Source organism: Panicum virgatum, chromosome 3N (genome assembly GCF_016808335.1).
Source record: "Panicum virgatum strain AP13 chromosome 3N, P.virgatum_v5, whole genome shotgun sequence".
Taxonomy (NCBI): domain Eukaryota; kingdom Viridiplantae; phylum Streptophyta; class Magnoliopsida; order Poales; family Poaceae; genus Panicum; species Panicum virgatum.
In genome coordinates, this window is record NC_053147.1 from 24,855,207 (window position 1) to 24,927,295 (window position 72,089).

The 72,089-nt window shown below is 45.7% G+C and overlaps 2 protein-coding genes across 7 annotated transcripts; both read left to right on the forward strand.

Annotated features, from left to right (window-relative positions):
- Positions 1 to 9,804: 9,804 nt before the first annotated feature.
- LOC120665317 lies at positions 9,805 to 12,358 on the forward strand. Its single transcript, XM_039944849.1, has 5 exons — positions 9,805 to 10,264; positions 10,359 to 10,425; positions 10,521 to 10,681; positions 10,769 to 11,179; positions 11,777 to 12,358. The coding sequence occupies exons 1-5, from the start codon at positions 10,043 to 10,045 to the stop codon at positions 12,020 to 12,022; spliced, it is 1,107 nt and encodes a 368-aa protein (XP_039800783.1). The 5' UTR covers positions 9,805 to 10,042; the 3' UTR covers positions 12,023 to 12,358.
- Positions 12,359 to 18,829: 6,471 nt separating this feature from the next.
- On the forward strand, positions 18,830 to 24,743 carry LOC120665318 (arginyl-tRNA--protein transferase 2-like). Of its 6 annotated transcripts, none has more exons than XM_039944850.1 (6): positions 18,830 to 19,151; positions 19,975 to 20,013; positions 21,766 to 21,916; positions 22,043 to 23,194; positions 23,662 to 24,108; positions 24,334 to 24,743. In XM_039944850.1, the coding sequence occupies exons 1-6, from the start codon at positions 19,025 to 19,027 to the stop codon at positions 24,383 to 24,385; spliced, it is 1,968 nt and encodes a 655-aa protein (XP_039800784.1). In that variant the 5' UTR covers positions 18,830 to 19,024; the 3' UTR covers positions 24,386 to 24,743. The 6 variants fall into 6 exon arrangements, with proteins under 6 accessions (XP_039800784.1, XP_039800785.1, XP_039800786.1 ...); XM_039944851.1 differs by having other exon boundaries at positions 24,343 to 24,743; XM_039944852.1 differs by having other exon boundaries at positions 23,662 to 23,977.
- The last annotated feature ends 47,346 nt before the right edge of the window (positions 24,744 to 72,089 follow it).

Genomic DNA, 72,089 nt, shown 5'->3' on the forward strand with positions numbered 1-72,089 from the left:
CAAAGAGCAAGTAGATGTGAGGAGGGAATAAATAGGGAAGAGAATGTGAGACATGCATGGTACTTAGCCGATAGTCCCCTATAATAATAATAATAATAATAATAATAATAATAATAATAATAATAATAATAATAATAATAATAATAATAATAATAATAATTACTATTTGTAGATAAATATAAGACAACTAATTAAGTTTGACTCTTACAACTTCATTTATATTCAAGCACTTGACTCTGTTGATGGTGTGTTCTAACTTCATTTATATTTTGTGTGTTCTAATTAAGTTTGACCTTGGATGTTCTAACGCTTGATGGTGTGTGACCCTAAATGCCGTCAACAGGAACCAAATAATTAAAAAAATTGATCAGATATAAACAATAATATACTAATATTTGCTATAGCAAATAAGTACCATTTGGTTGATTATAAAATACATTTTTATAACAAACCTAGCTAACTGTAGGCATAAATGCCGATATCTTTTTAACTTTAGTTAAACTTAACAAAGTTTGACTCGCTCTGCGCCTAGAATTAGATGTAGAGAACTACACTTCTCTCGAATCAGGTGAAGTACTTATAAGCAGGGGGGGATCAAGATAAGCTCCTCAGGGAGGGCTAAATAATAAAGATTAGGGACCGGCTATAGACTTTACTCTTATGAGAATAATGATGATTTAAAAGCTAATGAACAGTAAATTACATGTAATTTAAGGCTGCCTGAGGGGGCTGCAGTACTGTAGCATGTTGGAACAGGTGAAGTATAAAAAGCGTGAGCGTGATAGCATGTACTGTAGCTCAGTAGCTGTAAACATCAGATCGTGGCCGGTGGCCTTACCGTGCTGAGAGCTTAAGCTGAAAAGTCAGCACGTACGTAGGCTGCAATCAAGAATAGTTGAGCGTATATACCATCATCCCATTGTCGCGCCAAACTCTCCTGTCGTCCTGTGCAACGACTGCACAGTCCAATTAACCGGCCCCACACAGCAGCAGCAAATTCTCCCATCGATACCCATCGCGCTGTGCTGTAGGCACAGTACCACCGGGTTATTAGATTCTGGAGTTTTAAGCTAGGGCCGTGAAGGACCCTGCATGCCCACAAGCTCAGGCTTGCTCCAACGGAGCCCCCTATACGTCCCCCCACCCCACGTAGGGGGAGGTTTGGGGGGAAATCCGATCCAACGGTTCCCCCAAAGCTCCCCCTATATACTGGGGAGTTGAAACTCCCCTCATATGTAGGGTGAGTTCCAACTCCATCTATTTTTCTAATTACATCGTTTCTTCGCGATATTAATCCTGTTTGAGCCCCGTAACATGATGATAATGTGTATTATGACAGTATAAATACTGTATGATTTTTTTTAAAATTCAAAAATGTTAAATAAATAGTTAGTTAATGAGTGATAGTATATAGGGGGAATAGATATGGGGGGAATGGTTGGAGAGAAGGAGTTATAGGGGGAGGAATCTTTTGAAGTGAGGTAGTAAAATATAGTAGAAAGTACATATAGGGGGAGTTGGATGGGGGGAATGGTTGGAGCAAGCCTCAGCTCGCCGACGGACGCCGAGAGTGCACAGTGGCCCCGCGGAAAAATCAAATCCGGCGTGCGTATCACCCCATTGGTCACCCTGGCGTTCGGTTCTAACCGAACCGATCGGTTCGGTTCTTCGGTTCTTGAAGAACTTCGGTTCCTGGAAAACAGGAACCGTTCGGTTCTTTTCAAAGCTAAGAACCAAGAAACTTCGGGTTTGGTTCTTTCGGTTCGGTTCCGGTTATAACCGAAAGAACCGAACTTCCAGGATGTACAAAAAAATAGCCCATTCAATAGCAAATTTTGACAGCATTTCACCTAATTTTTCATGCAATTAACAGGGATAATTCAATATAAAACAACAGCACAAGACATAAATATTATGGTTCTCTCAAATTCAAAGAACAAGCAACAATCACTAACAATCCAGTGATTCACGCTCAGAACTCACAAGCAGTACTACAATTCACAGTTTTAAAATAAAAGCAACAGCCAGCAAGCAGTTTCAAACTTGGAATAATTAAAAACAGCAAGGCACGAAGCCACCACTCATTTCCTCAACATGCAAGCAGCCAAGCAGTAGGCCACAACAACACCCTTCGACCTTCGTCAACGACTTAACATCAACAAGTCTGAAAATGGTTTACAAACTGAAACAAGTAAGAAAGAATAGAATGTATGTTGACTAAACATTTTTAAATTCAAGTGTTTAACTCAGCAAGCAAGGCAGAGCAGGCAGCAGTATTGCAGCAAGCAGGGCAGCAGTATATGACTAGAAGAAATGAATATTAGCTCACATGGTCATTTATCTTTAGATGAGTTCTTGTTTTTGCTTTCCTTGGAGGACTTGCTTGGCTGGGAGCTAATGTTGGTGGATGTAACCATCTTCTTTTTGCTGCCTTAGATTTGTGACTTGGCAGCATGTGCATCAACAATTGCTTTGTCCTTAAATTCCTGAATAATATCTGAAAACAGAAACAGCAAACAATGGATATGTTAAATAATTTTTCATTGTTGAAAACAACGAATAAATAGTACAATAAATAGTACAATAAATAGTTACCTTCTTCTAGTTTGGTCAATTCTTCTGTATTCTCTACAACATTGATAGGAGTTCCTCTTCTAAGCCAATCTTGAGTGCAAACAAGAGCTTCAAGCTAGTCCTAGTCAATTATTTCTGATTTTTAGAGCACAAGCTAGAATTCACAAGCTACTGCAATGTTCTTCCTGACCACGAAGGAAAAGATGAACAAACAGCATAACAGAGCACATTCATAATAAGTATATAAAAGAGAGCTTTACCTTCAAACAAGAAGGCTAATTCAAACCTCCTCCTTCTATAGAGTTCAGAAGTAAAATTCAGGCATCTTCCTCCTGATAGTCTTGAATGGTTAATTAGCTGGTTCACTGCAACAAAAACCTGTACAGAAGGCAATGGCAAACCAATTTAAGTGTGGTTCACATAGCATCCCCAAAATTATTTACTTTAGATTTCATCAATAACAAGGGAAAATCCACATATACTGTTAGATTAGAAAATTACTATCATCACCTAAAGGATTATATAGATCCAAGATCTTTGGTCTGATTGTTCACACAAGCAAGCATATTACATATTTACATTACAGATCAAAGGAAAGAAATAGGCACAAACCCTAGCAGGTACTTCTGGATCTCGTGCTTCAAACCAAGAGGATCTAGGGAAGGGGTTGAGGGAGGAGGGCTTAGAGCTTACCTCAAGGACTGGGCACAATCGCTTGGGGGTGTCTGTTAGGGGGAAGCGGAACCGAAGATGGCGCCATGTTGGAGATGAAGCAACGCCCGACCCAGGGAGCCGCGAACCAACGGCGGCAGCGGCGGCGCCCCCCAGGGGAGGGACGAGTCAGTGGCGGCGGCGCCCGTCCCTGGGGAGCAGTGAATCGGCTGCGGCGGCGCTCGCCCCAGGGGAGCCGCGAGACAACGACGGCAACGCCGCGCCCTGGGGAGCCACGAACTGGCTGCAGCGGCGCCCGGCCTAGGGCCTAGGGGAGCCGACCGGGGTGCCTAGCCATAGGAAGGTAGGGGGCGGCGCCAAGGAGACGCGGATGCGGGGGTGCAGGGAGATGCGCTTCGGAAGAGGGGGATGGAGGCGTCGGGATGCACTCTCGAAAGGAAGAGGATGGAGGCGTCGGTGACGGTGAGGTCAGGGGGTGGGTCGGGGTCGCGGGTGGGTGAGTGACGCCTGGGTGGGTGGGGGATTTAGGGTTTTGTTTGAGTGGGCCTTGGGCCAGATTCTTCCATGTGGGCTGAATATCGGTTCCTCGGGTAATCGGAATAAAAACCGAAACCGAACCGACGACTTCGGTTCCTAAGAACCAGGAACCGAAATGGAACTGAACTTCTCGGTTTCGGTTCGGTTCGGCTCCGGTTCTCGGTTTTTTCGGTTCGGTTTTCCGTTTTTCGTGCCCAGGGTGACCCATTGGCCCTGGTGCGTCCACCCCGCCCCGCGCTGCCGCCAGCCACACAAACACGACCAAAAACCGCTACGGCGCGCAAGCGATATACTGCGCGCGCGAGAGGCGAGAGGGATGTGTCAAAAAGATCAGAGGACGAGGACGAGGCGGACACGTTAGGAATTAGGAGGCGATTGCCAGTCGCCAGAAGCGGGGGAGGGAGGGGCGCCTCTATGGTGGCGGCGAGGGGAGCGTGGCTTGCTGCCTCCGCCCTCGTCGCGGACATGTGGTTGCCCGTGCCGCGCGACCACATGTAACGGAGGCCTGGTTACTCACTCGTAACAGGTAATAAAGTTCGGGGGAGTGGCTTGGCCACACAGAGATCCCCCCACCCAGGGTTAACCATTTCGTTTTCCGGTCAAATCCCGGTGTTTAGCGGAAACGGAATTCCGTTCCGAAATTTCGGTAAATTTCGGCGAATTTCGTTGAATTTCGGTCGAAATTTGTTGAATTTTGAATTTGAAAATGAAATATACCGAAAAATACCGAAATTTCGGATCCCGGTAACTAGCGGAAACGAAAAATTTTCCGAAATTTCGGCGAAATTTCGCCGAAATTGTTAACCCTGCCCCCACCCCCCCCCCACACACACCAGCTCTAAAGATCTGCCTCCACCTAGACGATCTGTCTCAGGGATGGAAGGCATATCAATGCTTAGTTCGCACAGGTACAATTAAAAATACACTAACACTCATGTGCAGAACACAAACCAGTGGCAGCAAGACTGGACAGTCCGCAATCAGCAGCGGGCCTTCTGGCGGTCCCAGGGGTTCGAGTTCGATCCTGATCAGGAGGTAAGTACCTTTCTTTCTTTATTTGTCCCTAAAAAAATTAGATATGATAAAAAGACCAAAATATTTATTCCACTTTTATATGTGTTGTAAATATGTTTAGTTTTTTTTTTGAAATGATGAATAGTTGCTATGTCTTATATTTATATTTTGCTAGTGCCTAGTGCCGGCCCGAACGCACGGCGTGCCTCCGTGCCGCCGTGCCCCGAAAGCACGGCACTGCCGCCGGCGCGCGCGACTCCGGCGCCGAACTGGCCGCGCAGCGCACTGAGGTGGTGATGAGACGACGGGCAACAAGATGACGAGGCGACGAGTCCGCGCCGCACGCCGTCGGAGAGCTCGGGGCCGCCGCCTTGGCAGGGCACCACCGCACCAGATCTGCCGTCATAGGGAGCCGCGCCGCCACTGCTTGAGGCCGGGCCGCTGGGGCTTTGACGGCATGGGTCTCTGCGCTCGCGAGGAGAGGAGCCGACACACCCCACCGGCGGGCGGAGGCGCGGAGCTCGGGGCCGAGGCGTGGTTCCCCAGGAGCTCAAGCTTGCGCGCCTTGATCACGGCGGCGAGCTACTGGTCGGAGGCGGCCATGGCAAGAGAGGAGCTCGAGCAGGGCGCCGCTGGGGGCAGCAGGGCGGAGGAGGAGCAGCTGGTCGGAGGAGAAGGCCGCGAGGAGGAGGAGCGGCGCCGCTGGGGTCGCTGGTTTTTTTTTTACATTTTTACCACTGTAACAAAGGTCACTCACTCGTTTAGCACTCTTAAAAGAGCTCCTATATATTTAGTACTACTGTAGCTGCAGCTCTTACACTTTTACCACTTTAGCTGATGTGGCACTCCACGACGATCTGACACGGTGGCGCTGAGTCAGCAAGCTCATGGGAAATGTCCTCGCTGCCCCCTGATCTCCTCCTCTCTTCTCTCTCCGACAGCTAGGTCCCGCAGCTCCTTTCACTGCCAGGTAGGCCCCATTCGTCAGCTTCATCTTCCACCTCTGGAAGGGACACACAAGCCGCGGCCTGGTGCGCACGGACGCCAACATCCCTGGCCGGAGCGCGTGAGCTCGTCACCCCCGCCGTGCCAAGCATCCCGTGCGTTGCGCCAGACGTCTTCTCCGACACGCCAGCCCCGGGGCCCCTGCTCCTCGCCGCAGCCGCCGTCTCGGCCACCATGATGGGGCGCGGGGGCGCGATGCGGACGCCGGCCAGCGCCGCGACGGCGAGCAGCTGCGTGGCGGACAGCACGAGCGCGGCAGAGGCAAAAACGAGGGGCATCAGACTCGAGATCCGCCTCCTCGGCCATCTCCTTGGGAAGCAGCCGCCGTTGGATCTCGTCGCGGCTGTGGGCATGGTGGTGGTGGTGCTCATGGTTTGCACCGCCGCCGCAGCTGCGCCCGGTCCCGTGGCCGTGGTCGTGCGGAGGCTCGCCGTGGTTGTGGAAGGGGCAGTAGGAGTTTGAGGGGCCGGCGGCGGGGGCGGGCCGCTAGGAGCAGCAGGAGGGCGCGCGAGGCTGCGGTGGCGCATTGCAGGGGCTCGCAGAGGTGCTCGAGGAGGCCCGCGGTCGGGATCCGTAGCCGCCGGGACGGCCTCGCCGGCGAGCTCGCGGGGGTGCCGCACAGGAGGGGCGGCGCCAGCGAGGAGCTCAAGGCCGGCGGCGGGGAGAGAGCAGGCCGTGGCTAGGCGCCGCGGGGAGCAGAGCCATCGTCATGTTCGTGGGAAGGGCGTCGGGGTGGAAGACGAAGCTGACGAGTGGGGGCCACCTGTCAGTGAGAGAAGCTGCGGGACCCAGCTGTCGGAGAGGGACAAGAGAGGAGGAGATCAGGGGCAGCGAGGACATTTCGCATGAGCTTGCTGACTCAGCGCCACCGTGTCAGGTCGTCGTGGCGTGCCACATCAGCCAAAGTGGTAAAAATATAAGAGCTGCAGCTACAGGTGTGCTAAATATGTAGGAGCTCTTTTAAGAGTGCTAAATGAGCGAGTGCCCTTCCTTATAATGGTAAAAATGTAAAAACCCGGACGCTGGCGGCGCGGAGGAGACACTCGCGGGCGGCTGCGTTGTAAAATTTGTAGATCTTGTTTCATAGAATCTAGAACAGTTGAGTTTGTATTTTTTTTATTTTTCTATGTAATTTTTTTTACATTTAGGTCCTGTCGCCCACTGTCACCCATTAGGGGGACGACAGGCACCCATTTTTGAAAAATTCCCTATTCGACATATATTTTTGAAATTTTGTTTTTTAAATAAAAATGAAAAAAGCGCGACTAGAGATGTTATTTAAAAAAAGCTGTTATTTTAAAAAAATAGCAGGCCAGGCCACATCGGGCCATGTCACTTTACCAGGCCGTGCTCGTGCCGTGCCACGGGTAAGGGTGGCGGCCCAAGCACGGCCTGGTCACTCGGGCCGGGCCGGCACGGGCCTGGTGCCCACCGTGCCGTGCCGTGCTCGGGCCGGACCAAAACAGCGGGCCACAGGCCGGGCCACCGGTCTTCGGGCTGCATGGCCATCTATAGCCCCGAGAGAAGGTATGAAGCTTCAGGTGCGGACTCTCCCCGGCATCAGTGGGGGACCCAGCTTTTGAGCACACGGGGTGCGCTCCAAAAAAATCTTATACAAATCGGTAAACTATTTATAATTCGGTAAAACTATAGTATAATTCGGTAAAACAATGTTAAATCTTAATATAAATTGTTCAAATAGAATACAAATACTTCGAAATATAGCAATATGGGAGACTTACAATACTATTTGTTCAAATAGGAGGCTTCTTCTTCTTTTTTTACAATTTTTATCCCTAATATGTGTGTATGACGGGCGGGCGACATGGGGGTCGGTGGACCCCCCTGACCCCTTGTAGGTCCGCCCCTGCCCGGCATGTATGATGCAGGCTCCCAGGAGAGCAACTCCAGTGGTTTGTCATTTAGACTTGGCATTTTTATTTTTTGTCAAAACATGTGAATTGTATTCTTCAATGGTTTGGCATTTGGGTTGGCATTCATGGATGATTTGGCATTTACCGGGCCAATGCGCGTAAAAATGCGCGGCGCAAGGCTTTGCGCATTCCCTCCCGCAGGACGATCTGTTACTTCTCCCGCGCCCGTGAAATGTCTGCACGGCTCCTTAGACTGTCTCCAACAAGCAGAACCCAAATATGAGACCTATTCAATGTTTTGGGTCGCCCACAGCAAAGAGATTGAGCACCCAAAATATCTGAACTCCAACAGCGCGGACGCAAAACTCCAACGGATGCCGCCAGCCAAGCGCCGCTCCTCGCCGGCGGCGGCGGGACGCAGAAGGGCGAAGAGAGGATGCATTTTTGCGTCGCGCTCCTGCTCGAACCCAAAATGCGTTGCTCGTTTGCCTGCTCCGTTGGAGAGCGATTTTGGTACCTAAATACACTGTGCGCGACGTATTTTGGGTTTGGATCGCGGGATGGGTCCGCCGTTGGAGACGGTCTTAGCTCCCCACGCGCGACTTCAGCGCTGTCGGTTGGGGAAGGGGAAGGACGCGACTTGGGAGAAGTACGGTCGGGGCATGACGGCTGAGGCCGGTAAGATGGACCCAGTGATCGGCCGCGACGACGAGATCGACCGCGTCGTCTGCATCCTTAGTCGCCGGACCAAGAACAGCGCCATGCTCGTCGGCGCTCCGGGGGTCGGCAAGATGGCCATCGCCGAGGGCCTGGCGCAGCGCATCGCGGCAGGGGCGGTCCCCGCCCAGCTCGTTGGGGCGAGGTCGACCTCGGCGCGATGGTTGCCGGGACCGAGTACCGCAGCATGTTCGAGCGCATGAAGAAAGTAATCCAGCAGGCGGAGGCTGCTAACGGCAAGGTCGTGCTGTTCATAGACGAGGTGCACATGCTACTTGGCGCTGGGCGGATAAAGGGTGGATCAATGGATGGTGCCAATCTGCTCAAGCCTGCTCTGGCTGGTGGCCGCATCCGCTGCATTTGAGCGACGGTTCCTGAAGGTGCACGTGCAGGAGCCAAGCGTGCTGGCGACAATTGACATTCTTCAGGGCCTCAAAAAGAAATATGAAGAGCACCACGGCGCTGCACCTGGATACCCGGCGACGGCTGCGAAGAACGGCGGCAAATGCCCACGGAGCGGCGCCGGCGCGCAACAGGAACAGCGACTCGCGATGGAAACCACGCGCGACAAAGAGAAATCTAGCGGAAAAAAAATTCCATCTGGTAGTTAGAGATGGGCCCATTTTTTTAGTTTTGCCCGAGTTCCTTCCGCTGGTTGCGGAAGCGGAATGCTGAATCCAGTGGCATCCGAATCCAACTATGTGCCTCTGTTTTCACAGCTCAGCCACGTAGATACATACAGGAGCGAAGCTACGTTGTGACTAGCGGGTGCTAATGCACCCCCTAAAAATGAGAAAACAGTGATCATGTTCAAATTTTCACCATATTTGTATCCCCCATGATTCAACTTTATTTACCCACGAGGCAAGCTCGCCCCTCTCAATTTGCTCTAGCTTCGCCACTGAGTACATACACACTCGCGTGTAGGGATGTAAACGGATCGGATATGAGCGGATATTACTGATATCATATTTGTTCTCATATTTTTGTTCAAATACGGAGTCGAATACGAAAAGTGCTAGGTTTTGCCGAATAAAATTGCAATGGATGTCGACATCATTAAAAAAAAAAAAAACTGTTGAGCGAGTCCACAGTCTCCAGTGCTAGTTTCTGCGTGCGAAAAACGCCAAAACCCACGAGGGCGCAGCTGACCGAGCGAGTCCACAGTCTCCAGTGAGCTCGCGGGATCCGTGGCGCGCGGGGGGGGGGGGGGGGGGGGGGGGGGCGACGCAACGGCAGCGGAGCTCTCTCCCGGTCACGCAAACCGAAACGCCCTCCTGCCCACGCGCGAGATCCTACGGCACGCGACTGACGAAGGACGAGGCATCGGCCGGGAGCCCACTGCACTTGTCCAGCTGTCCCCTCCTCCCTCGTCGGCTCGTCGCCATCTCCTCCTCCCCTCCTCACCCGCAAAGCCAAACCCTCCCCACGGAGTCCCCGTGCCGCCGTGCCCACCGCTGAACGCCACCCGAAACCCCCACGGGACCGAGCGACCGCCGAGCACGGCATCGCGGGGCGGGCGCGGCCTGGCGATATAGTCCTGCCCGGCTGCCCCTGCGGGCGCGCCTGTCACGCACCCAGTGCGCGCACGCGGGGCGGCAGGGTTTTAGCCGGCGGGGGCGGAGCGGGAAACGGCGGGATCGCCGGCCATGGAGTCTGCGACGGCGGCCGTCCGCGGCGCTGGCGCGTCGCTGGCGCGGGCCCGGGCCGCGTTCGTCCGCGGGGGCGGCGCGCGGGGGCCGCGGCGCGTGGTTGGGGCTGGTGGCCTCGCGGCGCGCGGACGCCGGCGGAGGGCGCTCGTCGCCGTGGCCTCGCTCCACGAGCCGCTCCCGTCGCGCGCGCAGGAGGGTCACGTACCGGCGGCGCCGCAGGTGAGTCACCGCGTTCCAGACCGGAATCGAGTGCCCGTGTTCTTCTCGGCGCACTGTGATTTTCTGATGGTTTACGGGGGAGTTTTTGGTGCAGGCTAATGAGGAGGAGGTCCATGGGATGATTGGTTCTGCTGCGGCTGAAACCTCGTCTCCACCAGTTGGTAAGTCCGCGATGGCCTAAAGGGCTTAGTCTTTTTTGATCGCCACGGATCTTTCGTTTTTTCCTATACTGTTTTTAATGTTCCTTTTCCCCCAGTTTCTGGTAAGACGGTGCGTGTCAGATTCGTGCTGGAGGAGCAAGGCGCGCTGGACCAGAGCGTCTACCTCGTCGGCGACGACCCGGCGCTCGGCATCTGGGATCCGGCGAACGCGATTCCTCTGGAGTTGGCGGAAAGCCACGGCTGGATCTTAGAGAAAGTGAGCCTCGGTTTGTGCCCATTATTTGATCGTTTGCTTTCTTCTGAAGTGATAACGTCACCTTTTTGTTTGTCCTGTTTTGACCAGGATTTACCTGCCAACAAGCTGATTGAGTTCAAGTTCTTGCTGCGAGACTCCTCGGGTAAGTTGAACTGGCAGAATGGGCCTAATAGGATCTTTCAGACAGGTGAAACAGTGAACACTTTGGTCGTCTATGAAGATTGGGGTGATGTGAAGAAACAGAAAATAGCAGAAGAGGTGGGAGTAGCATCTGTTGGGATCGAGGAAGTGGTTGTTACAGATGACAGTGAAAGCAGAGATGAATCTGTTCAAGCGGTTGTTTTAGAAGATGAGCTCCAAATGGATGATGATCAGGTCGTGAACGAAGTCAATGAAGACGAATCCTTTGTTGCTGAGGACGACGAGAATTTAGCCGTTCCCACAAATGAATCTGTTCAAGAGGATTCGCTGAAGACAAATGAAGCTAACCCACAAGAGGTACCTGTTTAATCCATCAGCGCCTTCTTTACATGTCATACAGCAAACACAGTTTGTTTACTAATTGAACCATCAGGAGCTTTTATATACCTGTTTGTCTGCTCAGCTGTCTAAGTCATTCAGTCTATGTTCTATACATTCTATTTGAAATGTGTAGTTGTATCTTTTGATTGTTCTGTTTGGGAGATAATAGTGTGATTAGCTTTTGGAGAGAGGTGGTGTATTTTGCATGTGACCGAGCTGATTATAGATGAGGAATTACAACTCTACTAGTCTAAGTTACCGAGCACCAGTAGAGTTTTTAAATTCCTATATCAGCAAAGATAAGTTGTTGCAACCAACCTAAAAACTTAGAATAGGAACTGAAATACTGAATTTATCTATCTATGGATATTGGAATATTCATTCAATTAGGAGGAAGGGTTGTGAAGTGCACAATTCAGGGGTTCCCTGAAATAAAAAATGCCCTCCAGAATTTAGCAAAAGTGTGAGCTGCATAGTGTGGTTATCTGTCATCAATTTGTGAGGCTGTTTGTCATTTGCTAGGTTCCTATCGTTACCATACACATATAACGATTCCTTGTTTTTCTTGGTCAGCCAATGATGCAGAAGGAACCGGAAATTATAGAAGACCTTCATGAGATGGTAGACATGGAGAACGGCAGTGCTTTGTGTGCTGATGAGAACTCTGCTGAAAAGACTGAAGAAGATGATATCTTGTCTGAGGATGGTGTTCCAGTTGAGAATGGATTGACCAGTACTTATGAACATGATTTGCTTTGGGGTTGGAGGGCCCTGCAGGAGCTGCTGATGAACCTAGGCATCAAAATGGATACTACATGAAAGAAGCATAATCCACAGCTACATAGGATGCAACGGTGCTGCTTTCAAGGATCCTCTGTTTTCACCCCCCCCCCCCCCCCCCCCCCGACGCTGGCGACTGCCTTTTCTGGACTGTAACGGAAAAGTGGAGCACTCTAGCGGCTGCCAGTATTGTGTGTATATTCCTTTTCCAGGAACCCTGTTGCTTAGCTGATGTTAAAACCGGCTACCAATAACCGACCATCAGTTTTTCCTGTCATTGGTGGTTGAAACTTATCCTATTTCATCTCTGTTGAAGATGTTGTGGTCCGCAGATTCTATCTGCGCGCTGTATATAACCTGTGGTCTTTGTGAAAAGTGGACAAGACTCGTTCTATGGTAAGTGTGTGCCATATCTCCTTTGATGAATGCAGTACCATCGCTAGTTTTTTTTAGGGGTAGTACCATCGCTAGTGGATATTCGCTGTGTTGGTTTGGCTGTGGCTGGTGCTGATTTAGTCTGAGAGAACAGTACTGCTGACTGGCTGGTAACTGGTGGCTGATGCTGATTTAGTCTGAGAAAACAGTACTGCTGGCTGGTTGGCTAACAAGCCAAACGGACACAGTGATTGGCAGTTTGAGACAGCTCTAAACGTACCTTTGACCTTTCACCAGTGTACTAACTAACCCACGACCATGATAACGCAGTAGCACGTATTACACTGTCAGTGGTAGCAGCTTTGTTTTTTTTTGTGTGACTAGCAGCTTTGTTCTTCAGTGCTTTAGGCCTTGTTTAGATTTCAAAACGCAAAACGCAAAATTTTTGTAAATCGCTTGCATGGTGTACTAAATGTAATCAAAAAAATAAATCGCATTACACAAATGGACTGTAAATCGCGAGACGAATCTAATGAGCCTAATTATGGCGTGATTAGACACTAAATTGCTACAGTAACATGCTCTAATGATGAATTAATTAGGCTCATTAGATTCGTCTCGTAGTTTACAGACGAGATCTATAATTAGTTTTATAATTAGTCTACATTTAATACTTCAAATATTGAAGATTGTCTTCAAAAATATAAAAATACAAAGTGATCTAAACACACCCTTATACATGGTAACGCAGTGAGAGCCCGGGACTGGTTTGGGCCTCGAAAGAACTTTTTTTTTATGGTAGCCTCGAAAGAACTTGGTTGGGGCAAGGGCTAAGTTGGGTGATGTTTTAGGTGAAGCACTGAAGCTTGGACTGGGCCCGATTAGCTTCGGCTTTGGACCGAGCTTCTGAGCTTCTGCACTTCTCTTTTCTTTTTGGGCGAATGCTTCCAAGCTTCCATCCTTACATGTTTGGAAGCTTCTACTCCCTTCTCTTTTCTTTTTGGGTGAATGCTCCCAAGCTTGCACCTGAAGACTCTTGCTTTCCCCGGATGGAAAACTTAACGCGTTGCCGTGTTGGCCACTAAAAAGATTTAACGCGTTACTAGAAAGCCATGCGCAGCGTTGCTGCGCAGCCAAGTTATTAGACCAGTATATAAATAACGTAGAGTAGATTATGTTAAGTTTTTTTAAATGCATGTGATGTTTTAGTATGTAAGCTATGAAATTTTTAGATATGTTTGTATTCAATTTTTTTTACGTAAAGACGTTTCAGTGTCCGAGTTATTGATAGGATGGATCCTACATAAATATTTATGCGGATGAATGTGAAATTGTAGTATATAATAAAGGTGTAGATTTTGAAATTCTGAGCAGCTTTTATTTTAAATACTTTTTATTTGAAGTTGTTTTGGTGTTCAAATCATAGGTACAATGGATCGCATGTAAGTATTTGTACGAATGGGCTCGGCGTTCAGTCCAGTGGAGACAATGGTGGTTGCTCCCGCTGCAATTCAATCTTCTGCTTCTCATCAAGGCCTCACTCATGTGCATCAGCGCTTTCAATTGCTAACTTTCTTTCATTGATTTGTATTATTACTATTTCTTCAGTCAAAATAAATTTAGATTGTGGCCTACCCTCTATTCTGCTGCAGGATCACATAAGACAGTTCTTTTAAGCAGTTGTATTTATGGTGACCACTTCATACATGGACAGATCAAAACTGGAACTCAACATTTTAGGTTCTTGTCTTTGTTTTCTACTAAATTAATGGCATCTAAAGTAATGAAGTGCAGCTCAAACTTGCTTTGTATTTCCTATAAGCTATAGATGCGTTTTTTTGTAGACCATTGAAATTTATCCAACTATGTATAAGTTACACTGAGGTAAATCAGTTGTCATTCTCTTTGTTTGAAAACACATACTTATATGCCTAACATAATCCAAATCATTGTTGCTAAAAAAAAAATCCAAATCAGTCCGCTTGAAAATTTTATCATTGTCTTGCCAAATGCAATTCGGTGTAATGCACATGTCTATGAACAAGATCAGTAGGGTCAATAATATTTTGATACAAAAGTTTTAAATTGTGAATTCCTGTTTATGCATATTAGCAATTGCAATGCTTGTACGTGCACTAATATTTCCTCACTGTCAATGCTGCAAGCTTTCATGTGTTGCACTTCCTCCGAGAGGCAAACACCGAATTCTACTGGCTCGATCGGTAAGGCGCGGCAGCGCCGCGCTGTGTTTCTAGTTTTAGTTATTACCAGGTGTTTGCAGCCAATCAGTTGTGTACCAAGCGAACTGCACCTGCATGGACCGTAGCCATTGTTGATCTTGACCACGCCACTGCCCATGATGACAAGCATCGCTTGTTGCAATTGGTTACCGCGACACGGTGTTTAACAGGTCCACATGGAACCGACCAGCCCAGAAGGCGCTTGCTCTGAGGGACACAAAAGTAAGAACTAATGCCGATAAAGTAGAGCACTATCCACATACAACAGCCAAAGAAATGTTAAGGACAAGCTGTAGTGATCACATACAAAGGTACGGTGTTCAGGTTGGAGAACTGATAAAGTATAAAGCAGTAGGAAGTATAATATTAAAATTGTTTTAGCAGCTGACATCGTTTCATTTTCTTGTTCAGCTTGAACTGGATATGTGCAGCAGTTATTTAGGCAGGGAAACTAACAACTATTGGGATTCAGCAGTGTTCTAAAAAACATTTTTAAACGTCGTTTAATCTTGATTAAACGCTGAACGGTGGCCAAGCGTTGCGTTTAATCACAGTGTCGTTTAATCACAACACACGTTTAATCATGTTCAATCTACGTTTAATCACAAAAAACTCTAAACCATAGGCAAGCGTTCGCCTAGCGTCTAGCGTTTTTTAGAACCTTGGGATTCAGAGCTGAGATAACATGTATGAAGTGACTGACCAAATGGCAACTGAATGCAGATGGCAGAGAAGGTGTAAGAGGCTCAGTGATTAATACTAAAATAACAATGCATGCAAAAAGGGTTTTCTTCTTTTTTGCTCGCTTCACAGTAATTAAATGTAGACCACAAAAGAGGTCTAAGAGATTTATACTAACTAATAATAAGATGAAAACATACAGACAAGGGTTGGACTTTTCTTGCATCATTGAAATGTGTAAGAATATTTGGTTTCTTTTTTTTGTAATTCAATTATCTACTGCATCAGTCAATCAGTTTGAGAGCCTTCTCTGTTTTCAAAGATGTGACTTAACTGAATGAACAATATATTATCACTCTTAAGTCCATTAACTGGAGGCAGGTTTGGAAATGAACAAAGTAGTACACGTGCAGGTAAACTACAAGTGTCGTATTAATGTTACCTATGTGAAGTTTCCGGCGGTCATCTGAGAAGGTTCTAGCTCGTAAAAACCGTTGTGTAGCAGGAAGTTTGATCAGATCTGAAGATCTACCAAAATCAGTGTATGTGCATTTTGCTATGGGCTGCAATACTTTATCCTCTTGAATGGTGATGAGATGAGCATCCTCTGGTGCCTGCAAAATGATACTAAGTACTGGATCTGTGCTAATCAAACAGTTGTGCGTGGCGTAGGTCTAATCTAATCGGACTGGAGGAATTTTGGAATGTAAGAATAGGCGCATTAGGAATAGTGGAGAAGGAAATGCTGACTTACATTTTCTGCTTCGAATCCTAGCAGCGTTTCTTCATCGTTGGCCGATGCAAACTCATTGCTTCTTGCTATGGACAGGAGAGGTGGTGAGCCGTGGACTCGAGTGAGCTTGATTTTTTTCTGGTCGTCTGTTGCGGAAGATGATGAGATGAGCACCGCTTCTCAACAAACTCTGGCTCCTCTCTCCCCTCCAAGAATAGATCAAGATCTGCCTCCTGCTACCACCCCTCCACAGACTCCACCTCGTGGAAGAAACAAAATAATCAAATCTTGGCACACGCTAAAAACAAGGGCGGAGAGAAAGCAGATGCATTTCAGGTGAGATAGAGAGGGTGGGGGAGGAGCTCTGTAGCTGACCTTGCAAAAGCGGAGGAGATCGGAAGCGAGCTCTGTGGGCGGGATGCGAGAGCTCGGCCACAGGCTGCGCCACCTACCATACTTGGCCGCCTGGCTGTCCGGGTCGGCGGCGGACGCGGAGGGGTCTCCCTGCGTGCGGATCCACGTGCGGAGCGCGGGAGTGGCGCAGATGTGGCTGCCGAGGGGCTCCGCGGCGACGGCGGTGATGAGGAAGTCGCATAGGAGGAGGCCCAGGCCGCCGCGCCCCTTGACGGCCGGAGCGGAGGTGGCGTGGAACGGCCCCGGTTAGCTAGTCGCCGCCCGCTAGCCGCGCGGCCGCGTGCGCGCGGGAGAGACAGAGAGAGAGGAGGACGGCCGCTAGCCAGCCGGCGGCCGGAGCGGGTCGGCTGGCCGCGCGGCGGCGGCTGGCGCGGGCGAGGGCTGCGCGCGCCGTCGTTGTGCCTTGCACCCCTCCCCTCCCTCGGTCCCTCCCCATTCTCTCTCCCTCTCTCCCTCTCTCTCTCTCCACAGGCTCGGGCGCGGCGGCGGTGGCCGCGAGGGCGAGGACGAACAGGCGGCGGTGGGCCATCTCACCGTCGGGAGGCCATCCCCTGCGCGGCGGGCGGGCGGGCGGCCGGCCAGAGTGGAGGCAGTAGCAGCGGCGCGCGCGGCGGGGCTCGGGCGGCGGCGGAGGGCGTTGCCATGGCCGTTGGATGGCCCGATCCAACGGCCGTTCTTTTTCCGGCGACGTGGCGCGCTCCCAGTCCAGGGAATCGACCCAGGTTTCGATTCTTAGAGAGAGATTCTCAAGTAGAACGAAAAGACGAGGGAAAGATGGGAGAAACTTTGAGGTTTCTTCTGCTCAACACTAAAAGTGTACAAATCGTGCAAGACTACCACTACCAATTTCTCTTTGCTTATAGCTACGATTGTTAAAGCATAGCAGTCTCACAGTATTCCCCCAATCCTTAAAAACAACAATTTTTTAGGTTTAGACTGCTTTAGCAATCCCCCACCAGGCTTCCTAATCCTACTCACACACAACCTCTCCCTGTTAGAGTCCACTTTTGTCATTGGAGTGGGATTGAAAACTGCTGCAAAGCACTTTAGCCAATAATCTTTGAGACAAACATTTTTTATACAAGCATAACTGCATAAGATTGACTCCTGCGACGAGCCAATATTGGTGGAAGTTCAAATTACACCCTCGAACTATCGCAGAAGTACAATTTTCAATCTTCAACTACAAAACTGAATAACATAGACCATTCAACTGCTGAAACCAGACAAATTTGACCCTTGGGTGGTTTCCAAGATGGTTTTGTATTTTTTTAAAAAATAAAAATTCTAATTAGCTTTTAAAAAAAATCAAAACTAATTATTTTGAATCAGAAAAATATGAAACTAGTACCAAATTTTTTCTAAAAATATAACCTATTTATTATTTCTCTATTTGAATCTTAGTTATTTAAAAATAATAGATATAATTACAAGCAACTAAATATTATGAAAATAAAAAATTAGATCTGAATAACTAAAAAGTATCGCTAAAAAGTATCGTACCAATTGATAGGTTACATTTTTAGAAAAAAATTATACCCATTTTGTATTTTTTTATTTAAAATGAATTAGTTATGAAATTTTTAGTTTAAATTTGAATATTTTTAGTTCTCACAAAATAGAAAAACCAACTAAAGGGTTAAATTTGTCCGTTTCAACAGTTGGATGGTCTTTGTTATCTGGTTTTGTAGTTAAAGGTTGAAAATCGAACTTTTTAAATGAACTTTTCCCATTTAGAAACATCATGCTGAAGGAGTCGATCTTCTGCACACGATTGTATATGAGCACCTACAATGACACACATATTACAACCATATAATTAGCTGAAAATGTGAGTAATCATGCTGAGCCGTAGACAGATGCCACACAAGGAACCTAAAATTAAACTTGTTCGTAGATCCTTTTCTTTAAGATTGTAATATAAGACATTTTGCTTTATTTTAGTTTTAGTTCAGCGATATTTTAGAAGCTGAGCAGTGCAAAGAGTTGCGAAACTAACCAATCTAGTTTATCAGTTTCTCCACCCTAGAATGATACTGTGTGCATGCATCGACGCCTAATTATTTTGCCACGCGGTGCTTTATTACTAGTGTGGATTATACTGATTGTGCTGATCCTAAAAATCTATGATCCAACTTTCTTCATAATTATTAGCTTTTACAATGGTTACAAAATAATGGTCAAAACTCAAGAAACTTAGAATCAAAATCAATGATGTAAATTAAATTAGAGGATATTTGAATCCAAAAGACTAAATTTTTTGCTCACTTATTTATATACCAAATAGTAGAACTAAATATAAGCTAATTGCTAATCTAATACATAAATGATGGCTGAGTCTATTAGTCTTTTGTTAGCTCTCATTAGGTCATATTTAGTTTCATGAGTATATATCTAGTCTAGATCTAAACTTTAGCCCATCCCAACACCACTCGAAACAAAGACGAGCCTGCCTGTATCGGACTGCCAGAGAATACCCATCGAGAGTTCCAGATCCAGGGACCCAGCAGCTAATTCGCCCGAGCACATCGCGGAGCCCTCTAAACCCAAACCCGTCCTCCTTGCTCCGGCGCGACGACGAGTTACCCGGCCCGCGCGATGGCCGACGGCGCCAGCAGCAGCGGCGGTGCGCGGGACGGGGGCGAGACGGTGGTGATTGACTACGGCCGGCGCCGCACGACCTGCGGCTACTGCCGATCCTCCGGGCCCACGAGCATCTCCCACGGTACCCGTTCCCGAAACCCCATCCGATGAAACTGATTTGCTCTGCTTCGACCTGGATCCGATCATGACGCCTGGTTGCTCGTGGAATCGCCCGTCTGTTCTAGTATTTCGTGGAACCGCCCGGTGATTCTAGTTTCTGGAGTTGACGCGTCACGCGTAGGGCGTCTGACTCTGACCCCAGATCACCGTGATAATTTGTGAATTTCTGTGTATAAATGTTTCTGATAGGGGTACTGCATAATCACGACGACTTTGTAGTTGGATCATCGTAGTTTCAGCTTATGCTCGTAAGGAAATGGCTTGTGGTTGTGAATTGAGGGGCATTTTTTTTTGAATAAATATTGAGGGGCATTTTCTATGAATCTGTTGACGCATAGTCAATTGTGCAATTAATCATTAATTTGTTAGCCTATGAGTGCTTCAACACCTTGTCGATGCTCTCAGCCTGTATAATTGTAACAAGCCAGCAACATCTGGTTTTGACTCACCGAAATGAAATGAAAAATAGGCCATTGGTAGCTCTTTACCAGAAAGATAGATATGAACCATGCTACATATTTTATCTGTGGTGTTATACAGTATAGATAATTTTATGTAATTATTCAATTTTGCAATGTAAGAGGAAACTTTATGTAATTAATCGATTTTGCAAAGTAAGGGGATATAGCAGACAGGGTTGTTTTGGCCTTTTCATTCAATGTTTCATCATTTTTCTCCTTTTGTTACTGTTTTCCTTCTTGTTCTCTCTGTCATCTGTATGCTTGCCTACAGAAGGCTTTGTCTAATTATTTATTGTGCTACTTGCTGTCCTATTAATCTTGCAGGTATGTGGGCTAATAGTTTGAAAGCTGATGATTACCAAGGTACAAAAAACATCTCTTTCGTATGATACTTGGAACCATACTATTTTTTTATTCCCACTAAAAAGTGAGAGTATGGGGGTGTTTGATTTGAGGAATGGGATGTCCATCTTCTTCTCACTCTTTTTTTTTTTGGTTTGTGGAATGGAATGAGTTGATCTCTCACTGCATTGCTCACAAGCTAATAATTAGTATAAATATGAGGTGCCATCCCACCAAAATTCATGGGATGGACTCATGATGCAGCACCATCTTGGATGAGGTGATTCCTCAAACCAAACACCCTAGACATGGAGAAGGATATTGGAAATTTGCTGCTTGTTCTTTTTGTACACACGGTTCAAGGCTATAAGGCCTGTTAAGACGATAAAAAATTCCTAAATGCTTCGCATACTCAAAACATGAGTTAGCAAACTATAGTAAATGGCCAAATAATACATGTGCAATTGCTAAAATTGATCGATCTATTAATTAGCTGAAGTATGTTGAAATTAAATGGTGTCAATATTTATACAGTCAGTCCTTGCATTATATGGAGTGAAATAGTGTGCTTGGCCAAAAACTTGTGAAACTAAGTAATAGTGAGATACCTGTCATTGTAATGGTTTCCTGAAAGAAATCGTAATGTGGAGCAGTTTACAGCAATTTGTGGCTGTTGAGTACGCTACATATTTTAGTTAGTCATTATACGAAAACTGTACTAGTCCTGATAGTATTTTGCTGTTATAGTCCAGAAATACTGCAATCAAGTTTCAACTAACTGTTATATCCAAACCTGAAAGAAAGGTACTTCACTGAGTGTTACAGTCTTGTTAGCCACTGGGATGTTCAGTTCCTGGGCTTGGATTTGTTTTTCTTTTTCGACTGTACCTGAGCATGTATTTCATTAAGAGGAAGAGAATTACAGCGACGCAACTTCAGGAGAACCCCTGAAGTGCAAGGTTACAAGGCCGCCACATAGACAGTGGTGCACAACAGACAACATGGCACAACAGCATTAAACAAGAAATAAACCCACAAACACCACCCACATGGACACAATCTATTTACACCCTGGGCTTGGATTTGGAACCTTGAATAAGCTCACCAAAGAAAACTCAACGAATTTCATTGTAACTTGATTATACAAATATTTAATTTCAAGTTGGGGTGTTTAGGCTTTATAAAAAACCAAGGAATAAATTCTCCTTCAATTGAAAAATGCATTTTTTTCTTTTGTTACTTTATCCAAGCTGCCCAGATATCATAGTTGAGTTTTGTATTGCTTCTACTGTGCATGTGCACAGATGAAGTGCTGTTATTCCATTGCTATTTGCTTGTTACATTGTGTCATACAGGATCTGAAAATGCAACAGCATTTATCACAATGTTCACTAAGTGGAAGGAATCTGCATTTCATCAGTCAATTGCAATGGTGCACAACACAATACCGCGTTCACTTTAGATTATCTGTTACCAAATTATAACATGTAAAATATTATCTTGGGGATGTGAAATTTGATTGATTATGCAACAATTTGGAACAGTGAAAAATTCATTCCATGATTTTGTTTAGAACAGGAATGCATCTGCTGAAATATGGATAAAACTAGAGAATTTGTATAACGGAGAGTGAAAATGAGGTGGAATAAGCTGACTTGTTAGTGAAGTAATACATTTTACTACTTCGAGTTCTTCCATAGTATCCGATAAATAAATAATAAAAGCGCTTTAGATGACATATCTGACTTATGATTGTAATTGCAATTTTCGCAGCTCTTCTTGACCGTGGGTGGAGGAGATCTGGTTGTTTTCTCTACAAACCTGAGATGGAACGAACATGCTGTCCCTCATATACGATACGCTTGAAGGCAAATGATTTCATTTGTTCAAAAGAGCATGGTCGTGTGCTTAAAAAGATGCAAAGGTACTATAGTTTGTTTTGTCTATTCCTTGGTTTTTTGCATAGACCCCGCTAAGCTCATAACTTATTTTGTAGTCACTTCGCTCCTAAAATTTTCCTGTGTTATGTCATCTCCCCATCCATGCACAGGTTCCTTGATGGTGAACTTGATCCCCAGGTTGGAAGTCCACAATGTAAGGCAAGCCCTACAAAACGTTCACTCAGTGAACCTTTGAACTCACCTATCTCAAAAGTATCTAAGGTATCAGCAAATGAGTTTCAAGCAGCCACATGCCCAAATTTCTTGAAAGAAGATGAGTTCATCAGTTGTTTGTCAAGCAAAATCAATGAGGCAATTGATACATACTTCCAAGGGGTGGTATTAGGTTCTACTGTTCAACTCCCCAAAGCTGTTGTGAAGACTGTTAAACCTCAGGTCAAGAAGAAAGTAGGAGAAGCAATGCAAGAAAATAAAGCAGGAGTGCAAGATTTGGTGTACACATGTAATATAAGTTTCCAGATAGTGGCAGCAGTCAGACGTGCATTGCCTAAAGAAAAAAGTGCTAATCAAACTGAAGTACTAGCAGATCTTTCTCCAAATTCTGTCGCAGAAAAGCTGGTCACGACAATGGGACATCTTGGAGAACTAGCTGGTTTTGAAGTAAAAGCTTGTAATGGCCATCTTAATTTCTATTCGTCTGCCAATTCGGCAATGCAGAACTATACCGGTGATGCTGTACCTGCTCAAGCTTCAGATAAAGCTAGCAGGTCAAAGCAAGGCTCTGTGAACAAAATTTCTGCAAAGCATCCTCAGAAAAGGAAAAGCCTGGAGATTAGGATGAGCACATCTCATTTTGACCCAGAGGAGTTTGCTTTGTACCGAAAGTATCAGACAAAGGTGCATAAGGAGAATACAGTTACGGAAAGCTCATACAGGAGATTTCTAGTAGATACACCAATTGTGTTTGTACCCCCAAAGAGTGGTGATAATACAGTTCCACCATGTGGGTTTGGGTCTTTTCATCAGCAGTACAGGATTGATGGAAAACTTGTGGCTGTTGGTGTAGTTGATATACTTCCTAAATGTTTGTCAAGCAAGTACTTGTTCTGGGATCCTGACCTTGCTTTCCTATCACTTGGAAAGTATACAGCTCTGAAGGAGATAGATTGGGTCAAGACAGCACAGGAACACTGTCCCAGCCTCCAGTACTACTATCTTGGTTACTATATACATTCTTGCAATAAGATGAGATACAAAGCTGCATATCGACCATCAGAACTTCTGTGTCCAGTCCGTTACGAGTAATTCCTTTTTTCACTGCCACTACAGATTTTGCAATGCATATCAATGATTAATGTGAATGTAACAATAGTCAAACTTTACATATTGAACTTAGAGGAAGTGCACTAAGTTATGTGCTGCTATACTTATGCCATATGGTTGAAAGATGGACAGGATTAGGATGTGTCTTCTTTCAGAAAGGGTATTTGCATCGTTAGTAGTAGTAATTTGCAGGAGAATGCTGCTATCACCGCCTATAGATCATTGGTTAGTGAAACGTTGAAACCGTACTTTAGCATTTCATCTGTTTAAAAGTTTGCCTGAAGCTTAACTACTGAAACTATTGGTTAGCTACTTTTATGTTTCCATTCCCATCTATAAGTCGCAGGCTTTCACACATGACACTTTTTAATTTAATGCTTAAAATTTCGAGGACTTGTCTGCAAATCTGCCATTCTTCTTCAACATCTAACCCTCAACATTGCAGGTGGATTCACTACGATTTAGCCAAGCCTCTACTGGATAGGAGTCAATATTCCATTCTGTCTGATTATGCTACAATGCAAGATGAAACCCCCCAGCTTCAGATTTGTGGCCCTTCAGATGACTCTTCAGCAAAAGTTGACCACCACGAGTCTCCCAGCGACGAGGATGACGAAGATGTAAACGACTATGAATCAGAAATGATGATTGACGAAGAGTTAGTTGATTCAGAAAAAGCCGATACAACTGAGTGTGGTTCCAGCATAAAGGACATTGAAAATATCACCCTAGACCTCAATGGTTCTAAAGTTAAATATAAGGTACATACACATAATCTGACCTCAAATATGAAAGATGAAAATGGTCCTAGGCGCTCTGCGCACAGAAATGGGGACATGTCGGCAGCAGGCACTGATTTTGCGTTTGTAGTCTTCATCAGGAAATTAGCCAGGTTTTTTCACCATTAATCATCCATTCTTCTGCAAGTATATTCTGAACTACATCTATAATAAGTAGCGTCTTTTTCCCTACCAAGATTTCCAATTTTCTGTTACACAATGACTAACATCATACAATCTGTGCCTTGGAGATCACAACTATTTGTTTTTTTTACGAGATGGCTTTGCTCTAGTTTTGAAATTCCTGCCATCAGTTATGTTAATTCTCTGCCTTTCAGGACCTTCAGCAAGTGTTTGGGGCAATCGAGAGGCGACACCTCAATGCGCTAGAAGGGCAACTGAGCAGATACGCCAAAGTTGTTGGGAAGGAGCTATCTGATCGGATGGTATATTGCCTGTCTTGATACGCAGCCGCCTGTGTCCGAGGGCTCAGTTGTGCTATGCCTATGATTGAAAGGTGACCGTCTCGTTTATTCAGAAAGAAAGGGTCCAACTCGGTTACTGTCGCATGTTTATGCCCGTCGATTTTTTGGTTGTAAAAGATACGAAGAGCCCAAGGTCTAATAGGGTGGCACGACACATTGTCTGGTCGATTCTGTGTACGCTTGTGTACTGGCAGTCTAAGCCTCCTGTGCTGAATCAGCACGGTCTACGCTGAAGAGGAAATTGGCGATTCGATTCGATTTAAGACGCCTCATCCTCAATGGGCTAGAAAGGATGGCAAACATAGGTAGCAAAAACGTTGCAGGGATTGTTTTTTTTCTTGTTGGACTTGCAGGGATTGTTGGGCTTCCGTCGAAGCTGCGTGGTGGATCCGCGTAGTGTTTGTTGTGTTGTTGCAGTGAGCCAGTGACCGCTCGTGATTCCTCGTCTTTTGCCGCTGCAAGGACCTTCACCGGCGCGACGCAGGCCGCAAGCCGCGATCCACCGCCGCTTCACACCAATAGATGATCTCTGACGAAGCGGTGTGCGGTGGCAACTGGCACGGCCACTCGCCGCCGCCCGGGGCCGGCAGCTGTCGTATGCTGGAACGTGCCCGGTTGGTGGCCGGTTTGCCGTGTTTGCGCAACCTGCGAGGCGACACGGCACGAGAGCAATGAAGCAGCTGGATGATTTACCCAGGTGGTAAAAGGAAAATAAGGTTATCTTTCAAAAAAAAGGAAAACAAGGGAGTTATCCCAAAACGCAAAATGTATTTTTTATAAATCGTATTATATCAATGGACTGTAAATCGTGAGACGAATCTAATAAGCCTAATTAAGACGTGATTAGGCATTAAATTGCTACAGTAATGTTACGGTAAATATGCTCTGATGATGAATTCATTAGGCTCATTAGATTTGTCTGGTAGTTTACAGACGAGATCTGTAATTAATTTTATAATTAATCTATATTTAATACTTCAAATATTGAATTTTTTTTCAAAAATACAAAATACAAACGGATCTAAACACACCCTTAATAAAAACCTTTACGGCCGGTACGACGTCCGTACAGGTCATGTGCAGCGATACCGCCAGACTACTGTAACGCCGGCCGGTGTCAGTGACTGCCCCCACCTGCGTAGTCATCATCTTTTACGGAAATGAATGCGCTCGGCGAAGATTCTCTCTTTTTGACGCTTTCGGTGATTTCTTTTCCAGCACGAGGGCCTAGAGGCGCGGCGACCGAGGCAGGCCCATGAGCTGTCGACCAGACCTGTGTTCGGCTGGTGGACTGTTGCAGTCCGGCTACAGTGCGAACAGCTGGAAGCAGCAGCCCGGCTGTATACCAGCCGAACACTTATCGCTCTAGGGTACGACTACTCGGGCCCACACGTCAGGAACGTCTCGACACGCCAGGACAGGCCCGGCACTCGGCAGCACGGCACAAGCGCACAGTGGCAGACCGGACCGGCGGGGCGCTGGGTGCGGCGTGCCAGTGCTGTCACGGGCTCACGGCCCCCGGGGTGCGTAGGAACAGACGACGAAAAGACGGTGATGCCTGATGCCGTTCTATAGTTGGGCTGTGTTAGGTCGTGTTTGGTTGCAAGCTGTAAATTTTTTGAAAAGGCATCTTTCTATATTTGAAATACTAAACATAGACTAATTACAAAAATAATTACAGAACTGGTCTGTAAATCGTGAGACGAATCTAATGAGTCTAATTAATCCGTCATTAGAGGATGTTTACTGTAGCATTACTGTAGCAATTTAGCATCTAATTACAGCCTAATTAGGTTCATTAGATTCGTCTTGCCATTTACAGACAGCAGTCGCAATGCGTTTTTTATTTTGTCTAGATTTAAGTCTCCATGCAAGTGCCGGAAAAAAAATTTAGAATTTGGAATTATGCATCCAAACACGGCCTTAGTTCCAAAAAACTCTCCCCAAACTCCAAATTTTCCATCACATCTCCATCACATCAAAATATTAAATATAGCAAATGACTCATGCATGGAGTACTAAATGTAGTTAAATAAAAAAACTAATTATATAGTTTTGATGTACGTTGCGAGACGAATTTTTTGAGCCTAGTTAGGTCATGATAGGACAATATTTGGCACAAACAAACGAAACATACTACAGTACGCTACAGTGACTGATGTGACTTTTCGCATCTATTTTTTACACTCTTTTTACACATCTAAACACACCTTTGTTGGGTCGTGGGGGAGAAAGAGAGAGACGCGGGTTCGAGAGATGCCGCCGACTCCAGGAAAAGGAAGGGGTAATGAATGGGTGGGACTGTGGGAGGCAGCGAGGCACCAACCTCCAAGAAGCGGTGGTTGGCCTGGCTCGGGAATGGCAGATGCGTGGCCTGCTTGGGGAACCGCGGCGGGGACGACGCCCCGCTACCGACGCGGCGGCCCGCGGCCCCGTGTGCCTGGCGGTGGGGACAGGACGATCCGGGGCCCGCCCGTCGGGGAGTGTGGCTTCCCGCCGTGTGGCGCGCAGGGGCAGCGGGGCGCGACGGCGGCTAACGGAGGCTCCGAGGGCCGTTTATTGAGGGGCGCGCGGCGCGGGGGCTGGGGCATCAACTGCCTGCCAACGGACCGGGTCCCGCGGCGCTCGGGGACCCGGGTGCGGCGTCGCCGTCCTGTGGTCTTCCGTGTTGCTTGGTAAACGACCCGATCTAAGCTCCACTGCTGCTCCCTCGTATCGCGGAAGTCGTCTTCTTGCCTCGGCTGCTTCTTCCTTCGCTAGCGAGCTACACGCTGCCGGGTCCGCCACTGACCATACTCTGCTCGCGCCATGAATGCCTTCTATTCCTTACCCATAAAAAAAGTGTAACCCTAAAAAAATCGCACGACGAGTATAATCCTATAAATTTTGGATCTTAACTAGTTAGATAGTTAGATTTAGTTTGCACACCAAAACTAATTGCATGCGGTCGATAAATGAGGGCATATGAGTCCTTCAATATCATCACTAATCTTTGTAAAAAAAAACTAGAATTGCACTCTTCATTATAGAAGGAACTATGCACTACCATCTTCATCGCCTTCGAGTCAGGTTCACTACCGCATTCAGGGGCTAGTCAAGTGTACAATCAATCGTGTCAATAGCAACAAATGAAATTTAGCAAACATCGCTATAATTTTCTTATATCTAATTGTTCATTGTCAATAAAGAAGGTCCCTCATTGCATTGTACTATTGTCCAACGAAAGTAACACTGACGGCATTCAAAGCCGGATCTACTACTTAGTGCAGCCTACGGCGCCGGCCCAACCCATGTTACGGCCATAACCGCAATATATTAGGCCCAGCACCCGCTCGAACACTAGCAAAGTGCTGCTCTTGTTTCTCGCTTCATTCCTAGCTCCGCCACTGCTAGTCCTAGAACATTAGTGAAACACCATGCAAATTAGCTTTTATGCATGCACGTTCATTCCACGTGTAACGGTATAAACACATGATAATTGCTTCGAGCTTCGACTAACAACTTCGTACAACCTACACTATATCTAATTGTTCATCAATAAAGAAGGTAACCTCATTGCATTGGAAGTGACATGGACGCGCCGCTAAGTTGGATCTACGTACTCCTCCGCAGCCTACGGCATTGGTCGAGCCCATGTTACGGCTATAACAGTATGTATTAGGCCCAGCACCACGCTCGAACACTAGCAAAGCACTGCTCTCGTTTATCGCTTCATTCCTAGCTCCGCTATTGCTAGTCCTAGAACATTAGTGAAACGCCATGCCATGCATGCACGTTCATTTTCCGTGTAACGGTATAAACACATGATAATTGCTTCGAGTTTCGACTAACAACTTCGTACAAACTACACTATATCTAATTGTTCATCAATAAAGAAGGTAACCTCATTGTACTGTATCAGTGTCCGATGGAAGTGACACCGACGCCCCGCTAAGTTGGATCTACGTACCCCTCCGCGGCCCACGGCATTGGCCGAGCCCATGTTACAGCCATAATCATATGTATTAGGCCCAGCACCACGCTCCAACACTAGCAAAGCACTGCTCTCGTTTCTTGCTTCATTCCTAGCTCCGCCACTGCTAGTCCTAGAACATTAGCAAAACATCAAGCAAATTAGCCTTTATGTATGCACGTTCATTCTCTGTGTAATGGTATAAACATATAATAATTGCTTCGAGTGTTTACTAACAACTTCGTACAAACCACACTATATCTTATTGTTCATCAATAAAGAAGTGTAACGGTGGATTTAACTTAATTACATTGCTTTAAAAAAATTATACATTTGACTGCTCACAACATGAATGAACAAAATCCACATGAACTATACCATACTACGAGTGGGATACAGGCCCCACGCAGCAAAGCTGCGGGCCTTTCTAGTATGAATGAAAATTGGAGGGAAAACTTTAACATACTTTTTCATTAGGAGTGATTTGTAGTACTAATTGAGAGCTTTTCTTAATGGAATGACCTTCAGTCAATTTATATATGTACAAATTTATTATTTATTATGGAAATCAAGATCTCGATACATGATCATATATATATTTTTTATAGAGACGAAAACATATAAAACATGCGCTCTGACAAGATGTGTGTGTGATGGTGGCCTTTCTTTTTCATGAACGGTAAGAAATGTGAATATTTTATTAGTCCACCCAAATTATTTTGGATTTTTACGTCATGGGGAAATAACAATTAGGTTAGTCATAGGATTATTAGCATATGTGAGATACAAAATCCCTTCCATGAATGATTGTCCTTCATTAATTCACGCCTAAGATATGAATTATTAGATATCTTTGACTAATATATATGATGTTGGTCACACCTTAACTAAGCATTTATTACGTGTCTGGTGGTGGTGGTTCTGATAGCACGCACACTTACATACACGCGCCTCGCAGTCGAGGGGCACACCATCTACGTACTACTGAAAAAATAGCATTGGTTAAATTCTAGAATAAATCCAGAAAAATATGAAGAGTCGAGGACAACCCGGGTGGCCACATGCATGTTCCACCATAAGGAACCTTACTAGCTCAGTTTGCTATAAGGTCAGTCTCAATAAGGGTTTAATGGAGGGTTTCATAGCATTAAATATCATCAATTTTGCTTACATGCCAAGGAGAGGAGAAGAATGAAATTTCATGAGATATGAGGAGAGTTTCATCACTTTGAAATCCATCTGGCACGTTTATCTAGTTTCCAGTCCAAGTAACTGTGCCATAAAACCATGAACTAAGACGCCTAATACACATATTATTTGAATGTCCAATTGGTCCTTTTCTCTCGAAAAATGACCTGTGATTTATTTTAGATGTAACTTCTCTTAGTTATGGTAAATGTTGTTGCAGACAGTTTGTTCATGCAAATTGGTTAATGTATTCTATAATTCTAGCTTAAGAAAAAAATATATATTTGTTTTATTGTCATGTTAGATTCCACGGTCTATTTAAGTCCAAATGGAACATATGGTGTGGAATATATATAGAAATGAGATAAAAATATTTTAAAATGTCGTTCACTCGGCTTGTTTCGCTTAGGCCAATAGCCAACCTAAAAAAAAAAATGACCCAACAAGACTATCGGACTATGGTTAGAGGAGATGACAAATTAGTTGGCATGGAGTGTCTTATCTAGATTTTTGTGTGGAATCATATATGCATATTGTGGTTCTGGTCTTCTAGATCTCGAATCATGCCTTGTGCTTAGTTACGTTGGACAATGTCACGTGCACACCTCAAAATTTCTATTTTGGGTTGTGAATAAATAACATCAATAATATAACTGTTTTTAGTTTTCTAAAATTGATCCAACCTTTAAATTAGTTTGTTATCAGATGGAAAATAGAAATTTATTTTCTAAAATTCTAAATGGATCTGTTGCGGGATAGATGTTGCATTCATACTGACTGCACAATATTTTTGATGAAAAATAAATTTAAAATTGTTTTAGATATGATTAGATTTTCGTTCCATCCAAATCCAGTTGTTAACCTCTTAATCAATTCCTAATGTTAGATTAATTAGGCCCACGGCATAATAAAATCTAATTAATCTGTTAAATACCAAGGGCCATTTCAATGCTAATTGTGGTATGTGTAAATGGGAGAATTATGAATGGAGGATAAATGTTGCATGCATGCATTAGCGTTGGTAGCTATGGAGACATTTGGTGCATGCATTGCAAGTCATTTGGTGCATCCATTGCAAGCATTAGGTGCATGCAACGTTAATGCACATAAGAGCTAATGGCTTCCGTTGCACTAGTGGAAGGTCATGCATGAAACGTTTTGTCTAATGTCTTTTTATCTCCATACATGACTATAAAATGGAGGTGTGTTGTTCGCCAAGGTGTGCTTTTATGTTGAGTAATTGCTGCATTTGACACACACGTACACATCCAAGAGGCAAGAGCTTCTCCACTATTGTGTCGCGTTCCTATTCCAGTTCTTGCGCACACAAGCACTGGAAGAGTAGGCCTCCGAAATGCTGCTGTCAGTGAGTTCACCTGCTCGGGTGAAGGCCGGCAATCACGTTTTTGGGGAGTGTCAGCAAGCGGCACGACTACTCGCTTCGTCCTCTCCTTCCTGGTGGTGTCGGCGACGATCATCTTCTTCCCGGCGTCTCGTTGTTGATCGGCACTGCTTGCTTTCCGCACTGCATCGAGCGGGACGACTACATCAACAGGCACTATGTCGACTAGTGCATCCGGCTCTGCCGCTGGGTATATTTCTCTTATGATAATCAATATCATCTATATGCTAATCACATTTAGATCACACATGCATATATCTGCTGTGACAAACATGTTGATTATATTTTTCTGGATTAAATCGCCACTGAAATTGCCTAAATTTCTAACAATCCAAAAAATGTGATAGGCATTTTTCGGTTACCGGCTTTGCACAAATGTTGAAACCAAATACTTTTGAGGGTGCTCATTACAAGAGGTGGCATCAAAGGTGTATTCTGTGGTTTACTTCTATGCACTGCTTTTTCGTTGTCGAACCTAGACCGCTTGGACCACATACTGCTAAGGATGAGCGGCGGTTCATAGATGCGGATACTACGTTCAAGGGGGCAATGATCAGTGTGTTAGGAGAATCCATAGAGGATACATATGTGACGATTGTCCACTGGTAAAGAGATGTGGGATGCACTAGAGGCCAAATATGGAGCTTCTGACGCTGGTAGCGAGTTTTACATCATGGAGCAGTTTCATGACTACAGAATGGTTGAGGACCGTTCCGTAGTAGAACAAGCTCATGATATACAAACACTGGTGAAAGAACTCGAGAATTTTGGTTGTGTGCTGCTGAAGAAGTTTGTGGCGGGCTGCATATTTGCTAAGCTGCCACAAACTTGGACAAATTTTGCTACTTCTCTGAAACATAAGAGACAAGAGTTTGGTATTGCCGATCTCATTGGATGTTGAAGAGAAGGCGAGAGCCAAAGATGTCCGCGGCAAAAAAATAGTTAAGGCAAATTCTAGTGCCCATGTGGCACAGAAAGGTCCTCAAAATTCCCATAAGAAGAAATTCAAGCAAGAGCTCAAACAAAAGAACACCACTCCTTTTAAGAAGAAGAAGAAGAATCAACATAACAAAGGAAAGGGCAAGTGCTATACTTGTGATGTCGAGGGTGCGAGAAGAGCATGTATAGGCCCAAGAAATCTGCAAACATGATTGAGGGTGATGGAGGAACATCGGGGTATGGTAATTAATTACCTACAGTTCTTTCAATTTGTCATACACCTGATTGGTGGATTGATACCGGTGCCAAAATTCATGTGTGTGCTAATATTTCTTTGTTTTCTTCTTATCAGGTCGGGAGGACTTCCTCCTTGTTGATGGGAAATGGAGCGCGTGCGGCTGTTTGTGGTGTTGGTACGGTCGATCTGAAGCTTACTTCGGGAAAGACTGTGCAACTGAAGAACATGCAGCATGTCCCCTTAATAAGGAAGAATTTAATTAGTGGTTCCTTGCTGTGTCGAGATGGCTATAAACTTGAGTTTGAGTCCGATAAGTGTATTCTGTCTAAATATGGAACTTTTATTGGTAAAGGCTATGAGAGCGGAGACTTGTTCCTCTTGTCTTTATCGGATGCTTGTTTTAATTTTGTGAACCATGTGAGCCATGACAGTGAGACAAATATTTGGAATTCGCGTTTATGTCATATAAATTTTGGTTCTATGACACGCTTAGCTGGTATTAATTTAATCTCAAAATTTAATTTGGTCAAAGGTTTAAATGCCATGTATGTGTGCAATCAAAGCAATCTCGCAAGCCTCACAAGGCTGCTGTGGTGAGAAACTTGGTAGCATTAGAACTAATTCATTCTGATTTGTGCGAAATGATTGGCGAGTTGACTAAAGGTGGCAAAAGATATTTCATAACTTTTATAGATGACTGCACTAGATTTTTTTATGTGTACCTGTTGAAAACAAAAGATGAGGCATTACATTATTTTAAGATCTATAAAGCCGAGATTGAAAATCAACTTGAGAGAAAGATAAAACACCTTAGATCGGATCGAGGTGGAGAGTATTTCTCAAATAAGTTCAATTTGTTTTGTGAGGAACATGGCGTTGTTCATGAGAGAACACCACCCTATTCTCTTGAGTCAAATGGAGTGGCTGAAAGGAAGAACTATACTCTAACTGAGATGGTTAACGCCATGTTAGATACATCGAGAATGTCCTGTGAATGGTGGGGTGAGGCTGTTTTGACAGCTTGTCATACTCTTAGCAGAGTTCCTATGAAAAAACAAAGAGAAGACATCATTCGAGGAATGGGAGAATAAAAGGTTGACACTCTCATATTTGCGTACGTGGGGCTGTTTAGTAAAGGTGAACATACCAATTGCTAAGAAACGCAAACTCAGACCAAAAATAGTTGATTGTATCTTTCTAGGCTCTGCGGTTCATAGCGTTGGGTATAGATTCTTAATAATAAAATCTAGAGTAACTGATATGCATGTTGATACAATTTTGGAGTCTAGAGATGCTATATATTTTTGAGACTGAGTTTCCTATGAAAAATACACCTAACACTTCTATTCATGAATCTATTTTATTCTTTGAGACACATGAACCGGTATTCCGGTAACACACGCTGATATTTAAACCCATGTGAAAAATCCGGAGGAGGATGACAATGAGGCTCCTAGGAGGAGCAAGAAACAAAAGACTGCAAAATCTTTTGGAGATGATTTTATTGTGTACCTTGTGGATGACACACCAAGAACCATTGATGAGGCATACTCCTCTCCTGATGCTTACAATTGGAAGGAAGCGGTGCGAAGTGAGATGGATTAAATTATATCTAATGGAACTTGGGAAGTTGTTGATCGTCCTTTCGGGTGCAAACCTGTTGGATGTAAATGGGTGTTCAAGAAAAAGCTTAGACCTGATGGTACTATTGAGAAGTACAAGGCAAGACTTGTGGCCAAGGGTTACACCCAAAAAGAAGGTGAAGATTATTTTGATACTTATTCACCAGTTGCCCGCATGACGACCATACGAGTGTTACTTTCCTTGGCTGCCTCACATGGTCTTCTCGTTCATCAGATGGACGTTAAGACAGCTTTCCTAAATGGAGAGCTTGAGGAAGAGATCTATATGGATCAACCTGATGGTGTAGCAAATGGTCAAGAAGGAAAGGTGTGTAAGTTATTGAAATCTTTGTATGGTCTGAAGCAAGCAACGAAGCAGTGGCACGAAAAGTTTGATAAGACTTTAACATCAGCTGGCTTTGTTGTGAATGAAGCTGATAAATGTGTTTATTATCGGTATGGTGGGGGAGAGGGTGTGATCTTGTGTTTATATGTAGATGATATACTAATATTTGGAAATAATATTAATGTGATCGAGGAAGTGAAAGACTTTTTGTCTAGTAATTTTGAAATGAAAGATTTGGGAGAGGCTGATGTTATTCATAACATAAAGCTATTAAGAGAAGGAAATAGTGGGGTTACTCTTGTGCAATCCCACTATGTGGAAAAGATGCTGAATCGCTTTGGATATAGTGATTGCACATCTGCTCCAACTCCTTATGATCCGAGCATGCTATTGAGGAAAAATCAGAAAATAGCACTAGATCAATTGAAATATTCACAAATTATTGGCTCTCTCATGTACTTGGCTAGCGCAACGAGGCCTGACATCTCGTTTGCTGTGAGCAAACTCAGTCGATTTGTTTCAAATTCGGGAGATGATCACTGGCGTGCTCTTGAGAGGGTATTGCGCTATCTGAAAGGTACTATGAACTATGGCATTCACTATACCGGGTATCCGAGGGTACCGGAGGGTTATTGTGATGCAAACTGGATATCTCATGCTGATGAGATTTACGCCACAAGTGGATATGTGTTCTCACTTGGAGGTGGCGCTATTTCATGTAAGTCTTGCAAGCAGACCATCTTAACGAGGTTAATAATAGAAGCAGAACTCACAGCATTAGATACTGCCACAGTTGAGGCTGAGTGGCTTCGTGAACTCCTTATGGATTTACTGGTTGTTGAGAAACCAATACCAGCTATTTCTATGAACTGTGATAATCAGACGGTGATAATTAAGGTCAACAGTTCAAAGGACAATATGAAGTCAACAAGGCATGTGAAAAGTCGGTTAAAATCTGTCAGAAAACTAAGAAACTCTGGAGTAATAGGGTTGGACTACGTCCATACATCTAAAAATCTGGCAGATCAGTTTACTAAGGGTCTATCGCGTAATGTGATAGAAGGTGCATCGAGGGAAATGGGCCTAAGATCCAGTTGAGAAGTCATTCCATAGCATTAACCTGTTCTATGTGAGCGGAGATCCCGTGAAGTAGAATGGTGAAACAAGCTAGTGGTTGACTGATGGAGAGACCCCTTGTAATAAGGTCCAGATCGTTTGAGATGCCGTTTCTCCTATGCTGTATGGCAGGATGGTTAATTTCTTAATGTGATCCGAGTGGCTTGCTTAAAGCAGGGATGTTGTCCTACAGAACATCCTAGAAGGAACACACCTATATGAGTTCGACCGCTAGTCACAGTCTATGAGATCGGGTAATCTCTAGAGACTCATGAAAGGCACATGAGTACATTTTATATGCTTCAAACAGAGGGGATGCAGTTTGCAGCTTAGTATTGGTTAAGAGTTTGAGTGAAACTTGTTCGGACAAAACTATCAATTCAAGGCATAGTCCATTGTTCAGTTGTGGGTAAGTATAGCTTATGCTCTAGATGGATGTTCAACCCTAACCAGGTCTCCATCGAAACACCGGTATATCAAAATAACAGTGGGACAAAGAGATTTTACACAACCCTTGGTATTTGATGGGGATTGTTAGATTAATTAGGCCCATGGCATAATAAAATCTAATTAATCTGTTAAATACCAAGGGTTACTTCAATGCTAATTGTGATATGTGTAAATGGGAGCATTATGAATGGAGGATAAATGTTGCATGCATGCATTAGCGTTGGTAGCTATGGAGTCATTTGGTGCATGAGTTGCAAGTCATTTCGTGCATCTGTTGCAAGCCATTAGGTGCATGCAACGTTAATGCACATAAGAGCTAATGGCTTCTGTTGCACTAGTGAAAGGTCATGCATGAAACGTTTTGTCTAATGTCTTTTTATCTCCATATGTGACTATAAAATGGAGGTATGTTGTGCGCCAAGGTGTGCTTTTATGTTGAGTAATTGCTGCATTTGACACACACGTACACATCCAAGAGGCAAGAGCTTCTCCACTGTTGTGTTGCGTTCCCATTCCAGTTCTTGCGTGCACAAGCACTGGAAGAGTAGGCCTCCGAAATGTTGCTGTCCGTGAGTTCACCTGCTCGGGTGAAGGCCGGCAATCACGTTTTTGGGGAGTGTCCGCAAGCGGCACGACTACTCGTTTCGTCCTCTCCTTCCTGGTGGTGTCGGTGACGATCATCTTCTTCCCGGCGTTTCGTTGTTGATCTGCACTGCTTGCTTTCTGCACTGCGTCGAGCGGGACGACTACATCAACAGACAATATGTCGACTAGTGCATCCGGCTCTGCCGCTGGGTATATTTCTCTTATGATAATTAGTATCATCTATATGCTAATCACATTTAGATCACACATGCATATATCTGATGTCACAAACATGTTGATTATATTTTTCTAGATTAAATCGCCACTGAAATTGTCTAAATTTCTAACACCTAAAACTCTTGCGTCGTTGCTCCTTTCAGTTCTAGTTTAATCCGCTTATATTTCTAATTCCTTCATTTCTTTTCCTCATTATTTCTTCCATCCTTTTTTCTGAACGATCCAAGCTAGCATTTTCTTTTCTTTCTGCTACACATAAACCAGCGAGAAGAACTACCTAAGCTAACATGCATGTCTTCATGCTCAGCTAATTATCAACTGTATGTACCTCATCTAATTACAGTCTACACATTTCACTCCTCTCCTTGCCAGCCAACCAAGCTTCCACTATTTCTCTTTTAAATACAAAATTAGTTGCCACTAACCTATCCTACAAATCCCACCATCTTGATACAAAGAGTCCCCCTGGCATTGACATGAAGCTCTAGTGAACCACCAAAGCAACCATTCATTCACAAGACCCTTCCGCTCCCTCCATGCAACTATAAAAGGAGCTCCTCTCTTATCATTCTCACAAAATTTCTTTCACTCCATCGGCCAGCAACACCTATATCGTTCAAGCCACCGCACCTGAAGAAGTCATTTGATCCATCCTAGCTGTCTCGTGCCACTGCTATCTTCGCGTCTCAGTGCTGGATCAAGTCCTTGCCGCCGTTGTCATACGTGGATCCTGAAGTGAGCAGTACCGACGTTCCTTCCTTTTTACTTTCATAAACAATTTTATATGAATGGTGTACTGCTTTTATTTGTTGTATGTTTGGCTTGTCCATTTGTGATGGATGCTTATCGAGATAAGAAGACGAACAATACAAGGAGCAAGAGTTCGGATCAACCCCAAACTAACGGCAAGTGTCCTTGATCATATCCTAGCACCTATTTTATTTTATTTTATTTTATTTAGAATAGTTAGACCATTAGCTGCATTTTGAGTCTAACATAAATCCCATGTTAGAGTTTACACTATAATTTTCTTTATCATGCTTAGTTTCGCGGTCTTGGTTGGGCTAGGTTAAAAAGATAACCTTAATTCTGATGATCATATGTGAGGAATTTGGAAACCTCATGATGATGTTGGGTTGGGGAATCTGAGCAGGACGGAAAAGAGTGGCATGATGATTTGATGGCTTGTATTTGGTGTTTCTAGGTATGTGCTGGATTCCTGCCTTGGATTCCAAGGACCGGTTTGTGGACAAGTAACCAGGCTTAACCACGCAGCCACGGGGTTTATATGGCTCCGTACCTGGCTGATTAATTATAGCTACCTATTCCTGATATACGGTGGTGGTTTGTGTAGCTCAAGAGGGGCCGCTGCAGTACTGGTGATGTTGTCACACTGTTAGAGGTGAAACCTTAGTGTGTGCTGAAGGAATAGAAGTACTAGCTTTGTAAAGGTCTTGTAGTGTAACCCTGCCTAATCACCTTGGAAGTGTGAAGCACAATGGGAAGCATGAATCATGGGTAACGATGTGCAACCTCCGCATAGTGAAAACTGATATATCAACCGTGCTTATAATCAAGAGTGGTATGTACTTTTTCATGATTAGTGGTGCTCAAGGTGGTTGGTCAGTGACTCAGTGTGGGGAACTCCCCCACAGTTTTTGCGTCAAAAAAAGGTGGTTGGTCGGTTTACTGATGGTTTTCCTTGGATGGATTTCCGAGGGTTGGTTCTGGATGAGATGGGGGTTTCACATCTAGTAAATAAGTGCTAAGGACTTGGGATAAATATTCGGATATGTTGCTTAAGTGCGTGTTAAACCAAAAGGCCCTCCTATTTAAGCCTCATGTCATAATTTTTTCCCACACCTGCGGAGTACAATTCGTTGTACTCACACCTCCTTCCTACCCTGCTATCCCCTAGAACCACAGGACGAGGTGAACTTGATTGAAGATGACGACTTCGATCCAGATGCTACGTTAGTTCTAGGCTAGTGTACCCCCGGTCGACTGCCTATGGAGATGGAGTCCCGTTCTGCTGAATTTGATATATACTTCTGTTAGATTGTAGATTATTGATTATTCTTATTGGCTTAGCTTTAGTCTTGTAGCATGTACGTATGGCACAGCCATGTTGGCTTGTTGCCGTGGCCTATGCTACCTCTTCACGCTGCCAGGATCTCCGTGTTTGTTTCCGGGTTCTGTTGCTATAAACCTAGGACATCAAGTCGAGTGCTGGCCATATATATGTAATGGATCCCCCTTCATGGAATACAAGCCACATATTACGCGTGATATCTCTGCTATCATGGTATCAAGAGACCGTCACGATCCGTGACCACTCGCTTCCGCTTCAACCCTAGCCGCCGCCGCCTAGTCCTTGCGCATGGCGCAACCTCCACCAGCCGCCGCACCTTCCTCTCCGCAGCATCCCCCTGCCGTCGCCACCTAGTCCTTGCGCATGGCGCAGCCTCCACCAGCTGCCGCACCTTCGCCCCCCCCACAGCATGCCCCTGCCGCCGCCACCACAGACGCGGCGGTCGCCAAGGAACATGAGAAGGAAGCCGCTTCCATGGCTGAGAAGGAAGCCACACATCGCCTTGCCCTGCAATCCGCGGCTGACGCTGCCTCCAAGGCGGCTGCCGATGCCCGGTCGCGCGTGCAAGCCGCGCTCGACGCCCTCGGACGCGAGCACCGGGCTGTTGCCGAGGCAGATCGCACGGCCGCCGCCACCGCGCGGCAACTCCTCCAACCACCTCTCGACGGCGACCACGACCCCAGCGGCCCACATCCAGACGGCGATCCCGACGCCCTCTTCGAGGCCCCCACCATCGCCAATCTTCACGCCCAGGCTGCGTCTGTCCAGAACATTCTCGCCCTGGTGCCGGTCGTCCTGGAGCCCCTCTCCACCCACTACAACCGGTGGCATGACCTAGTGCTCCTCGCCCTGGAGCGCTATGCCCTCGACGACCACGTCCTTCGTGACGCCACTGTTGACGCTCATTACCGACCAATTCTGAGCGTCAATAATGTTCAAATAAAGAGATGAGCTTGCATTTCTTACACTCATATTGCTAATAAATCACCAAATTCCACTTGTCCTTGTAGCAATTTGTGACTGCAGGATTTTGGCTGAAAATAGAGGGCAATCACACCCTTTGATCCAAGGAGCAAACACGCCGTCCAATCATGCTTCGCCACACAGGCATCACATAGATGGAGGGCCCACCAGAGCATCAAACCGACATTACAGAGGCTCTGGCACATGGAACTACAACAACCAACTTCCTGGAAGGACCCACACCAAAGGCTTTGAGTCAGGTTCACTACCGCATTCAGGATCTAGTCAAGTGTACAATCAGTCGTGTCAATAGCAACAAATGAAACATCACTATAATTTTCTTATATCTAATTGTTCATTATCAATAAAGAAGGTCCCTCATTGCATTGTACTATTGTCCAATGAAAGTAACACTGACGACATTCTAAGCAGGATCTACTACTTAGTGCGGCCTATGGCGCCGGCCCAACCCATGTTACGACCATAACCGCATATATTAGGCCCAGAGCCCGCTCGAACACTAGCAAAGTGCTGCTCTTGTTTCTTGCTTCATTCCTAGCTCCGCCACTGCTAGTCCTAGAACATTAGTGAAACACCATGCAAATTAGCTTTTATGCATGCACGTTCATTCCACGTGTAACGGTATAAACACATGATAATTGCTTCGAGCTTCGACTAACAACTTCGTACAAACTACACTATATCTAATTGTTCATCAATAAAGAAGGTAACCTCATTGCATTGGAAGTGACATCGACGCACTGCTAAGTTGGATCTACGTACTCCTCCGCAGCCTATGGCATTGGCCGAGCCCATGTTACAGCTATAACCGTATGTATTAGGCCCAGCACCACGCTCGAACACTAGCAAAGCACTGCTCTCATTGTATGGTGTGGAGTTGTAATTCAAGGAGTTAGAGTCTTCACGGAGAGTTGGTATGTCTTATATCTTCTCTTTATGTAATGTCATGACTTTGTTCTAGTTATCTATTTCATGCATCTTGGTATGTTTGGTTCATATGTTTGGTATGTGTGTGACCCTTTCATGTTACTATGTTAAGTAATCTATCTTGCATGTCAACTTGAGTTAGTTAGATAACAACACATCTTGGTTTCATCTCCCTTAGTTGGCTGCTCTAGAACTAAGGCTCCTGATAGAGACAGATGTACTTGCACAAGGCTAGAGTAGTAATTGTTAATGCATACGTGGTGTCTGGGTTAAAGTTTACGTTTAAATGTCGTCCTTTCCAACTATTTGTAGAGGTAGCCTGCGGGTGGTGACAGCCCCATTAGTGCCATCGTAATCCTCCACATTAGGTTAGGAGGGTCGGAGGTGCATAAATGATCTTGATGTCCAGGCAGTCATATCAGTCTGACATGCTTGGCTCTCCCCAGTGTGCTTGTAATCTTTAGTCCCGGTTGGCAGTTGCTTTGGATAAATAACTTAATATGTTTCATGCTTGCTGAAGATGATGAAATATCCCTAGTTCCCATGTCTTGCTTCCCATGTTCTGCTCCCATAAATGTTTATCTTTTATACTCACACTCTCTCAAACTACCTTGCTATCATTATCATCATTTACCCCCGATCAGGCTTGGCTTTAACTTTATAGTAGTTCCCTCTAATTTAATAATATCTTTACACCGCGGCCTTCCCCGCGAAAATATAAATGACACCTGGTATACTCACTGGGTAAAATGCTACACCGGTATATTCTATGTGCTTGCGTAATTCATGATTAAAAATACTCTTGTTTCTTAGTAATTGTGCTAAGATATGTTCAGCATTTCTTTGTGCCATTACTAGGACAGATATTTTAATTATGTTTCTATAGTTGACGTTAAGAAATACCAACAGCCACCTCGGCCGCCCCTGCCTGGTGCCTTATGGACGCCGTGGTCTGCTCCTGGCTGTTTGGCACCCTCAATGCCGACCTGATGGAGTCGATCCGCGTGTTCACGGACACGGCTCGGCTCACCTGGCTTTGCATCGAAGATATGTTCCGTGGGAACCGCGAGACTCGCGCGCTCCAACTCGATGCCGAGTTTCGCCTCTTTGAGCAAGGCGATCTCTCCATAACAGACTACTACTCGGCGATCTGGGAGAGGTCGTTCATGATCGCACGCTGGTGCTCAATGTTCTGCTCGGCCTGAACGAGCAGTACAGCCACATGGTTGCTCTGCTCAAGCCTTCCGTCCGTTCCCCTCCTTCGACGAAGTCCGGAATGATCTGCTGCTTGAGGAACTGACCGTGCGCAAGGTCAGACCGTTCTCGACCCCCTCCACGGCGCTTATCACCACAACTCCCAAGGGCACTACTCCATCGATGCCCCCCTCCCAGCCTGCCACCCTCGGTGGTTCCTCCAGCGGCATTGGCAAGTCCAGGAACCGCCGCTAGAACGGGAACTAGGGCGGTATGTCTTTTGGCCTTCCTTCTATAACCTGTGGACCGGCACCATCACAATGTGGCCCGGCCCCCAACAGCAGCAGAAGGCCGGCAAGCAGTCCTCCCAGGTGCAAGCCAGCACCCTCGGATTCTCTTTGCAGTAGCATGCCTTGATGGCTGCTGGTGCCCCCTATGGTGCTCCCCTCACATATCAGCTGCACTACATGTCGTAGGGACAGGCCCAGCAGCAGCCACAGTTGCCCCTGCCGCACCAACAGCACCTGCAACTGTTTCCTGCGCCATTACAGCAGTAGCCTGCATCGCAGACGCCAAGCGCCGCTCCCTGGAGTCCTTGGGGCGCCTCTTGGGATCAGCAGGCGCCAACTCCTTCAACACTATGACCCTCCAGCAGCAACCATTTCCCTCTGAGTGGGTCATGGATTCAGGTGCCTCCAACCACATGACGCCCGGCACCGGTAAAATATCATTGTTCAGTCCTCCTTATTCATCATATCCTTCATCTATCATTGTTGGCAATGGCTATACTCTTCCAGTAACTTCAGATGGTCATACTATCTTGTCTGTTCCTTTGCATCTTAATAATGTTCTTGTTGCCCCTCACATTATTAAGAACCTCATCTCTGTTACATAGTTTACCACTGATAATCACTGCTCAGTTGAGTTTGACCCCTTTGGCCTCTCTGTGAAGGATCTTCGTTCCAGGAACGTGATCGCCGGGTGCAATAGTGCAGGCCCTCTCTACCACCTGCGCCTTCCGGGGTCATCATCTTCCACTTTTGTCGCCACTACAGCACCCGCCCTAGTCGATCTCTGGCATCGTCGTCTCGGCCACCCAGGTCATGAGGCCCTCTCTAAGCTTGATAGCTGTTCCAGCATCCAATGTAACAAAACCAGCAGTCAGACTCTCAGTCATGCATGTCAACTAGGTCGCCATATTCGTTTGCCTTTCTCTAGTTCATCGTCTCGAGCTATCAAGAATTTTGATTTAATACATTGTGATCTTTGGACCTCGCCTGTGGCTAGTATATCTGGTTACAAATATTATCTTGTGATTCTTGATGACTGCTCTCATTTTCTCTGGATGTTTCCACTTCCTCTAAAATCTGAGATGTACCCTATGTTGGCTAACTTTTTCTCATGTCTACCCCCAGTTTGGCTGCCCTGTTAAGAGCGTTCAGTGCGACAACGGGCGTGAGTTCGACAACTCGTCCACTTGCGCCTTCTTCCTCACCCATGGCGTCCTCCTCCGGATGTTATGCCCATACACCTCTTCCCAGAACAGTCAAGCAGAGCGTATGATCTGCACCACAAACAACATCATCAGCTGCCTCCTCCTCTAGGCCAATCTTCCTCCTCCTTACTAGGTCGACGCCCTCCATGCCGCCACCTACCTTCTCAATCGCCTCCCCACCAAAACACCTTGCTTCTGGCACCCCACACCTTGTCCTGTTTGGTACTCCTCCCGACTATAGTCATCTCCGTGTTTTTGGGTGCACTTCTTATCTGAACCTTTCAGCCATAGCGCCCCACGAACTTTCCCCTCGCTCGGCTAGATGTGTCTTTCTTGGGGATTCTGCCAATCACAAGGATTACCGATGTCTCGATCTTGCCACTAACAAGATTTATATCTCGCGTCATGTGGTTTTCGATGAGGAGTCCTTCCACTTCGCGGCACATTCCTCCCTGCCTCGACCTACTGACTTTGAGTTTCTGGATGAGTGCGATGTTCAGGTCAATCCAGTTGGACCTCTTGTTCCTCATATTGCAGGCTCGACATCCCTCCCTGCTAGGTCCTCATGTGGTCCAGGCTGGATCTCGACGGAACCACCAGAGCCAACGCCACCGCCTACTGAGTCCCTGTGTGGCTCTGGTGGTCTGCTCCAGGCGCCTTGTGCGGGCGCGTCATCATCTTCAACTCTGCCTGCGCCACGCATGGCCCCAGCACCGACTTCAGCCATGCCGACCGGGCCTGTGCCACGCGTGGCCATGACGTTGCCTGCGCCCGCGCCACCCACGGCCCTGGTGCCACCCTCGCCTACAGACACGACGCCTCCTGTGCCTTTGTCACCCGCGGCCCCCCGAGTCGCCCGCGCCACACACGGCAGTGACCCCGGTGTCTTCCACGCCTCGCAGGTTTACCGCAGGAAGCCTATTCATGACCCGATCACCGCCTCCGGTCATCGCCCGATGTTCGTCCGAGTGCCGGTGCATGCACCCGGCCCTGTCGGACCACCGCGCACTCTTCCTCCACGTGCAGAGCCCATCCAGACGGTATCAACCAGCACTCGATGGTCACCCGCATCAAGACTGGCTTTCAGCAGCTGTACATTGGCCTTCACAGCGTCCAGCTTTCGCCGAGCCTGAAGACATTCCGCAGTGCCTTAGCTGATCCTCATTGGCGCGCCGCCATGGAAGAAGAGTATTCTGCTTTACTCTCCAACCATACATGGGCTCTTGTACCCCGCCCTCCTGGCGCTAATGTGGTCACTGGCAAGTGGATATTCAAGCACAAGTTCCTTGTAGATGGCAGTCTGGATCGTTAGAAGGCTCATTGGGTTCTCCGCGGATTCACCCAACATCCTGGGGTTGACTATGATGAAACCTTCAATCCAGTTGTCAAACTAGCTACTCTACGGACAATTCTCACTCTTGCGCTCTCTCAAGCTTGACCCATTCATCAGCTTGACGTCAAGAACGCTTTTCTCCATGGAACTCTGTCAGAGATGGTCTACTGCTCTCAGCCTTCCGGGTTTGTTGATCCAGCTCACCCAGACTTTGTTTGCCACCTCAACAAGTCTCTTTATGGTTTGAAGCAGGCGCCGAAACCTGGTACAGCTGGTTTGCTTCGCTTCTCCTCAAGTTGGGTTTCGTCCAAGCCAAATCAGACACATCCTTGTTCATCTATAAGCAAGGTCAAGATACTGTCTACTTGTTACTTTACGTTGATGACATTATGCTAACAGCCTCCAGTAGTTCACTCCTTTGTCGCACTATTGTGGCTCTGCAGCAAGAGTTCTCCATGAAGGATTTGGGTCCCCTTCATCACTTCCTGGGTATCTCTGTTTCTTGGCGGCCGGATGGCTTATTCATGTCTCAATGGCAATATATTCTGGACATTCTAGATCGAGCTGGGATGACAGACTGCAAGCTTTGCAGCACCCCAGTTGACACTCACACCAAGGTCTCTGCTGCGGATGGTCCTCCTGTCAGTGATGCTACTCATTATCGGAGTCTTACTAGCGCCGTGCAGTATCTTACCTTCACCCGGCTTGACATCACCTACCCTGTTCAGCAAGTCTGTTTGCATATGCATGATCCGAGGGAGCCCCATCTTTCTGCAGTCAAGCGCATCCTGCGCTATCTGCGTGGCACGCTTGATTTTGGACTTCTTCTTCGGCCAAGGGCTGCTTTGGAGTTGACTATTTATACTGATTGGGCCGGCTGTCCAGATACTCGTAAGTCCACTTCAGGGTATGCTGTTTTCCTTGGTGACAACCTGGTTTCTTGATCCTCCAAGCACCTGGACATGGTGTCTCGGTCAAGTGCTGAAGCCGAGTACAGGGCGGTTGCTAACGATGTTGCTGAAGTTGGCTGGTTGTGCCAACTGCTTCACGAGCTACATCATCCTCTTCAAAAGAGTACTCTAGTTTATTGTGACAATGTGAGTGCTGTTTATCTATCCTCCAATCCGGTTCAGCATGAGCGCATGAAGCATGTTGAGATTGATCTCCACTTCGTTCGCGAACGGGTGTCCACTGGTGATATTCGAGTTCTTCATGTTCCGACGACGTCACAGTTTGCAGACATCTTCACCAAAGGCCTTCCGACCTCGATGTTTGTTGAATTTCGCTCCAGTTTGAACATCATGTCCAACGACGCTCCAACTGCGGGGGAGGGGAGGGGGGTGGGGGGGGGGGGTGGTTAGATTGTAGATTATTGATTATTGCTATTAGCTTAGCTTTAGTCTTGTACCATGAACGTATGGCACATCCTTGTTGGCTTGTTGCCGTGGCCTATGCTACCTCTTCAGGCCGCCAGGGTCTCCGTGTTTGTTTCCAGGTTCTGTTGCTATAAACCTAGGACATCACGTCGAGTGCTAGCCATATACAGGTTCCCCTAACCGGTGGGAACCGGTCCGGTTCCGGTTTGGGCCGGTACCAAACCGGCCCAAATTCAAATTTTAAATTTAAATTCAAAAAATAAAAAATTCCTAAAAAATTCCTAAAAATACTTCAAGGTGCGACGAATCTAATGATGTCAAATTTTCTCAAAAATTCGTTCATTTAGTATAGTTTGCGGGGATTTGAAGTTAAACAAAAAAACATGCATACAAAAGTATACAAATACAATGTAAAAGTAGTACAAAAGAGGGTTGGAGGGTTCATTTAGACTAAAAATATGTTATACAAACATTTATTTAGTATACTTTGCGGGCATTTGAATTTAAACCAAAAAAAGAAAAAATTTGAATTTGACCGGTTACCAGTCAAACCGGCCGGTAAACCGGTCAAACCGTCCGGTATACCGGTACGAACCGGTTGAACTGCGCCTTTTGAATTCAAATTTGAATTCCACCAGTTCCGACCGGTAACCGGTCAAACCAGTCCGGTAAACCGGAACCGGAGCCCGGCGGTTACCGGATACCGGTCGGAAAATAAAACCCTGGCCATATATATGTAATGTATCCCCCTTCATGAAATACATGCCACATATTACACGTGATATCTTTGCTATCAACTTCAATGTATTTCTTCTTTCAAGCCAACAATTTTTTTAATGAAGTCTATCATTTATGTAATAACATTTGCTATGATTCACTCTTGTAATCATCACATGTATGAATAACTGATCCTAGCACACATTCGATTTTTTATTTATAAAATCGGGCGTTTCAGCCCATGTAGAATGTTTCCTAAAGAGAAGAAATATTTCCAATTCACCAAACTGGTCGATAGTTGCTATCTCTTTCTAGAGGAATAAAAAAAGTATGAAATAATATCAAATTTTCAAAAGAACCTTAGAATTTTAAAAGTTAGAATATGTTCAATTCTTTATAAATTTAAAATGACTCCAAAGATTTCATTATCCAACTATAAGTATCTTAAAATACTATAGTAGCTTGAAAATATTAGTATACATAAAGGAATGACTTAGCAAATGGTAAAAAAAAACATCATTAAGGTTTTGGTTTGTTTGCACGACCTAGTCCAAATTTGGTTAGAGTGAACATTTTGCTCAATGCTTGCATTTTTCTTACTTGGTATTTGGTCACATATTCTTTGTTGCGATCAGTGGTAAATGGATTACCTCTCCTCATCCCACTTCATTTCTTCTTTCTCTTGTTTCCCCCTTAAGTGCAGCAAAATATTGACATGCAACAATCACATGTCCACTACTAGTTTTTATTAACTGTATTACAGCCGTCAGCCCTCGCAAAAAATTCAAGTGATCAAATTCATGTGTGAATGTGATGGCAACAAAAAAACTAAGAGCAAATATTATGGTGGGCTATAAACAGGTTGAATGCTGAGGTGGATGAGAGAGAAGAGGAGAGAGAGAGGAGAAGCCGGTTATAAGCTTACAGCCAATTTCGACACAAGAATCAAAAAATTTTGTGAGATAGATAAGTGGGCCATATATTAAGGGTGGAGAGCTAAACAACTATACAAGTGAGCTGAGAGATGAGGTGCAAAAATTTTTGCAGTCGGCAGCATGCTAAATCATTAGTCTTGCTATAAGCATTTTACAGGCCAAGTGAACAAAAAAGCTCAAATTTTGGGGCCTAAAGCTAGGGTCCAAGTCCGTGTAGTAATGACTCAGCCTCGGGCAACTGATTACTTTTAGCATGAAAATAACCAGAAGTGTTGCTGGTCGGGCTCAGTTTCAGAGCAACTAAGAGCATGGTTAATGGCATGCGCCGACTGCGGGCTGCAAGGAGGCGTTCTGGTGGTGGACTCTACAGTTAATTAATGCAGAGCAGATAGCATCAGCCAATAGTACGCGCAGCAGCGTGTCTCCACCCGCTCAAGCAAGCATTTTACTAGTCGCCTGCTCCATTCTCTCTTCTGCTTTTTCTTTCTTTCACGTATAATCTCAACCAACTCTCAGCCCTTTATAATATTTGCTCTAAACAAATGCCAAGCTAGACATTAAATGAGCACTACGGGGCCAAGCTAGTGCTGAAATTTGTGACCCACCACAAATCCAGGCTGCTTTTTTGACATGAAACCCGCCCCAACTTGTCGATGCCTTGAACCACTTGACGTCGTGTTTCGTGGGCTCAATGGCTAGCACTCAAACGCAAAGGTTTGTAGTTTGGGATTAAGTTCGTGTTCCTCAAATTGAAGTACTCAGGACCTTACAACGGTGTGCTTGCCGCCTTGAGAGAATGGGTGATATTTATGTTTTTCTCGGAGAGAGAGAGAGAGGGGGATCGTGGGAAGTTAATGGACATGTTGCGGATCAGCACCACCGAACGAGCACGACCGAAGGTTACACTCCAAAAGTCACAGAATTACTCTCTGATGCTAACAATAATCTCGAGAAGGGTCTCTTGCTCTGTTTGCAGGGTAACAGGCAACGACTCCCGAGGGACTCTCTGACTCCCAAAGGTGCGCCGAAGGTGTTGGACCTTCGAGAGTGTCGTGGAGCTTGGCGTCTCATGTCGGCTTCATAGAGGCTCAGCCGAAGGTTCCCCAAAGCTGATTGTCGAAGGAATGATGGCGGGGGATCCTGAAGGTCTGCGAAGGTCATCAAGGAAACCACCCGAAGGTAGCGATCATGTGAAGCACAAGCCTTCGGAGGCGAAGGTTAGCTTCGGGTCATATGAAGAATGTGATGTTGTATACATTATTAGAAAAAAAGAGACATTCGTCCAGCTCCGGTTAGTACCGGTTGCTTACTGATACTAATTTAGTACCGGTTCTACAGCACAGTGCCATTTAAAACCATTTAGTACTAATTTTTAACATCACCCGGTACTAAATGTCATCATTCAGTATCGATTGGTGTTATGATCCGGTACTAAATATTTTCTGGGCCTCCTAACCATTTAGTACCGGGTGGTGTTGATGAGGACATGGCCAATACGCATATGACCAAGGCCCAAGTGAAGATAGAGTTCAAAGCCCAATCCACATTGAAGTCCGATTTATTCGCGAGTCTGGTTCGGACTGCAGGAGCAGGCCTCACGAAAACGGACGCCCAGGCCACATACGGGCTCCGTTTTGGGCGTTCTATATATCGTTGGAAAGCTAAGGAGATAAGCTTTCCAACCCAACTGATCCCATATCAAAATACGCTCAGAGTCGATGGGAATCGTCGAAACAACATGACGACCAGAATCTGCCTGGATGCAGCGACACCAGTTTTTGGGCCCGAAGGCCTTGTACTCCCTAGGGTTGCCCGGCCACCCCCTTGGCCGCCCCCTAGCCTCTCTCTTATATATACACAGCAGCCGCCATTAGGTTAGTTGGGTTTTGCTTAGATTATTCTGTCGAGAACAGTTTCGCCGCCGTGTCGGTTTGTGAGACCCCAACTTTGAGATTAATCTTTCATCTGCAGAGTCACTTCAATTGAGCTGCGTTCTTTCGAGTTCTTGCTTGTGTTCTTCGTTGCGCTTGTAGGGATTAGCCTTCTTGGCGAGGTCAACCGAGTTGTGACACGGTTGATAACCAGAGGAGTTGTGGTGCTAAGATTGCTGGATTCGGGTCTTAGGATCTGAAGCCGGATCGGTGTGTCTCGCTCCGCCTACAACGAGAGTTATCCAGAACCTGACGGAAGATCGGGAACCCACGTCCCCATTAGGTGTTATGGTCCGGTACTAAATGATTATGGCCCGGTACTAAATGGTCTGTTTCGGTTACTTCAAAAGGATGTCATCTTCAATGCACTCACATGTGCTGTGTCGGAGGAATGGTGGAAGAGACTACGCACGAGGCCACAAGTCACGAGTTCAAACCTCGGCACACACGCATTTATCCGGATGTATTTTTTTTAAGGGATAGCACATTTAGTACCGAGCGCTGCGACCAGTACTAAATTGACCATTCATTTAGTACCGGTCAGCCGGTACTAACTACGGCAACGACCCGGTACAAATGCACCTTTTTCCCGCAATGATATGTACTCAACTTGTACACTCCAACCTATGGAAATGGCAATATGACAGGAATATCCCCCAAATAAGAAGAGTAGGTAGGGGCATTTTTGGAATCACGTAATTGAGGTTAGGGGGTATAAATACCCCCTCCCACTTTTACTGTACAGGTTGACTCTTTTGGGAATATGCTGCCTTTTCTACTCCCCGTCACCTTCGAGCCATGTGTTCCTTTCATTCGCTGTGTTCGTTTGGTCGTGGCTGGTGGCTGGTGCTGATTTATTATGAGAGAATAGCACTGTTGACTGGCTGTTAGTTGGTGACTGGTGCTGATTTAGTCTGAGAGAATAGTACTGCTGGCTGGTTGGCTGGTAGTTGGTGACTGGTGCTGATTTAGTCTGAGAGAATAATATTGCTGATTGGTTGGCTAACAAGCCAAACAAATAGATCGATTTTTGGTTGGAGATCGTAACTTAGATTCCAACATGATCGAATTGTGCGAGGCCTAAAATCATGTCGTGTTCGGGCCGGCGCTACGGGCCAACGCCTACGTACGGCCTGACACATTATGCAAGGTCAGCATGGGAACTATTGCTCTTGGGGGTGGCCGTGCTTTTTACTAATGGGCCTTGTGCCTCTCATTGGGCAGCCCATTTAGCCATCTATAGTCGGCAACCATCTGACCTGTGGTTATCATGAGGCAATCTGGTCTACGCTCTTGACCCTAGTGATAGGTTGGGAGCTCATCCCTGCATCGGCATGACCAGGCCATGGCCCAGGCGTCGACTGTGCGCCTCGACTTGTCCTTGGCTCGGAGAGTCAATGGCACACAACCTTCCCTATACCGGGGAAGTGACGATGGGCAAATGTGAAAGGATCGAGGCCCAAGAAGAGAGGTTTAAATTGAGACTTTTTCAAATTTCTATTGAGTCCTTAACTTAGAATAGTGTTGCCCAATCTACAAAGGTTGATCCTATCAACTAGAGCACACTAGCATCATCATTCTAGGTAGGATAATACACTAACATGTTCATCTTTCTTAAAGTTGATCACACTAACAAATATGTCAACTAGTCAAGAGAAACAAACTAGAATGATAAATTCCTAGATAAAAGCAATCAAGTAAGGGTCTAAGCAAGAACAAGATATATGAAATGCTAGAAATGTAAGTGAGAGGGACATGAGACAACCAGATTTTTTTTCTGTGGTATCGAGGAGTTGACGCTCCCCCCTAATCCACGTTGGAGCACCCACTAAGGGTATCGCTCCCTTGCATCACCAAGAAGCAAGTCTTCACTAAGAATGCTCTTTCTCCATCTCCAGAATGGCGAGCTTCACACCATGTACAATCTCCTTCTCTTGGGGCTCCCACAATCTCCAAGAGCCCACCAAGAGTCACCCGATCACCAAGATCGTCTAGGTGTCGTCAAACACCATGAATAACAAGCTCTCAAGGCTTCACTTGACCCTCACTGAGATGGCCCTAAGCACTAGCACACTTGCTACTCAAGGAATGGTTAATTTCTTCTAGTAGGATCACTTGCAATCACTAGATCTTCATTTAATGGCACCAAACACTTCTGTCTTCTTTTCTAGGGTGGCCTAAGATATTCAATGCATCAAAGGCATCATAAATGAGCCAGTAGGTCAACTTATATAGAGTGGAGAGGCACCCCTAGCCGTTGGAAAGAAACTGCCCAGAAAGTCGTATGCACCGGATAGACCGACGGAGTATCACCGGTGCATCCGGTCACACTAAACCCAAATAGTAGCCATTGACATCCTGACACTGTGACAGTCTGACAATATTGCACCGGTGCTGTCTCCTGTGAGGCACCGGTGTAACCGGTGCTGAAGGATTTCCTTCAATGCCCTTTGCATAGCCTGTGATCAATGCTAGTGTGAATGCACTGGTGGTCCAAATATAGGTCACCGGAGTAACCGGTGAAGTAGAAAAGTTCTTGACCCAAAAACAAGCTCTCTGAGTAATGACTCTGTGCATAGACGACACTGTCCAATGGGGCACCAGTGTATCCAGTGCAACTGTATTTTCCCTGCTGCACTTCTTCGGTTGCACTGGAGCTAAGGCACCAGTGCAACCGGTTGCCTTCGGATGGACCGGTGTAAGGGCACCGGTGTATCCGATGCAACTATTTCTTTCTGTTTTTCAGCCGAGTTGATTTGGAGTTGATTCTAACTTCGAGCTTTTGCTCTTCCAGGTATTTTCTTGAGTTCTTTTGAGTTGTCTTGGACTGAATTGAGCAAGTGTGCATCGTTTCTAAGGCCATATCAACTTGAGTCAAGCTACTAACCCGAGAACCCCTCTTAATAGTACGATCACTAACTTAAGTCTATAAAACTCAAACTGAATCAAGTGTCCTTCATCTCCTTGTGACACTTGAATCTATAATGGTCCTTATTTTTGAAAAATTGAGTCCGTGAATCATTTGATCATGAATTTTGAGGGGTCTCCTTTCACATTTCATATGAGACTTAACTTGCAAAGACTATTTCCTTCAAAACACACGCTAGTCGCATACGGTTGTCATTAATCACCGAAACTTACCGATTGCATCTACGGGCCTAGATGCGCTTCAATCTCCCCCTTTTTGGTGATTGATGACAACACAAAGTAGAGATAACATAATATGAAATTGAAAGCGCTACAATACACGCAAGATACGAGATAAGCAGGGAACTAAGCAAGCATGCAATAACTGAAACTAAAGCACATGTAGAGACATGTCAATACAAGAGGATACACAATATCCAAACGACATGTCTGATACATCAAAAGCCATGAAAAGTCCAAATCATGCCACAAACCCCCTGCTCCCTCTATCTCTACTCCCCCTATCTATCTCCCCCTTTGGCAACAAAGCACCAAAAGGAAGGCGAAGCTACTCCTGGGGTGGAGAAGATGGAGTCGACTGGCTGGGTGCGGCGATGAAATGGTTGGGGTCGTCGTCCGAGTTGTTGGAGGAGATGGTAGGCGAGATGGGAGTCATCATCGGAGGAGCCGAAGAGGTGGGTGGAGCTGAAGACGCGACTGCCTCCGTGACGACACTGGTGGAATCCGCAAGAGGAGTTGTCGAGACTGGAACGGTGTCCGCCGAGGAAGGACGAATAGCTGTCAGACGGATCGGCTCAAACGTGAGAGTAGTGAATGGAAGAGACTGTGCAGATGGGTGTTGGAACTGACGAAGCATCTCCTGCTGCTGGAGGAAGAGGGCCCGCTGCTCCTCGGTCATCCCAAACTGCTGCTGTCCTAGAGCTGGAGCTGGAGAAGGCACCGCAAACACCCTAGTCTGAAGTAGTGGAGACATCGGGTACGAGGCCAGGGGTGTCTGCACGAACCTGCCGATCGGAGGAGGAGGGCCAGACGGGTCGAACTGGAGCTGTTGTGAAGTAGGGAACTGAGGCTCTCGCAGACCCAAGTGGTGGTAAAGTGTCCCAAAACAGCCAGAGAAGAACATGGATGTCTGCTGCTGCTGCTGGGACTGAAGAAGTAGCTGCTGCCTCATGGCCTCCTGCTGCTGCCTCAACTCTTGGAAGAGGAGCATCTGAGCCTCGCCTGGCGTGCCTGCTCTGCTAGCAACCAGTTCTGTATCTCCCTCTGTGAGCGCTGCTCCTCTGTAACTGCCTGGAGGAGAGCTGCAAGTGTATCTGGCTGAGACACCTGAGCGGCTGTAACTAGTGGAGCAGGAGCTGGACCACGTGAAGTGTCTGCCTCGTCGTCGTGAGTAGCTCAGGGGACAGAAATAGTCGGAGTGTAGTCCTCGTCGTCCTTCAAGTCGTCTGTGTCAACAGCAAGGAACCCGGGCAGCTGTGCCTCTGCCTCATCCAAATCGGCGTCCTCGACAGCCCTCTCCTCATCTCGAACTCTGCCCTCGGCCACAGCACGCTCGTCCAGAGTCCTCTGTGCTAAGCGCTGGCCCCTCGGGCCACATCTGCCATCTCGAGGTGCCAGTGGTGAGTACTCCTTGAAGCTCGTCCTCGAGCGCTGCAGCTCGTCCATATAGGCGTTCTCCCCAAGCTGAGCTAGGATATAGCTGATCCAGTGCGCGAATGGCTGCTGACGGTGGGCTGTCATCCCATCATAGATCACCTCCTCTAACTCACAGATAAATAGATCTACAATATCGAACTCTCTGCCTGTCAAGATGTGGATAAGAAGCCACTGCTGCAGAGCTGTGATCCCCTTGTTGTACCCTATCCTGTAGAGCAGACTTTGCCGTAGATCTAGGTGAATCGTCTTGGCGAGCAGCGTGAGTCTGTCTGGTACTCTCGGTGTCCCGGGCAGAAACGGCTGAACGAACAGTATGCTGGCCTCCTCATCTGGAGGTGGGTACGGCTAGTGAGGGTGACGGGGAGGGTCAACATCACCGTAAGTCAGGTAGTGTAGAGAGTGAGGCTCTGCTATGTGTGTCACTCCAAGAAGGTCAACCAACATCTGTCATGTCAGTGTGCAGTACCTCCCCTGGAACATAAACTCAATAAAATGACGGTCCTTAACAAATAATGTGGCGTAGAAGATCCGGACCCACTCACGGACATATCTATCCCTGTCGCTGACTAGTGCTCATAGTCTGGGGTATACCTCAAAGAACGGGAGTATAGGGACTCCTCCTGCTGACACTCTAAGAGAAACCCAGTGGAGTCTCCTGTGCTCGCTGAACTTGACGCCCAACTGACAGTAGGCGTAGTAGAACGCCATCTGTATCCGTGTGTAGAACCGGTGGTCAACGTTCTCCTCTTGCTGCGCTGGAAACCAGACTTGATAAGTGACAAAACGAAATCGCCGGATCTTGTGCGACGGCATCCCTCTGAGGTCAATAATATCAACGAAGTAGGACTCTGAGGAACTGTCACCTCCGGGTTGATCCCCAGTCTGTGTGTCACCCTCTATCTCTGTGTCACCCTCTGACTGCTACTCGGACTGTTGCTGTGGCTGTGTGCGAGTCCCTCGCCTCTGAGCTGCACCCCCTCGGGTCCATGGACCACCGCGAGGAGGTGGTGTGGGCTGAGCTGTCTCTGTGGGGTGAGTACGTGCTGAGAGGCGTAGCTACGGTGTGCCCTGTGGCTCCCCCTACCTCTCTGCTTCTGCCTCTGACCCTCGGATCCTTAGAAAGCATTGTGGCTGATCTGCTGCTGCAAGTGCTCTGGCCCACTCGCGTTCATCACGAGACCTCTTCTTCTTCAGCTCAACAACTGCCTTCCCTTTTCCTTTCTTATCACCTGCCATCTGTCAGAGAGAGCGGTGGAAGATTCTAGAATTAAGATGGGAAGTAATATAACAGTACGAGAATCTTGCACTAGAGATGAGAGATCCTAAGCAAAGCATGGATATGATTGAGCCTAAGCATGTGTTCTAGTGGATAAAAAGTGTCTCAAATGATTTTACAATGGAGTAGTGACACGATTACGATGAGATGTGAGTGTGTGACTCACTAAGGTCTAGTATGTGCTCTAGAGTGAAACAAGTGCAGACACACTCCTAAATGTGAGATAAAATGTGCACAAGTGATAGCAAAAGGTGACAGTGGGTGCACAAGTGTGATAGCAAAGATGGTCTAGTGGCAAAAGATGAGTAGAACACGAGTTTGAACCATACCACTGAGAACCGGAAGAAATCGACGCGAAATTGCCTTGAGGCAAAACGTCGAACACCTTGTGCTTGAGGTGGGAGGAGAACTCAAGATCAGAGCAGAGGTGCCTGGGTACTGCTCGAGGCGGCGCAGATGGGTGATGGCCGCCGGAGGAGTGCGGTGGCGGCGGCGCAGGGCGGCAGCGCGAGGCGCTAGGGTTAGGCAGCGGCGGCCTGGGCGGCACGAGCGCGGGCACGGTGGAGAGGTGGCACTGCGGAGCGGCAACGAAGGAGGTGCGCGCCGGAGGAAGTGTGGAGGCGCGGCGGCACGGCGTGGATGCGTGGGAGAGCTGCGGTGAATGAACGGGCGGCGCTCGGGCAACGGCGGTTCGCGAGAAGGAAGGCGGCAGGTGGAAGGGTAACTGATGTGCGCGGCCCGTAAGGGAGAATAAGGAAACTGAACGCACGGGCCCGCAAACCCTAGGAGCACCGGATGCACCGGTGGGTCAGAGGTACAGAGCACCGGTGCAATTTTGACTGGATTTGAACTGATTTGAATTGAGTCAACATAGAGTGGCACCGGTTGCACAGAGAGGGTTTTTTCTCGAAGATTGACTAGACAGTTTCACTGGTTAGACCGCCGGTATGGCGTCGGTGTAACCGGACAGCACCGGATAGACCGGTGGTCTAGCAACGGTTTAACCGGTGGCACTGGATTTTTCAGCTGAACTAAAACCTCTACTTGTGATCCAATTACCGAAGAACCAAAGCCATAAACACTTAAATTGGACCATTTTCGAGAGACAACTTCACCCCTCAAACACTCATACTTATAGTTGCTCGCAAGCTTTTACTTAATATAGGCAAATTAAGAACCAAGAGAGGATAAACACAAGATCCAAGAAATGTATGAGCCACATTGCCTATGAGCTTAGAGATTGAAACTTTAAGTTCGCTAGGACATGACTCAATAGGCATGAAAGCGCAACATTGATCTTATCACTCTTATGGAGTTGATATATCATATATGGCATGAATATCATTCTCGAAGTGTAATTTGCTCCCTTGTGATGCTACTAGCGTTGCAATGCTCATGCAAAGCAGGAATTTAAACATGAATGCACGCTATATGACAAGAAGAATGCATTGCATAAAATTAAATCTATCTTGTCAAGGTTGAACCCTCGGCAAGCTTCTTCATGATGAGCCTTTTACATGCCATGAGCGAAACAAGGAACCACCAGCTCATGCAAGACCCATGTTCATCACTATCTTGACAAGATTAGACAAGCCCCTAGTATGTATATATGAAATGCATCTATATGACAAGGCAATTACATGACGTTAGAAGCATCTAGCACGTTAAGCTCACTTCGCAACCTACAAAAGGTGCTCTCATCTAGAGGTTTTGTGAAGATATCCGCCAATTTATCTTCGGAATGAACACCACAAAGAATGATATCATTCCTTGCCACGTGATCTCTTAGAAAGTGAGGGCGAATATCTATGTGCTTTATGTGAGAGTGTTGAACCGGGTTATTAGCAATTTTTACGGCACTCTCAATATCACAAAGGAGCAGGATCCTATCTAATACCAGACCATAGTGCAAGAGGCTTCGCTTCGTGTAGAGGATTTGAGCACAACAAGCCCTGGCGGCAATGTATTCCGCCTCCGCGGTTGACAAGGCCACGAAATTTTGTTTCTTTGAAGACCAAGAGACCAAGAACGCCCTAGCAAGTGGCACCCACCTGATGTGCTGTTGCGATCCACACGGCATCCGGCAAAATCCGAATCCGAGTATCCCAAGAGTGTAAAACTAGCGCCTTTGGAGTACCACAAGCCTATGCTAGGTGTATGTTTGAGATATCTAAGGATGCGCTTTACGGCACTAAGGTGTGATTCCTTAGGATTTGTTTGAAAGCGAGCACACATACATACACTAAACATGATATTGGGGCTAGATGCGGTTAGGTAAAGGAGCGACCCAATCATAGAATGATAAAGAGTTTGGTCAACCGATTTACTTCCCTCATCTAAGTCAAGATGTCCATTGGTTGGCATTGATGTCTTGATCGGCTTGCAATCATCCATCTTGAATTTCTTGAGAATGTCTCTTGTATATTTTTCTTGATGGATGACGGTCCCTTCCTTTAATTGCTTGATTTAAAAACCAAGGAAGAAGTTGAGCTCACCGATCATGGACATCTCGAATTCTCTAGCCATCATATCTCCAAATTCTTTGCAAAGAGTAGGGTTAGTTAAACCAAAAATGATATCATCAACATAAATTTGACATACAAATAGTTCCTCATTGATGATTCTTGTGAACAATGTAGTATCCACCCTCCCGTTCTTGAAGCCCTTGTTGAGGAGGAAGTCACGAAGGTGTTAATACCAAGCCCTAGGCACTTGCTTAAGCCCGTAGAGTGCCTTGTGCAACCTATAAACATGATTAGGATATCTAGGGTCCTCAAACCCAGGAGGTTGTTTAACAAATACTAACTCATTAATAAAGCCATTTAAGAAAGCACTCTTCACATCCATTTGAAAAAGTTTCATATTATGATGTGAAGCATATGCTAGGAGGATACGAATGGCTTCAAGTCTTGCAACAGGGGCAAATGTTTCACCAAAATCCAACCCTTCAACTTGTGCAAAGCCCTTAGCCACAAATCTTGCCTTGTTTCGAACCACCACACCATGTTCATCTTGTTTGTTGAGGAAGACCCACTTGGTGCCAATGATGTTCTTGCCTTGAGGATGCTCTTCAAGAACCCAAACTTCATTGTGGGTGAAGTTGTTGAGCTCTTCTTGCATTGCCATTACCCAATCCGGGTCCTCAAGTGCTTCATCTATATTTGTGGGTTCCAAGCAAGAAACAAACGAGTAATGTTCACAAAAAGAGGCATATTGACGTCTACGAGTTCTTACTCCACCGGAAGGGTCACCCATGACCAAGTCAATGGGATGGTTCCTTGAAGTTCTTGTTGGCCCCTCTTATGAATGAGATGAAGGATCTTCTAGTGGTTCGACGTCTTGGGCTTGAGCTTGGGCTTGTTCACTTGTGATGTGGGTGTCGTCAAATGGAAGTTGTTCTTGAACCACTTGCCCATCTTGAATGTCTTAAGGAGGATGAGAAGTATCATCTTCTTCATCGGATGACTCATCTTGATGATATTTTGGTGTAGTTTCTTCTTCAACCTTGGAGTCATCTTTGGAAGAGACTTCTACTTGAGTAGATGGATTTGCATTTTCTTCTTCCTCTTCTTTTGGTTTGATTTGTCCAATGGCAATGTTCTTCATAACTTCTCGTAGTGGTTCATCACCTACATCATCACAAGAGAAACCTTCCCCTTGGGAGCCATTAGTCTCATCAAACTCCACATCACAAGTTTCTTCAATCATGTGGGTGGCTTTATTGAATACTCGATATGATTTGGAGTTAGATGAATAACCAACAAGAAAACCAACATCACATCTACTTTCAAACTTGCCTAGGTGTTTTCTTTTCTTGAAGATGTAGCATTTGCAACTGAAGACGCGGAAGTAAGAGATGTTGGGCTTTCTCCCAATGAGAAGCTCAGGGTGTCTTCTTTAGGAAGCGGTGGAGATAAACCCGGTTGGATGCATGGCATGTGGTGTTGATGGCTTCCGCCAAAAGTCTTTGTGAGATGCCATATTCATCCAACATTGCTCTTGGAAGGGTGATCAATGTCTTGTTCTTCCTCTCCACGACTCTATTTTGTTGGGGTGTGTATTTGATGAAAACTCAAGCTTGATGCCCAAGTCATTGCAAAGTTCTTCAACAAGTGTATTCCTAAACTCCGTGCCATTGTCACTCTGGACCTTCACAACGCTTGATTCAAATTCATTTTGAGCTTGCTTTACAAAAATCTTGAAGATCCCCACCGTCTTGCTTTTGTCCTCTAAAAAGAAAGTCCAAGTATATCTAGAATAATCATCAACAATTACAAGACAATAGAGATTACCACCAAGACTTTTGTAGGTGGTTGGTCCAAAGAGATCCATGTGTAGTAGCTCCAAGCTTCTTGATGTTGATAAGTAAGCCTTCATGGGATGTGATGATGTAAATTGCTTCCCGGCTTGACAAGCACTACACAATTTGTTTTTGTCAAATATAACATCTTTAACACCAACCACCATGCCTCGTTTGAAGGCCTTCTTGAGTTGGCGCATCCCAATATGAGCAATGCGGCGATGCCAAAGCCAACCCAAAGAGTTCTTGGTGAAGAGACACGTCGTCAAGCTTGCATCATTAGATGAGAAGTCAACAAGGTAAATGTTACCATGTCGAAATCCTTTGAAGATCAAGCTCTTGTCCTCTTTGCTTGTCACTACAACCTCTTGATCACTAAAGGTGCATATTAGTCCTAAATCACAAAGTTGAGCTATAGAGAGCAAGTTAAAGCTAATCGATTCAATAAGCAAAATATTAGAGATAGATAAATCCTTTGTTATGGCCACCTTACCCAAACCTACCACCTTTCCTTTAGAGTTATCGCCAAAGGTGACATGTTCATGATCGCCCACATCTTCATCTAGTGAGGTGAACATCTTTACACAGCTGGTCATATGTTGTGTACATCCGCTATCAAGCACCCAATGCTTTCCACCGGCTTTGTAGTTCACCTACACACAAGTGAATCACTTTTGAGGTTTGGGAACCCAAGTAACTTTGGGTCCTTTGACATGAGTTACTAAAACTTTAGGAACCCATATTTGGCGTGGAAGCTTTTTCTTTTCTTGGGTACCAATGAATTTTGCCTTAACCTTGCCACTTTTATGTTTGCTTAACAAGAAATGATGATCATGGAATTGTGACTTGTAGTTAGGAGGCAAGGTTGGAAGAGGACGATTAGGAATTGGACACACCCTTGTATGATGTCCGGTAATTTGGCAATGTTGACAATAGGAGCCTACTTCCTTGGTGAAGCATGCTTTGAGCTCCGGCGACTTTGGACAATTCTCCGGAGGCTTGGGGAAGGATCCAAGTCTATTTGTCCCAAAGTGCCTTGCATTGTGGAAGAGAATTTTCTTGTGCAAGTTTGCTCCCTTTGTCATATTGTACATGCACTTGGTCATACTTTGAAGTTTCTTCTCAAGTTCTTTCTCCATATCATGGTTAGTCTTTGAACAAGTAGAAGTATGATCACAAGTAGTAGGGTGAGAGACTTCTACAACATCATCACAAGAAGTAGTCATGTTTTTCTTAATGCCATTCTCTTTAATTGCATTTAGTTCTTCATCCATGGCATCAAAGGCAAGGTCAAGTTCTTGATATTTCATGTTCAAATTAGCATAATCAAGCTTAAGTTTCTTGTTGCTTGAGACAAGTGACTTATTAAGCATAACTACTTCATCATGTTTGACAACTAATTCATTGTGCGTAGTAAGTAACTTGTCATGCTCCTCACTAAGTTGCTTGCTAGAAACAATGCATGTGTCATGAGTTTAACCTACCTTTTTGTTTCTAATAAGCAACTCTTCATGTGAGGCCTTAAGCTTAGCATATTGAATTTCAAGAACTTTGCATTTAGATTTATACTTCTTGATCACTTGTTGGTGCCCATCTAGGATGGATTGCATGTCATTAGGTGATAGACCATTTTCACTTTCATCACTAGAGGAGTACTCATCATCGCTCACCTTGTTGTTACCTCTTGCTAAGAAGCACATTGATGGTGGAGGTAGAGGTGGCTCATCATCATCATGCATGGCGATTCCCACAATTGTCTTCTTGGATTCATCATCATTTGAATCATCACTTGAGGTTTCGCCATCAGTGACCCATTCTCCAAGGAAGGCCTTGATATTCTCTTTTCTCTTGAAAAATCTCTTCTTGCTTGAGTCTTTCTTCTCATGGCTCTTCCTTGAGTGCTTGTGTTGATTGCCCTCATCTTCTTGCTTTTTGTTGGGTTTGATTGGTTCGGGGCAATCATAAGAGAGGTGCCCGTACTTCGCACAATTGTAGCACATCTTGTTGGAGTTGTCTTGATTTCTCCGGGTACAAAATTTGTTCTTCTTGGGATCATAGTTCCCTTTCTTGTTTAACCTTGACATCATCTTGGTGGTCTTCCTCATGTGAAGTGCTAGCTCAATGTCTCCATCCACATCACTTGATTCTTCACTAGTCTCATCATCACTTGAGCTTGGTGAAGGAGCTTTGCCCTTGTTCTTCTTCTTTGATTTGTGCTCACTTTTAGCCTTGTGTGCAAGGTCCTTCTTGGCTTGTGGAGGATCAATCTCGCCCAAGAGGAACATCTCATGAGACCGAATTTTGCCAACTACTTCACTCACTTCCAATGTTGAAAGATCCTTCTTATAGAGCAAAGATGTGACAATGTTGTACTTGGGCTTGTGTAATGAGTGGAGGATCTTTCGGATGATGTCACTAGTGGATAAAGGAGAAATTTCAAGAGCGTTAATATCCTCAATAAGTACATTCAATCTAGCAAACATTTATTCAACTAATTCACTAGGAAGCATTTTGAACTCATTGAGTTTCTCTTTAAGCACGTGGTATTTTTCTTCACGAAGCTTCTTAGACCCTACATGAATGGTATCAAGCTCTTCCCAAACTTCATGAGCGGTTTTCTTGCTATGGACACGAGTAAAGATTTTCTCACTAATAGCATCAAACAAAGCATTCTTAGCTCTAGCATTCCATTTGGTGTGATCCTCATCCATAACACCGGCAACGGCTTTGTCGGTGACCTCCCAAGCAAGGGGATTGAGAGCCTCAAGGTAACCTGCTATGCGAGCTTTCCAAAAGCTATAGTTTCTCCCATCGAGCTTGGGTGGTCCACTACTCCCCGGGGCCATTCTCTAGATTTTTAAGCCTATTAAAAGAGAGCCTAAGCTCTGATACCAATTGAAACGATCGAGGCCCAAGAAGGGGGGGTTGAATTGGGACTTTTTCAAATTTCTATCGAGTCCTTAACCTAGACTAGTGTTGCTCAATCTACAAAGGTTGATCCAATCAACTAGAGCACATTAGCATCATCATTCTAGGTAGGATAACACACTAACATGTTCATCTTCCTTAGAGTTGATCACACTAACAAATATGTCAACTAGTCAAGAGAAACAAACTTGCATGATAAATTCCTAGATAAAAACAATCAAGCATGGGTCTAAGTAAGAACAAGATATATGAAATGCTAGAAATGTAAGTGAGAGGGACACGAGACAACCGGATTTTTCCTGTGGTATCGAGGAGTTGACACTCCCCCCTAATCCACGTTGGAGCACCCACTAAGGGTATCGCTCCCTTGCATCACCAAGAAGCAAGTCTTCACTAAGAATGCCCTTTCTCCATCTCCGGAATGGCGCGCTTCACACCATGTAGAATCTCATTCCCTTGGGGCTCCAACAGTCTCCAAGAGCTCACCAAGAGTCACCCGTGCTGACGCGAGATGATCACACACCAAGCCCAGGAGCCCCGTACGCCAAGCCCGGACTGCACTGATTTGAACCAAGGCGTGCCAGTTAATTTGAGATGTAAATTGACAAGGAAATAGCAAACCGTCAAATTCAAGGGTGTATCAGCTGGATTTCCGAAAAACTCTTACGCGGGGTATCGGCAAGGCCCTGCCGATTTAGAAGGCGACAAAAGATAGTGTAAGATGAGCGTGTAATAAAAGCGATCTATTATGAATCGTCAATAAGCTGCCGATGCCGATGAGCAACCGGGATGGCTAGATCTAAAGCCGACGCGTGCCGAGTAACAATGTACAAACCCACAAATGTATGGATTTGGACAAAGCTAAGCTTATGATTCAATCTAATCGGCTTTACAAGGTTTATCGTGATAAACAAGGAGCTTACAGCCAATTAAACAGATCACTAAGCCGGGTAGTTTGTGAATTAATCTAAGCGAGAAAACAGCAATGCGCCCAGAGATAAAAGCTTAGATAAATTCGGTAAATTTTGAATAGATCTGAACGAAGCAACAGCGATGCGCCCGGAAGCTAAAGCTCAGATTTACTCGGTAAACGAAAACTCACCAGCAAACCAAGTCACTCGAATGTGAGACATCCTTGATTAGCTTGAAAGAACTCGCCGAAAAGAAATGAGGATGGCGAAGTCGCCGACGAGAAAGTAAATTGCAAGTAGTAAAGTTTGTTTGTTTGGATGTGTATCAATCTTTACAATAGTCCGGGGTCCATATTTATACCCCTTACTAACACAATCCTAGCCGATTACGGCAAAGTATGATTCTATTCTAGGAAATAAAAACTACTTCTAAAAACAAGATAATTCTTGACAAACCGAAGCCAAAATATCTGGTCAACTTGCTCCCCTTCGGTCAGCAAGATCTTTGACCGTGGCACACGATCATTCTCCCAAATCCACCGATCGCACAACGCAAAACTTTTTTCTCCTCTTCAACACGCCTTCTTGACACGTGCCAAAATTTGGTGTCAACACATCTCCCCCAATTTCGGAGTAAAAACGCCCTTTTTACTTTGAAATTAAGCCTTTCCATGATTATGCTACTGAACGGTCTCTTCACTCACTGCCGTCTCGCTTCCCGTGCAGGTGGCGAGTAAAAATCTCCTTGCCCTCAGCCTTTCACCTTCTCGTCCGCACAACGAGAATCTGCCGATCCACCTTCTATCTTTTTACCCATATGTCCCTCGACTAAACCCAGGAGTAAAGGCCTTGCTGGTGCACGCAACCGATCCATCTTCCCAATCTTGGGTTATAAATCGCCCCATCGGCACTGTAGTCTCTTCATCGGCCAGAGCCTTTCCTTGCCTTCTTCCTCTTCAAGTCTCAAAAAAACCCTAGCCTCCTCTCCTTCTCCAGAACAAATGGCCAGCAACAAGCGCATCGGCAAGGGTTCCTCCGATACTCCTCCGCCGCTCCGTCCCCATTTGGGGTAAGACACCGTTCTCTTTTCCACCAATGTTGCACCTTAGGTTTTCCTTTGACCATCTGTTCTTCTCTGTAGGTATGCCGCCATGGAGCTCCCCCCCAACTTTCGGGTCCTAGATGAGGGCACCCAGGACTACATCTGCGACCTCCTCCGCCAGCTCAACGAAGCCCGCCTCGATCTTGACCGGGCGCAGATGGATCAGGTCGTTGTCCGCGGCCAGCTCACCAACGCCGACACCAAGGCTGCCAGTAAGATTTCCAGCCATGTCTTTCTTCAGCAATTTCTTCTTCACATCATCTGCTCTAATCCTTTCTTTCCCAGACTTGGAGTCATAGGTCCAGAACCTTCTGGACGCCGCCCGAGTCGCCATCGACTCGGTGAATACGAGGGGAAGCACCGTCGCCGCACGCCTCCGGAACATCCCGGCGCGCATCACGGAGCTCGCCGAGCATGGGGTCCATGCGGGTGCTGCCAGGGCCATAGCCTTCGTATCCCACATGTCCGGGGCGGACTACCGGTAATGGGAGCCGGTCTTCCCCGAGTGGGGAGAGGCACGGAACGCCTTCGACGAGTTGGTTGACGATGTCAGCCTTCCTGCTGACGCCATCGTCGCCGATGTGAGTCTGGAGGGGGTCATCAGCAACCTCTTCGGAGGAGAGTCAGATTAGGTTGTAGCATGTAACAGCCTATCTGGCCCTTTTGTAAATATAATCAATGAACTGGCTTCCCCCGTTGGCTCTCGTTTATCTTTATTGTGTTTCATACTGATTTCTGCCTTGCAATTGCGCCGAACAAACCAACACCTTTTCGCTATCCAAAATTGAACAGAAAATCAAATTTGAACCACATGTTCTGGATTTGATTTTTGATCTAAGGGCAATATATGTCATATTGGCCAAGAAAACACTCGAACACATTACGATACGATCAAGTCTTTTCTTGTTTTTTGCACTAAAGGCGATATACTTTCTGTATCGGCTACTCTGAACCCAACCGATCTTCTCACGTAATCGGCTATGCATCCACCCAAACACTTGGGGTAGTATTTCTTTAAATATTTGCCATTAAGTGCGCTGAAAAATTCTTCTCCTTCCAATGTCTCCAGAATGTATGCGTTTCCAGAAACACATCTACTAACCTTATATGGCCCTTCCCATGTCGGAGACCATTTGCCGAATTTGGGATCTTTTGTTCCTATCGGCAAGACCAGTTTCCACACCAAATCTCCCTGGTCAAAAGTTTTGGCTTTGACTTTCTTATCATACCATCGGCCCACTCTAGTTTTATTAGCCTCGATATTGATGAGAGCTTTCAACCGATGCCCAGCCAAATCTTCCAACTCATCCTTCATTAGCGCAGTATATTCATCGGCTGTCAACTGATCCTGGAATGTAACTCGTCTGGAATAGAGTCTAGTTTCCCAAGGAAGTACAGCTTCATGTCCATAAACTAGCTGATATGGAGACACTTTAGTAGCCCCATGGCAAGACATCCTATAGGCCCACAAAGCTTCATTAAGAGTCGTATGCCATCTCTTTGGCTGTTCTTCAATTTTCCTCTTAATCAACTTAATGATCCCTTTATTGGAAGCTTCTGCCTGGCCATTGGCTTGAGCATAATATGGAGAAGAATTTAACAATTTAATTCCCATACCTGCAGCAAACCCTCCAAATTCCTCCGAAATAAACATACTACCCTGATCGGTCGTGATGGTTTGCGGAGTACCAAACCGATAAACAATATGCTCTTTCACAAATTTAATCATCTCCTTGGATGTCACAGTCTTTAGAGGAATTGCTTCCACCCATTTGGTGAAATAATCTGTGGCTACTAGTTTAAACTTGTGATTTTTGCTGGATGGCGGATAAATCTGTCCAATCAAATCAATTCCCCATCCTCTGAGCGGCCACGGCTTAATAATAGGATTCATAGCCGACGCCGGTGCTCTCTGCACATTTCCAAATTTCTAACACCCTTGACAACCTTTATAATAAGCGAAGCAATCTTCTAACATAGTTGGCCAAAAATATCCATTCCTCCTGATTACCCACTTCATTTTATATGCCGATTGATGTGAACCGCAGACACCCTCATGTATCTCTCCCATCAGGATCTTAGCTTCCTCTTTATCAAGACATTTGAGTAAAACTCCATCAATCGTCCGATAATATAGCTCTCATTCGAGCAACACATATTTAGTTGCCTGAAACCTGATTCTTCGGCTTACTTTCTTGGAGGGATTTTCTAAATATTCCACAATCTCTTTCCTCCAATCATTAGTAGGCAACTCCAAAATCATCACACCTTCTATCGGCCAATAACCAGAAGCATGCTGTGCCAACCGATTAGCATCTCCATTGTAAAATTTGGGTACATGTTCGATGGTCACTTTCTTGAATTCTTTCAGCAATCGGCAGCACTCTTCATGATAAACTCGTAAGACATCATCTTTACACTCATATATGCCGATCAACTGATTAACCACCAGCATGGAATCCCCAAATATTTCAACTGCATCAGCTCCGATTTCTTGCAACAGCCTAATTCCTTTAAGCAAAGCCTGGTACTCAGCCTGATTGTTGGTAGCAGTAGCTTCTATCGGAAAAGACAACTCAAATGTTGCCCCCCAAGGCGACACCAAAACAATGACAATACCAGATCCAACTCCACACGATGAACCATCAAAGAATAATGTCCACGGAACTAGATCAACAACCCCAAATTCTGGCCCACAATGCTGAACAACAAAATCGGCCATAACTTGTCCCTTAACTGCTTTAGCCAATTCATATCTCAAATCAAACTCAGACAAGGCCAGAATCCACTTTCCAATTCTCCCATTCAGAATCGGCAATGAGAGCATGTATTTAATAACATCATCTTTGCTCACCACAACACACTCAGCCGATAATAGATAATGTCTAAGCTTGGTACAAGAAAAGTATAAGCAAAGATATAATTTTTCAACAGGAGAATACCTGGTTTCAGCATCCAAGAGTCTTCTACTAACAAAATATATCACGCGCTCTTTTCCCTCAAACTCCTGAATAAGGGCCGATCCGATGGCACGTTCATCAGCCGATAAATATAACTTAAACGGATTGTGCTTTTGCGGTGGAACCAACACAGGAGGCGATGTTAGATACTGTCTGATTTCATCCAATGCCTTTTGCTGTGCCTCTCCCCATACAAACTTCTAATCAGCCTTCAAATTCAATAAAGGACTGAACAACTGTATTTTACCGAATAGATTAGCAATGAATCTCCAAATAAAATTAATCTTTGCCGATCAACGATTGAAGTTCAACTTTTGTCTCCGGAGCCACTACTTTGTTAATGGCTGCAATAGTCTTCTGACTGATCTCGATCCTTCTCTCATGCCCCATGAATCCAAGGAACTGTCCAGCCGACACACCAAATGCACACTTGTTAGGATTCATTTTCAATCCATGTCTCCTGGTACATTCCAAAGCTTTGCGCAAATCGGCTAAATGCTCTTGGTATCCCTTGGATTTCACCACAACATCATCAATATAAATCTCAACAATCTTGCCGATGATTTCATGGAAGATGTAATTCATGGCCCTCTGGTATGTTGCTCCAACATTCTTCAAACCAAAAGTCATGACAATCCATTCGAACAAACCGACATGCCCTGGACATCTGAATGCAGTTTTATGAATATCTTCCTCAGCCATGAATATTTGATTATACCCAGCATTCCCATCTATAAAACTGATCACTTTATTTCCTGCAGTAGCATCTACCAACATATCGGCAACTGGCATTGGGTAACCATCCATCAGCGTAGCTTTATTGAGATTTATGAAGTCAATGCACACACGTAGCTTCCCATTCTTCTTATATACAGGAACCACATTGGATATCCATTCAGCATATCTGCATTGCCTGATGAACTTTGCTTCTATTAACTTTGTGATCTCGGCCTTTATATCTGGTAAGATCTTAGGATTGCATAACCTTGCTGATGTGGTCGATACCCAGGCTTGATAGGTAAATGATGTTCAACAATAGATCGATCCAAACCTGGCATCTCATAATATTCCCAAGCAAAACAATCTTTGTACTCTTTCAACAGCTTCACTAACTCTTGCTTGTACTCGGGATCTAACTTAGCACTAATAAACGACGGCCTTGGTCTATCTCCATCTCCAATATCTACTTCCTCCAATGCATCGGCCGATGTGAACCTGTGCCCCAACTTCCCTTCATCTTCTAGGAACTCATCCATTAGGAACGGTTGGGAGAACCGACTGCTTGGATCGGTGGAAGCATGGAAGTTACATTAATGGATGTAGCCGATGGTTCTGATTGTTGTCCTTCATCGGCTTTTGGCTTGACACACCAGACTTCAGATCTGACTCCCCTCCTAGGAGCCTCTCTTATTTCCACTTCCTCCAGTGCCTCTATCTGATGTAGCCTTTGAACTCACCTTTTATGTAATCTGGTTAGGTTTCCCGGACACCATTGTGGCCAATCAATGTTATCAAGCACAGGCACTCTTTCTGGATCTCTACGGTGTGGGTATTCATCAAGAACTTGAGCAACAGCAGCTTGTTCAACTTGCTCATCAATAGAAATCCTTCCTCCTGTAGGATCACGTAGCATGGTCCTGCCCCCCAGCCGATAATGCACAGAAACCCTGCCCCCCAGCCGATCATGTACAGAGACGCGTCTATCATCACCTCTCTCTCTAATGATCGGCCCCCGAGGCCTCTGGTCGAAACGTGGCTTCTTGTACGATTGGTCTTCACGATAGAAACCGTTGCACTCTGGACAATTATCCACCGTCGGCAGAGTCAACCTTTCTTCCCAACAGTACACAAAGAAAGGATACTTCCAATGCCCTTCACGTCATCGTGCAGATTCTTCCCGGTACTGTCTTCTTTCTTGATCACGCTGGAACTTGTTCAACAGCATCTGAGATGTGACCTTCTTCTTAGGCACCGCTGATTCTTCTCTCTGTTGTGGCCCTTTGCCTTTAGCTTCATTGGCCGCTATCTGTGCTTTGGGATCAACAGCACCAGACTCCTTGGCCGATTGTGATGTAAGCATCTTTGTTTGTAAAGCGTTACCCTTCTTTCCAACATCTACCATATGTGCTAGAAACGGATTCCCATCAATCGGCTTTTTGGGTGTCTCAAACTTGAGCCTACCCTGCTCTATAGCCGATTGTATCTGCTGACGAAACACTTTGCACTCATTGGTATCATGAGACGTTATAGTGTGCCACTTGCAGTACTTGATATTCTTCAACTCTTGATCTGTCGGGATTTTATGGTATGGCTTCAGCTTGATCTGCCCTTCTGACAGCAACAGTTCGAACATCTTGTCAGCCTTGGTAATATCGAACCCATACTTATCAGGTTCTTTGTTACCGAAAGGACATGAGATCGACTTCTTATTATTCTGAATCCATTCAGCCGATCCCACCATCTGATCATCATCTGAGTCAGAAGTATCTGAGCAGTCGACAAAGTTGACTTTCTTCTGGTAGTTGCTCCTCTTCTGCTCATATGGTTTTGCCTCTCCTGTCATCCTTTTAGCCATCTGACTGATGCTGTAGAACTCCTGAGAAGCATACTTCTCCTTGATGTGCGGTAGGAGTCCTTGGAAGGCAACCTCTGCTAGCTGTTGATCAGATAGAACCAGACTAAAGCACCGGTTCTTGACATCTCTGAACCTCTGAATGAAGGCGGCGACCGATTCATCATTTCTTTGCCTCAGGTTGGTAAAATCGGTCAGCTTCATCTCCTCTACACCAGAGTAGAGGAACTGGTGAAACTGCTTCTCCAGATCGGTCCAGTATATAATAGAGTTGGCTGGCAACATAGTGAACCACGTAAAGGCCGATCCAGACAAAGACATTGAAAACAAATGCACTTTTAATGCATTTTGTTGAGCTGCTTCTCCACACTGTACAATGAATCTATTGATATGTTCCACGGTGGAGACTTCTCCCTATCCAGAAAACTTGGTGAAATCTGGAAGCTTGTACTTATGGTGCAATGGCAATTGATCATAAGCAGCTGGATATGGAGTTCGGTACATCAGATTCTGCTGCTTTGACTTCAAACCAAACTGATCTCTCATCATCTCAGCAATCTTGGATGCCCAGTCGATTTGTTGGCCACCAGCTGATACTGCCTGTGGTGCTGGTGGAGTCAACGGCAAGGCTGCCGATGCTGGCTGGACGTTTGGTGAGGTCATCGGCTAAGCAGCCGATGCAGTCGTCTGTGTAGCTTGCTGGGGGGGGGGGGGTTGATTGGATGGTGATTGATACAGCACCATCTCATTGCTATGACCGCCCTGTGTTGCCCTCTGACCAGGCTGACGTTGTGTAATATTAGGTACATTTTGCACGTCCACATGATGCAAGCCACCGGTCGGAAGATCATGGAAAACCCAGGTGACTCCATTGGCGTGAGGAAATCTGTTAGCCAGGACTTCTGTAGGAGACTTGGGTTGCAGCATCATTGCCAGATACTGTTATTGAGGTGTCGGCCATGGAGCCGACGAGCTTGGTCTGATGAAGCCAATTCGTTGTAGTTCTTCCAGCTGCTTCTTTAATTCCGCCAATTCAGAGGCTGCCATCCTATAGGGTCTCTTGGCTATAGGAGAGGTTCCAGGGACAAGGTCGATGACAAACTCTATATCCCTATCTGGTGGCATTCCGGGAAGTTCTTCAGGGAAAACATCTGGGTAATCGATTACTACCGGGACTTCTTCCAAGAACTTGGCTTCCATGCTAAACACCATTGGGTTAGATCCACTTCCCCGGGTATGGCAGGTCACTCGTACTCCTTCCGGGTTCGTTAGGTGTACCACTTTATCGGAACAACCTATGAGACCATTGTGTTGGCTTAATCAGTCCATTCCAAGGATCACGTCTATTCCCTTAGACTTAACTACTACTAGGTCTGCTAGAAATTCTACCCCACTTAAATTGATCCTTACTCGTAGACAACCTAGTTGACACTTGATGTCACCTCCAGGCGTCCGGGTTAATAGGGGTGTTTTTAGTAGTACTGTAGGTATATTGTGCTTTTCCACAAAACTTGAGGATATGAACGAGTGTGATGCTCCAGAATCAAATAATATCGTTGCAAGAGCTGAGCTGACTAGGTACTCACCGAGCACTATGCCCTAAGCTCCTTGAGCCTCCTGCGTGTTGATGTGGTTGACGTGGGCTCGTCCAAATGACTGCTGGGGCTGCCTCATCTGCTGACTGTTGTTGTTGGTGTTGTTGTTGTTGCGGATGGGCACTCGGTTGGCACCTGACAAAACTGGCCTTGGTCCATTCACCGTGTTGAAGAAGGCTGATGTAGTAGGCTTGTTCTTGGCATATGGGCAGTTGGCAATGAAATGCCCTGTCTCATGGCAGTTGAAACAGGCCCTAGCATTGCTGTTGTTGGTGGTGACCTGGCTTGCATTGCTCTGCGGGGCTTTCATGGTGTTCTGGCT

Bases quoted from the DNA above. Each gene is read 5' to 3' on its own strand.
- LOC120665318 (XM_039944850.1), top strand. From the start codon at position 19,025: ATGGCCGACGGCGCCAGCAGCAGCGGCGGTGCGCGGGACGGGGGCGAG. The intron at 20,014-21,765 runs GTACAAAAAACA...CAATTTTCGCAG, and splicing joins GAAAGCTGATGATTACCAAG to CTCTTCTTGACCGTGGGTGG. The intron at 23,195-23,661 runs GTAATTCCTTTT...TCAACATTGCAG, and splicing joins CTGTGTCCAGTCCGTTACGA to GTGGATTCACTACGATTTAG.
- LOC120665317 (XM_039944849.1), top strand. From the start codon at position 10,043: ATGGAGTCTGCGACGGCGGCCGTCCGCGGCGCTGGCGCGTCGCTGGCG. The intron at 10,426-10,520 runs GTAAGTCCGCGA...CTTTTCCCCCAG, and splicing joins AACCTCGTCTCCACCAGTTG to TTTCTGGTAAGACGGTGCGT. The intron at 11,180-11,776 runs GTACCTGTTTAA...TTTCTTGGTCAG, and splicing joins ATGAAGCTAACCCACAAGAG to CCAATGATGCAGAAGGAACC.